At 41.9% G+C, this 60,934-nt stretch overlaps 3 protein-coding genes across 4 annotated transcripts; 1 reads left to right on the top strand and 2 right to left on the bottom strand.

Moving 5' to 3' along the window:
• Positions 1-8,054: 8,054 nt before the first annotated feature.
• On the bottom strand, positions 8,055-20,319 carry slc9a8 (solute carrier family 9 member 8). The gene is made up of 16 exons (XM_053850281.1): positions 19,988-20,319; positions 19,369-19,550; positions 18,032-18,112; positions 16,638-16,696; positions 13,424-13,507; positions 13,177-13,278; positions 13,070-13,104; positions 12,608-12,751; positions 10,733-10,871; positions 10,551-10,656; positions 10,364-10,480; positions 10,216-10,298; positions 10,027-10,138; positions 9,258-9,478; positions 8,968-9,114; positions 8,055-8,834 (listed from the first exon to the last, which is right to left on the bottom strand). The coding sequence occupies exons 1-16, from the start codon at positions 20,176-20,178 to the stop codon at positions 8,721-8,723; spliced, it is 1,917 nt and encodes a 638-aa protein (XP_053706256.1). The 5' UTR covers positions 20,179-20,319; the 3' UTR covers positions 8,055-8,720.
• Positions 20,320-20,923: 604 nt separating this feature from the next.
• Positions 20,924-45,469, top strand: b4galt5 (UDP-Gal:betaGlcNAc beta 1,4- galactosyltransferase, polypeptide 5). Its single transcript, XM_053849851.1, has 9 exons — positions 20,924-21,413; positions 37,060-37,179; positions 37,431-37,547; positions 37,858-37,985; positions 38,461-38,577; positions 39,738-39,925; positions 39,998-40,120; positions 40,331-40,432; positions 41,349-45,469. The coding sequence occupies exons 1-9, from the start codon at positions 21,308-21,310 to the stop codon at positions 41,494-41,496; spliced, it is 1,149 nt and encodes a 382-aa protein (XP_053705826.1). The 5' UTR covers positions 20,924-21,307; the 3' UTR covers positions 41,497-45,469.
• A 5,001-nt stretch (positions 45,470-50,470) lies between these two features.
• LOC128749741 (EMILIN-3) lies at positions 50,471-60,451 on the bottom strand. 2 transcript variants are annotated; one of them, XM_053849626.1, is made up of 6 exons: positions 59,909-60,451; positions 53,902-54,024; positions 53,078-53,361; positions 52,661-53,007; positions 52,241-52,591; positions 50,471-52,177 (listed from the first exon to the last, which is right to left on the bottom strand). In XM_053849626.1, exons 1-6 carry the CDS (start codon positions 60,091-60,093, stop codon positions 51,080-51,082), a joined length of 2,388 nt encoding a protein of 795 aa, XP_053705601.1. In that variant the 5' UTR covers positions 60,094-60,451; the 3' UTR covers positions 50,471-51,079. The 2 variants fall into 2 exon arrangements, with proteins under 2 accessions (XP_053705601.1, XP_053705602.1); XM_053849627.1 differs by lacking the exon at positions 52,241-52,591.
• Positions 60,452-60,934: the final 483 nt, after the last annotated feature.

The raw sequence follows: 60,934 nt of genomic DNA, 5'->3' as shown, positions 1-60,934 counted from the left end.
TGTCTTGTGTGTGTCAGATGCAGTGTTCGTGGTCCACCACCTGAATCTGAAAGTGAATCAGAGTGAGAACTTTCATGAAAGAGGTTGAAGACAGCTGCTTCCCTGTCTCTCGGTGCATCCCTAGTTTTTACAGTGCATGCAAAAATATTGAGCTTCGTCACATCAAACCGATGACATCACAGGCGTTTTATTTACCTTTAAAGCGCTCAAATTGCGCTGTTTTCGCCCGCGTGTGCGCAGCTCTGCTAACAGAGACGATCTACTGGAGGGTGAAAACAGCGCTTTCTGAACACTTTAAATGTAAATGAGATGTGAGGACTTCATGACTGGAGTTCAGAACATTGGCAAGATTGTTTCATGAGTCAGTCTCGACACTGGACCCCATTTTCAAAACTAGTACTAGAGGATCGCTAGAAGTGATCCTCATGCATTTTCTGTGGCACAGACAGCAACAGTGCACCCGCGGCTTATAGACTGGTGCGGCTTATGTATGAAAAAGATCAATTTTCCTTCTTAGATTTGGTGAGTGCGGCTAATATTTCGGTGCGCTCTGTAGTCCGGAAAATACGGTATACTCAGTTGCTTTCAAGAAAACATATTTGATGTCACATGGGTTGAGTACGTTGAAAAGTCATGGAAACCGAGGTTGTTGAGCATGATTTTTCTGTTGATCAAAAAGCTATGTTTAAATCTTTCATGTGTGAGAATGCTTCAAAAAGCAAGTGCCACAAAAAAAAACTCCAAATCATACTTGGATGGAACAAAAGTTTAAAATCTATAAGTGGCTCTTCAAATGAACAAAGGAGAAGCAGTCGACTCTCAAAGCAGGTTTCAATCTCGCAGTAAAAAAAATGATTTGAATTATGTTTGGGACACAATAAATCAATAGCAGGAAGAGTTTCTATTCACAAATGTATTCAAAAATAAGCAGTAAAAATACCTAATACTCAGAACGTGATATAAACAGGCAAGCCCTGGATGCAGCACAGATAATTTACCTTGCCAACTGGAGATAGAGATAGTGGAGTCATGGCTGCATGTCGTGTGTATAAATATGTGCGAGCATATATGCATAAAATCACCTGCTCATTTTACTCTGCTTTCACTCCTTTCAAGGTGTGGAAGATAGATGGAACCGTAAACATGGCTCATTGGAAGTCCCATCACGTTTCTTGGTACTTTAGCTGGCCAGAGACCGGCACTCATGATCAATTACAATTGCGGCGTTTGGTGAAGGGCTGTTGTTTGCCGGAGAAACGGGGGGGTGTTTATGTTCAAGGGCAAGACCCCGTTGAGGAAATGACGCTCCTTCATGTCCCAGTTCTTTTTTTGGACGTCATATTGATAAATTCTCGTTCTTCAATATCACTTAAGCGTTACAGTTATCAGCATTTTTCCACTTTTCATTCACTTATCTTCAACTCATCCCTCTATGAGACCAATAGTTCCTGGGAAATTGACAAAACTTGTTCCTCTGTCTTCATTCACTTGCAAGGTTTTGTTTATGGATCGATTGATCAGACACAGAAGACAAAGAAGTCACTAAAAAGTGTTCACCTGTGCTACTCAAGTATGAAGGGCTACATTAGCTTGTCCCAAATTTATCATTCCGGTAGCAGATAATTTTCTTCCTCTGAAGCTTCACAGACTCAAAGGTGCAGGAAGCAGAAACAAAATTCAAGTCAGACACTGTCACCATGAAGGCCAGACCTCCGCTGCTAACTGTCAGGATGATGAGAAATGAGGCTCTCACAAGGAGGTGACCTGTTTTCAGCGAGTCAAAAATGTGTTTTCAACGGAGATCTGACAGTCAAACAACAGTCATACATTCATGGAAGTACTGGGAAGAGTGATCAGTTCAACGCTCATCCTGTTTTTTTGCTCCATTTAATAAACTTTCAATAAACCTGCTGCATTAATTCATCATTTTAATCTACCAATGAATAAATATTGCTGTCTTAATACATTTCAAATTTTTATATTCCCAGTTTTTAATTCCGATCACGACCGGGCTGCAGATCATTCCATGAAAGAACACAATGTCTTATGTGTTTGCTTAAAAATGAGAGTGTTTTTGAAGAGAATTTTGGCCCTCAGGAGAATGTAGGAGGCCAGAGCCAATATCTTGAGGGGTGAACTGTCGTGCACCATCAGATATAATACACGAAATGAATCCAACATCTACATGACTGGTGTGATTTCACCCACGAGTCTGAGCTCTAACTAAGGCTTTACATCGATGCCAAACATGACGGCATTTTCCTTTTATTTATTTTATCTCTTACATCTGTGAAGCATTTTCTTTTAAAAGTCAATGACTGGCAGTTGCATTCAACGACTGTTACATAAGGGGGTTCGACTCCTAAGTGTCAAATAAGGGCCACATGATGGCAGTCGGGAGCATCCTCCCATTTTGACCAGCCACCTCAAGTGGTACGTTTGCCGAGGAGCATCAGTTCTTCCGTTCACCCACTCAAAAGGAGAACCCTGATACCCTCTTTCTTGAAGTGTGATGTATATGATTAAATTCTGTAAAGGAAGACCTTGAAATGACACTGCGAGGACGTGTCAAACTAATACCTTACTTCATAGTTGTCCTTCATTTTGCTGCAGCAGTAAACAAAAGCTTGTCTCTAGTCCCTCTCTAACGGGATTGTGATTTATCAGAAGTCAAAACTTGGAGCTTCACAGTCCTGATTCAAGGCTGTAAAGGCGAACAGCTTCATCACTGTGAATGTCAGTTATAAATATGACCATATATGGACTTGTTTCACTCAACTATTGACACTTTTCTATTTAATCTCCTCTCTCATTCAATATATATCTTCAGGCCTTCTTTGACCTTCTATTTCTGCTTGCACTGTTAAATAGGCTATTGATGCCAAGGTAAACCAGACTAGCTTCCAGGAAGCAAGGCTGTGCTAATCTCTTCATGAATCTATTTTTTAATGAGCCAACCATCTTGTGTTTTGATTCTTTTCACTGCTGGGTGCACCACACTTCAACCTCACCCTTGACCCGCAGTCAAAGGTTGTTGTATCTTGACGTTAAATGTGTGCTGGGCACCAAGGTTCCGGACCTCAAAGACGCTTGTGCATGCCAATCAGGACTGAAGCTGCTCTAAAATCAATGTCTCACGCACAAGTGTCCAAAGAGGACAGGGGTCCAAGGTGTTACTGGAGCTCAGAATACGTTAGTGTTGCCATTTAGCATTTCGCTTTAGAGGATTAGCTTGACAGAAAACCTGCTCCGTCTGTCTGAGACGCGTGGAGGAAAGATTATTCCCTACGTTGTTAGTATCTTGGACAAGGTGTACAAAAGGGTGGTCAGGCCAGCAATGTTGTGTGGTCTGGGAACAGTGGCACTGAGGAAAAGACAGGAGGCAGAGCTGGAGGTAGCAGAGATGAAGATGCTGAGATTCTCTCTGGGAGTGAGCAGGATGGATAGGGTCAGGAACCAGAATATCAGAGGGACAACACGTCAGGTGTTCAGGAGACAAAGTCAGAGAGGCTAGACTGAGATGGTTTGGACATGTACAGAGGAGTGACAGCCAGTACATTGGTAGGAAGATGTTGAGGTTGGAACTGCCAGGCAATGAGGTGGAAAGGAAGGCCAAAGAGGAGATTTATGGATGTGGTGAAGGAGGACATGAGGTTTGTAGGTTTGAGAGAAGAGGAAGCAGAGGACAGGGTGAGATGGAGGAAGATGATCCGCTGTGGCGTCCCCTGAAGGGAGAAGCCAAAAGAAGAAGTTGTCTGTATCTTGGCGTCTTGGTCACAGTTGAAGGAGCGATGGCGTGAGAGAATGGTGGACACATCAATTGAAAGAGTCCCAAACATCTGATATGCATTCCCACTCTCTTCTGAGCTTTAGTTAGTCACCAAAAGAACAAGATAAAGAATGGGTTGGGACTCTTCCATAGAAATTAGGTGAGGCGCCTAGGCATCCAAGGGAGACTCACCACAGCTCCTACGTGTTTAAAACCTTCCTGGTGATGAGGCATCTATGTTATGGCTGGTTCCCCCAGTCTCAGAACCTCAGATAAGCCACGTAAAAGGCATCAGTGACATTGCTTAAATAAAGACTTTGACTCAGCGTTTTCACATTCCTTGTTCATTGCTGTGTCACAAACACAATGTTTTCTTTTACTGGCTCTTATTATAGCCATGTATGGGGTTTCATCTTAAATACAAGGGAGTTGATTCGCAACACATGTTCACCTATTGATGATTTGTCACAAGCAACTGGCCAGGAAATATCGATACAGTCAGCTCTCAGCACACGAGCTCTATCGTCTAATTAGCTATGAAGCTAGCTGAACTGGCGCTCAGATTATAAATGGTTTAAAAACAATGGCTTCGCGTTGGCTTCCGCTGGATTCATAACTGAGCTGCCGCCATCACTCCACGCTCCTCCGTTATCCATCAAGGTCGGTTCAGCGTAATGATCGGACCCAAGCAGGCGTGCAAAATTAGCAATTTACAGTAGAGAACGTCAGCGTCTTGTGGGATCAGACTGAACCATGGAAACATTTTTGTTTGATTCCTTCTTCATAACACAGATGATTGGAATGTTTTCCAGAGCTCCATTACACCAGTGTGTAATTTGGAGCCATCAGAACCAGCGCTTTGGATCAATGCTGTTTATGTTGTCATGCCTCTTCAAAGCAGTATGTCACAAGGTCTCCGCTGAATCCTCGGGTTACACCTCAATTATAACAATCTTTAAGGTCTCGCAGGTCAACTTTGTCAAATACAGGCGACACGCCTCACAATAATACGTCCTTGTGGCACGGACAGCTCGAGGTCGAGCTATTGACAGACGACGAGGACGTCATCCAGTTGCTTTTCACTTCAATTGTTTCTTGGATGTCCATTGATGCAACAACTCTCTCTGCAGCCTTCCTCTGGCTGGAGAAGCCAGGTGTCTTGGTTGAGTGAAGTGGTTGCATGCTGGATGAATCAGGCGTCTATCGATCTTCTTTTTTTCTTTGAATTTCAGGAATATTTTAAGCCAATTGGACTACAAACCTGTTGCTCTCAGCCGCTCCAAAATTTGTGTGATAGATACAATTTTATTCTCACACAGCCTGACACAGAACAGACTGAGACAGGATTTGTTATCATCGTCCGAAGCTCAGAATGTCTCAGATAGTTTATTATGAACTAGTGCAGTGTATTTGTGCTGGTTCATAAACGGTCTAGGGACTGTGGAGGAGGAATATTAGACTGTTGGCACTATCTTGGCAAAGAATAATATGAATCTTTGTCGACCTCTGGTGGTGAGCCACAAAGCACGGACGTAGGAGGAGACTTACCTGACTTGAAACCTGAAAAAAATTATCTGAAGATAACTAAAAAAAGAATAAATAAAGTCATGCATCTTACATCAAAGAAAAGAAACTTACAGGGCTCTGTACATATTCACTACAAACCCTTCATGTATTTCAATGAGCAATGTTACAACAGGGTACATTTGTTTGGGTCATTCTCCATTTTTTTCTGAAACGAGATCTCATATCAATAACCATGTCACATTCAAGGACATCTCTCCCATCCTGATCTTCAGTGTATGATCTTGGTCACGTCACTGCTGCCTCTGCAATATAACAGATTAGCTGCAGACGCCTTGCTGCGCCGGCGACATTACTAACTGAGATGTGTGTCTTTAACATGTAAATTAGAGTTTCACTTCTCCACACAAGTGTGGCTGGAACGACGACTTACTTGAAATGCGTAAGTGATCCTGTTTTAATATTACCACACTGAGCACACACACGGTGGCCTTGTGTAATGTTATTCTATTTATTTTATTTTATTTTATTTATTTATTTTTTATTTTTTATTTTTTTTTTTTTTATTTTATTTATTTTTTGTTGCACTTTATTCCAAGGCACTTTCCTAGTCAGTGGGCTCCCCACTGACCATGGCAATAAATTTGATTCTGATTCTGTACAGGGAGATTTGACAATATCATTTCCACCATTCCTGCACTGTGTTTCAGCCCGTATGTGTGAGTGTCGAATATTGGAGGTACATTTGGCTTTAATTACCATGTGGGTCTAATGATCAAAGCAGCTGTTGTGTTTCTTTAAAACAAATAAAACTGTGTATTTATGAACCACAGTCTTTTTTTTTCTTGTTTGAACATCCTCCAAGGAAGTGTTTTGTTCCATTCACAGAGCAGCGAATTTCAAAGACATTCAAAGTGTTCTATTTTCCTATGCTTTTCACATCTGGGTGGGTTTTCTGAAGTGGATAGTTGCAGATCTAAACTTGAAAAAAATAAAAAACTAAACTAACTAAAACTAAAAACTGGCTTTCTTTTTCTGCATCGCTGACGACAAACCCATGGATTTTAATCAGACATGGGGTTCGAGTTGAAAACAGAGTATTGATTTGGTATGGAAATGGTTCAACTTAGCACAGGAAACACCACAAGACATACAAGTGATATACATACATGTTCAAAGACTTGACACTGAAATGGCATACAGTGAATGGATGTGCTGCAGGTACCCGCCGATGCACTCAGCTCTCCTGTGGGCTTTTTCACCAGAGCGACTGGAGAGACTCGAGAGGGAGCAATGTCATTTGTCTCTAAGGTCCAGCTGCTACCTCCAGAACCATGGAGGAGCACACAAGACGAAGGATTATATCTCATTCCCGTGGATGGATCTTTATTGATCAGAGCTTTGAAAGCTCTTGACTTTATTACCTCTGCCAAGAAGGTCATCGTCTGCCATAACCCAGGAAATAAATCTGTTGCGTGATTCCCAAATGAAAATTTAAGGAACCGACCCTGGTGAGATAATGAACCAGTGATTTAATTTTGGTTGTGTTTCATCAGGGTCCACAGATCTTTTGAAGGCCTGATCACTCTGTATGGTGAGAAAGCGGCAGTGCGTTGTGCGAGCATGCTGCGGAAGGCAACTACCACCTGCATGAAAAAGACATGAAAAGGGGCACTTTCCGCACACAGGGAATAAGTGCTGTCGCTTGAGCACCAATGGGGGTCTACTGTGCATGTGCCTGCTCATGCTGTCTACATTCATGTAATGAAGCTGCAGAAACAAAGGAATTAAAAAACAACACAATCACTGATTCAAAAAAAAGAGTATGTTGTACTGTATTATTGTAAAGTGTATATTTGAGGTCTGTTGGTAGCTGGAAGGGAAATTGCCAATTGTAAATTGCTGATGCAAAAAAATGTAATAAAAAGAAAGTTTTAAAAAAGTATGTTCCATGGTGATCTTAATATAATTTATCTTCTTCTATCTATCGATTCTGTGAGTGTAAAGCAAATAAATCAAATTAAATTAAAGTCTGTCTGTTCAGATGGGAGGGGGGAAAAATGAATAAAAAACACTTAGCACTATCAAGCAGACAAAAACAGAAGCATCGGAGGGAGCGTCCCTATCAACCTTGAAAACCCTGAACCCAGAATGTGTTCATACAATCAGGTGAAATAAATGCAATGTACTTTGTTTTTTCTTTTTTACTTCGATGGAAGAATGAAGAGGTTGGAGACTCATTTACGTCACCATTTTCACTCACGTAATCTTTTGTGATGCTATTCAAGCACCTTCCTTTCATACAACCACTCTTCCTGAAGAAACCTTTTTCACTGCATGGAATGAAAAAGACTGAAATGTGTGGAGGAACTGGGCCGCTGAAGGACAACTTGACTCCCACAGAATCAGTGTATTTCTCATATGAAATGAGCAGGAATGCAATGTTAAATACAGTGTTTCATCTGGGTCTTTGCTCCAGGTTAGACATTTAAGATGTGCCTACAGGTTAACTGGATTTTGGGTAGAATTTTCTTGGAGCACAAATGACTCATATTCACTTATGATGGTCTCCCTTTAAGGCCATTGAGCACGACTCAGGAAGCCCAGTAGGAACCTCCGAGTCACGGTTGGCCAATTAAGAGCTATCCAGGAAAGGTCAGGGGCTTCCAGGATCAACACCAGCACATTTAAATCGACTGCTGCACATAACAGTTACATATCCGCCTAAAGAGATCAGTTTCCTAACTTTTCCCAGCAAAATTTATCGACACAGAATCCTCATTATCATTTTATTAAAGACCATTTCCCAAAAGGTTTTTGCATAAAAAGCTTTTTCTCTCATGTGACATAAATAATTTACAAATAAATATATACATATAGCACATCAATTACAAACAGCTTCCCTTCACATTCGACATCTTCATACGACAAACACTCCAGGCAGTGTGAAAACAGACTCCGATCATTCTGAATTCTGCTTTTTACATTCATTGTGTTTTTTAAACTAAAACATGTTTAAACATTTGCTCGCTTTGTGGAGAAACTATACGCAAATGGGAGCCATTACTTGTGTGACCGCCAATGTGTAAATCCAATAACTGACAAAAAAAAAAAAAATAACAAGGAAACCACTCACAATTTCGACACTTACGGATGCAAATATATCTGATTTAGAACGTCATGGAATCGACTTTTGTAAGACCAAAGATCAGACTGTGCATGTAGTAAATAAAGGAAATTAACTGAATATAAAATAAAAAGTCTTGTCTTCACTCATGTCATCTTCACAGCGCTCACCTTGAAACTATCATTCATAATTTCAACAATACAGAATTCAGAAGTGTATTTACCAATCCAGCATCAACATGCCAAACAGAACTTCAGTGACTCCAACAATAGTGCACATCCTGCCGTCCAAAGCTGCACCTCACAAAAGCTCAGCTTCGTCATCTTCATCCTCAGAGCCGGAAGGACCCTGGCGAACTTCCTCGTACCACTTATTGGTGAGAGTCTTCATCTGGATCCGTCCGTGCAGCAGGTCCTAAGTGAGAAAGTCAAAATGTCAGCTCAAAAAGAGGCTTCGCCATCATGACCTCTACAACAGCTACATTTCAAATGAGGTCATCGAGTTCGAGTGGAGTTCAGAAAGACTCAAAATAACCCCCTTTTCTCACCTCCTGCGTGAGCCTGCGTGTGAAGAACGGGTTCAGATATTTTGCATCAAGCCACAAAAACCCTTTGAGATCCTGTCTTTGGTATATTTGAGCTTCATATTCCTCCTCTGTGAGCTCCGACAGGTGCTCTGACTCAATGGTGTTTCCCTGAGGACAGAAAAAAAAAATTCTTTAAAACAGAGACAGGACTGCCACAAATATGAAGTTTTGTTTTTTTCATTATGAATTACCCATACCTTCCTCCCAGTTTAGGAACATAAGATGAAATTATTATTTTAAATCGAGGTTACCATTTTCTGCGTCTTGCTAAGATTGACGTCCTTCTTGTTTTTCCGCCGCGACTGGCTGTCCTCGATGTCCATGAGGCGGATGAGCGGCATCGTGCCCCCGCCAAAGAGGAGCGTGGTGAAGAGGACGATGATGATGGTGGTGGTCCCAATAAGTTGCCTCTTCTCGATGGGCTCCAGTCCGAGATGCAGGCTCAAGGCGTACGCGATGGCACCCCGTAGACCTTGCGAACGACCAGTTTTTGTCAAGATGAAACACACTAATCGATTCCCAGCATGACAAAATATCTTTCCAGTTCTCTTTTGCTTCAATGATGCCAACCCATAAAGCGTCAATATAGCAATGGCGGCTCCTAGAGGCCAAATGCAGCACAACGCGTACTTTATTTCAGCTGCACGCCACAAAGGGAATCGAGAACGACATCACGACTCCACAAATTCAAACTGAACTATCCAGATGTTTAAAACTACTCAGTGTTTTTAGGGGTGAAACTATTTGGCTATTTTGTGGAGAAAAGAAAATTCAGAGCCTTAAAAGACCAGACACTTCCCATGTATGTGAGCTCCTTAAATCAAGTTAAACTGGCTTTCATCCATCGGCAGCCATAATTATCAGAACAATTATCTTATTAGCTGCTTCATGCCTGCATAATGACACAAACTTCTCCTTTAAAGTACATGCACGCTCATGGCATTTTATGCCCTTGATATTTGCCGCTTTTATCCGATTAGATTTTCTTTCTTCAGGATCATTTGTCTCAATGTTGCTCACCACTGAACCACATGATGAACATCATCTTGGGCGTGATCTTGTGGTCTCTGAAGAAGTTGAGCAGGAAGGAGAGGGGGAAGATATTCACAGCACGTCCCAGAAGAACCAGGAACTGCGGCAAGATCAGGGATGGTGGCCATTTAAATGGTGTCAAGCCATGATTGATTTAAAACGTGATTCCAGACTTACGATGCACCAAAGGACGAACGATATTTCCAGTTTATGAGGGAAGCTAAAGATGGAGAGTCCGAGGAAGGCGAACACGCAGGTCTCTGAGGGGGAAACAAATCAATAAGAGGAGAATAAATAGGCGCAACATGTCTGAAAATGTACCGACCGCACATGAAGGCCACTGTCCGCAGGGTCTGCTGCATGAGGATTTGGGTGACTGGCGACAGGTTGTGATGCGTGTAGTGCGACATGACAATCGCAGCAAACAGGATCGACATAATTCCTGAAGTGACAGAGAACAATGAGAAACTAGCCGCATAATTATTCATAATTACGCGAAAATGTGAACCTACCCGAGAGTTTCAAACCCTCCGCCAGCCCATACGGCAGGTAGGCAAAGATGATCATCATCCCAAACTCCAGCGAGGGCGTCTTCCTCAAGTCAAAGTGCTTCAGAAACTACTCAGTGTGCTAAGGCAGTTGGTGAAAACTGTGGCGATAAATATTTATAAAGCTCAGAAACGCTCATGGATACAAGGGCAGAGATGAGTCCCGTTAGAGTTCCCAGGGCGGAGGACCCGAAGAACATTTGCAGGAAGTAGCTTAACGCCTGCAAAAAAGTCTCCCAGCCAGATGTGGTGGCGTCAGACTGAGAAAAGAAACCCTCCGCTGTGCTGTAAGAAAACACACAGACACAAGAGGGCAGTGCCGCTCAATGTTTAGCGCTCAACTGACTGCTCAATTTAATATGATACTAGTGAGCAGAATGCAATGTTTAATAACAGAATCATTCACGGCACAGGATGTCACAGCTATGGTGGTCAGACACAAACAAGTTGCACAAGAAAAGCAATGTAATACAATCCACAACCAAAGCTTGTGTGCAAAGCAGCGTGTTACATGTGAAACTCAGGGTGGGGTTAGATCTTGTCTTCAATGATGTAGAATTCTCAGGGGAATGTTATTCAAATGATCTGCCCTAGTTTCATGTTAAGCATGTGCTGATGGTTGTATTGTGTCATTCATACTGTAAAGTGTTATACAGCCCAGCCTGTTAACTAATAAAACATAAAAAAATAAATTATACAAACCGTGCTAAACAAAATACAGTCATCTAAGAAAGCAGAGTGCTTAAGCGCCAACACCAAAGACACCAACAGACGTGTAGGCGATTCATAATTCATGCCTTCGTTTACTATATAAGACCACGGCGACACTCGAGATCCCTCTGCATTTAGCTGCTTGTAAACACGGAAAAAAGAGACAGTTAAATGAGTCAGAGGCAGGAACACGAGAGGCAACAACAAAATCCTGCCGCCTGTTTCTGTCAAACTTGTCGGTCAGGATTGGGTTGTGTTCGAGGCCACAGGTCTTTTGACGGAACCAAACAGTGGCCGATACTTGATACAGCCTGTGTGGACAAGTTTCATCACACTTTGATCCAACCACAGACCTATCGGAGGTCTTTCACTCCATCCTAAAAAATAGAAGTGGAAAAACTTGTTTGCCAAGCACAACAAAAGATGTGTCCCAAAAATGTGTATCATTGTACTTCTGTTTAATCTGTGATTTAGGAGAAAAATATTTTCATTAAACTTTTTTTTTTACAGTAACATTATTAATATTATTATTATTATTTACATTTCCTATGGCTCATTAAGGTTTCAGGTATTCAAACTTTATTTTTCTAAATATGAAAAGCAAAATAAATAATTAATTTCTAGAAAATATACACCTGTCTAAATTAAATACTTTTTAAAATGGGGGGATATCTACTCAATATGATGTCAATAGCTGCATCCACGAGGAGCATTCTCATCTTGCAACGAACGAACCTTGCAATAAAGTAAAATAAAAAAAAATCAGCTACATTTCTGTCTTTATTTCAATTTCAATTTATTCTTACATTCAACAGTAATGTTGAAAAATGTAACTTGCACTCACTCATTTTCCATTTTTTAGCAATTCTACAGTCACACTATCAAATATGGCCCAATTATATTTCAATATTCTTCCCAACAACTAAAGAGTTTAAATAATCAGTACATAAATAAAACAACAAGTGATATAAACCTGAACTGTATAACTAAAACTGTGTGTAAATATTTTCTTCTCTCTGATGTTCACTAAATGACAATGGTCAAGTGTCACAGTTATTAATGAGTTATTATTTGAGTTTTTTTTTTTTATTATAGCTTGTCAAGACAGAAAAAAGGTATTGGATATTCGGACGGCAGCAGGACTGTACTCTGAGGACTGTCATAACATCAGCAGCAGACACTATGCACATCCTCTCCGCAGCTCATTCGCTGACACGCCACATTAGCATCATGTTTAGGCAAGTCATGCGTGTGTGCCCCAGAGAATAAACAAGCCACGAGGGGGAGCAAGGCAGGACAGAGGGGCTTACTTAGTGAGGACGATGGAGACTGCGTCATTGAGGATGCTCTCGCCAAACACCAACATGTTCAGGACCGGGTCCACGTTGAGAGCGTTGAAGATGGCAATGGTTGCCACGGGATCCACAGCAGAGATGAGGGAACCAAAGGCGAAGCTACAAGGAGGAAACAGAAAAGAATAACCTTGACAAAGTGTTTCCAATCAAAGCCACAACAATTCAATTCCTGTTTAGCCACAGTCTGAGGTTCAGTTCTGCATGAGTAATTTGTTCTAGGTTCCATTAGATCATCAAGGTCCTATTGTGCCAAGATAATTTAATAATGCATCTATTTACAGCCTCTCTCACAACAAGAGCACTACAAATGTTCTCTACTAATATAATTAATAGAAATATATATATATTCCTTATGAAAAACACTTTTTTTTCCTGTCAACACAACACGTGAACACAACAGGTGACACAAACACCTACCTATCTGTCATAGTCATCTTATAGATAACATCCACCTGTAGAGAGAGAAAACGCATGTGTCACAAGTCTGGAAACTCAAGATGAAAAAAAAAAAGGTAGTACGTCACCTGTCCAAGAAAATATATTCCTCCCCCAACGATAAAGGCTGAGAAGACGGTTCCAATCACAGCAAAGAGGGTGATGGAGCCGATATTCTGGAAGAAGTTACCCTAAAAATTGAGGGAAAAGAAGGCAGGATCATGTGCACTAAAGCATGAGCATGGGAGCATGTGTGCATCTGATAATTCAGAACACAAAAGTGAAACACATCGTTCAAAATATTTATTTCCAATGAGAAAATCTATGATCTTCTACCTTGTGCAAAGAGTATCCAGATTCAAAGATAATTGGTGGCAGCAGGAGTAGGAAAAACATGTTTGGCCGGAACATTTCCTCTTCCTGTTGAGTGAAAAAGAGCCGTGACCAAAAAACTAAAAACAGATTAGATTACTAAGGATGTGCGGGTGGGGGGTTAAAAAACACCACCCTTGGATGGTGCACTGCTGAGTAAAATGTGTTATATTATTGTTTTAAACAGAATGTGTTTTAAAAATGTGCTTTTGCTATCTTGACAGATTCTGTTTAAAATTCCCCCAAACCTGTCAGCTGACTAAAAATGTGCAAATAAATCCAGTCAATTACACAACTTTAAACTTCTACTGAATGAAAGCGAATCAAGTGACAGACGAAGAGGAACTACTGTACTGAAGTACTGCTTGCTGGCTGATTCACAGCCAAACACACCCACCACAACTGACCCTTTCAGATGATTTTGGTGAGATAATGATATCATTGTTGCTTCCCTTCTATATCGGCTTCTCGGATCAGGCGTAGGGGAATCATGCGACCATGTGCTCCAGTCTGGCTGCCATTGTGTCTGTATGAATGATGAACCATGCAGCTTTTTTTTTTCCTCACTGCCACAAACTGAGCAGAAATTAATGAACTAAACCCTAAAGCTGTGTTTTTTGGTTGTATTTATTATTTTATGTAGTTGCATTATGACAGTGGGATTAAATTCAGACAGCTCTCAGATAAACTCAGGCAAACTGTATCTCTTCAACAGCGCAGCACAATGACTTCTGTAGCTGTCATTGTTAAGAAGCACTAGTGGTGAAATTATTAATGCCTTTAAGTCACAAACGGATCAAACCTGATTTGAATTCTGCCCGACAGGGAACCAAAATGAAAGAGATAAATCTCCTCTGATGGAGAAGAAATGCGTCGTTCTCTTTGGCAACCACATGGTCTTCTAAAGAGGGCGTGACATCACTGCTCAACGGCTGAAAAATAATACTCTTTGCTAACTGATCTAGAGCTTGAACAGAGCTGAATCAAACATGGAAGCGATGTCTTCAACTTGACAAAGTCACGTCAACATTTAAGTGGATTGTGTAAACCTGGAAAATAAAGGCAGCTCATGAATATTTAGCAGTAGAAAGGGCGGGGGATGGTTTACATGCCTGAGTGGAAAGGTGACATAATAGACTGATGCCGAGGCAAGCTAGCCAGAGGACGACAAATTTGGTCCCAACATAGTGGAATCTCCAACCTGTCAGAAACCATACTTGTTTGTATAAATGCAAACAAGTGTAGGAGGAAATAGTTAAGATGGGAGGATTTAAATTTTGGTTTGCAAAACAGGCTCCATTAAGTGGAATTATACCGCCAGCAAAGGAACAGCAACTCAGAGGCTGAGGAGATATGGGGTTACACATTGTTCAGGTCCAACAAAGGATGGTAAAAAGTGCTTACTAATAAAGTAGGGCATTAGATATACAATCTAAATCAGACATGGATAGACGGTCACAGCAGAGACTTTTTGAAGTTTGTCATCAGATAAATTAGCATGAAGTCAAACATATTGTTTGCATGAAGAAAACTGGTTTGCAACTTCAGCTGTGGACTGGATAGAATGTGATAATAATAGTGTTCATTTTGATTAGTGAATGGGTCCTGCAGACTTAACATGGAACGGACCACCCAGCTAGTTATCAGTGCACAGTTCTGTATACTGTGATATTAACACGCAATGTTAGAGGGATGCACTAGTACCAATGCTATGAGCAGCTCACACATGAGGCACAGTACACGCAGATTTTACAGCAAAACAACAAAACAATGGCTGCAAAGCGTGGTTCCTAAAGTGGCCTCTCTGTAGCCCAGGCCTGCCAAGAATTTGTCATGTCATTTTCCTCGAGTGGTGGCTGTTTATGGCCTGTATCGGCATACAAAAGATTCTGAGCAGTAGCTACACATTTCCATTTAGGGTGATGCAAAAGTTAAGACTTAAAAAAAGCTCACAGGGAAAATAGGCAATTGGCTGCCTCCTTTCTGTATTACTCACTCTGCAGGTTATATTTGTACATAAAGTTCTCAGGCCACTCTCAAAAACAAATAGGTCAGACACAACAGATTAGAATCAAAGCACGAGTTGTGCGCGTCCTCTCAGAGGAGCTCTGGGAATATATACCTAGATGAGTTGGGTATGTGTGGCAGTGAGGCTTGTATCGACAGGAAGGACTGACGGAAGTCCTGGCAGGTATGGCGGCTCTGTTCTGACTCACAACAAAACAGAGAAAAAGTGGCTCCAGGGGCTCTGGTTACTGGGGTCGATGACTCAGCAACACCCAGGGGCCACCAACCAGATTAAAAAAAACAATAGGCCCCAGTGTGCATTGAACGTCCACACAACCTGTGCCTCTTTTCTCATCCCCAACCCCCTAACTTAGCCTCCCTCAATCTACCTCTCTTGCTCGTTCGCTCGCTGGCAGAGAACAAGGAATGTTAATTAAAGGCTAAGTGAACCAGAAGCAAAATATCAGGCGAGAGAGGAGGCTCAGGCGACGTCCTATCAGGTATAGATATGTTGCCACTCAGGCGAGATATGAAGGCTCTGACCAAAGAAAACACAGCACTGTCTGAGATAAATAAAAGACTGTGAAAAAGATTTCAATGGTTTTGGGAGGGAAATTCTGAGTCACTGGTGGATTGAGTGGTTTCAATTATTCAACACAGATGGTCAGCGGTGTCCCCGCCCTCAAAACAATTGGGCATGGGAAGAATACAAAGATTTTACAGTTGCATGGATGACTTGAAATATCTACTCCAGGGATTGAAAAAGTCCAGACAGCACATCCGGGCCGGATATCAGGTCCATCTGGGCCATGAACAAACGCATTCACATCTTAGTTCCTGCTGTAGGAAGCATCTCTGCACTGCTTATTGCTGTGTACTGTTTTCTTTCATTTTCAACGGCTTATCTGTCGCCAGCACACAGAGAGTTATCAGCTTTAAGTGAGGGATTTCTTCGACGCTCACTGGTTCATTTTAATATATATGCGATCTTGCTGTTCTGGTCAAGATACAGTTGAATGTTTGCATTTCTCTACTATAGTCAGTTTGATGGCATAGACGAGTCTATGCAAATCCCCATGCGCCACACCTTAAATATCAAACTCCTACACATGACACATTTTAAGGGTTTGAAACTGAAAATTAATAACATGCAAAATAAGTAAGAAAGTACCTTCCAGTTGGCCAGTTGCTGGAACTCAATAAGCTTTATAAAGCCTCCCATTAGAATTCCTAGAAAGAGACATTTAAATGTGTAAATGTTTAATGCCCTGTATAAATGTTTAAACACAATCGCAAGTCATATGCAGTAAATCAAAGATGAAAATGGCATGTTTTTCATGTGAAATGGAAAGAAATGGCTAAATAACAAATACCCACTGAAGTAACGCATTAATAATACATGAGAACTGAATGGCGTGAATTTGGAGCCCTTCTACAAGGTCAGATTGTTTAACAGTAAAAAAAATGCTCTAATCTGGGAGTATGTGATGTAATTGAGGCTTCTTACGTTTGACAAAAAAAAATCTGTAGGAACAAGGGGTGAGGAAGGAAACGCAGCACCTTCCTGATTTGTAAACTGAGTGCTATCTCTGGGCAGCAGAGTGCCCTCCGCACACTCCAGCTCATGCCGCAATACTGAGGCACAGAGGAAACAAGTTCCACAGGGTCAAGACAGTTAAGTGTAACTGTCTGCGGTAATCTAAGTTCTATTGTTCAAGCGAGACAGACAGGGAGGCTCAAGAGGAACTCAGTCATCCTCCTCCTGTTACTCACATAGGTTAATGAATGATACATATTGTATGACTAATACACACTCTCCAACCTAATAACATCCTCTCTAATATTTAGGAAGAAATCCCAACCAGTGTATCGAAAATAAAGCAAAGCAGAATCCTTCAAAGGAAATAAAATGAGAACAATTGCACGTCAATGCTATTGGGAGAGTTTGCAGAGATTAATCATTTATGCTAAAGCACTTTAACGTAAGCATGTGTTGAGGGGGTCCTATTTTCCATGTTCGGTATTGTGTAGTTAAAAATGGACAGAAATAAAATACATATTTTATTAATACTATTCTATCTCTGGTTACATCGGGTACAGTATTTGGGATTTGTTCTAGAGTTAAAGCAGACATGCCTTTCTCAAAATAGATTCCGCTGGACTGGTGTCTGTGCAATAACAGACAATCAGAGCTAGTTCCTTCCTTAAAATAAAGCCTCGCAGGAAAAAAAAGGAGCTTTCAGACTTTTTAAAAGTGCTGAATACTCCAACTCCTCAAATATAGTAACATCTTAAGCAAGGTTTGACTCCAGTACTTACCAGTTTTAAGTCACATGTATGTCCACCAGTTTAGTACTATTGTTGTTGTCCAGGGAATAGTCATTCAAGAAGACAAGTTGGCACGTTTATTACAATAGAGTCCCAAAAGGGCATTCATTTCTTAGATCTAAAATCTCACCAGCTAACAAAGCTCATTTGTGTACCTTCTATTGATGAATTGTCTTATTTAAATGCATGGTAAAGTAACTCTTCCCCTTGGAGGTAAACAAAAAAACTTAGACTTACCAAGGGACACAACAGCAACACTCTCGGGGAGAAAATGCAGTTTGAACTTGATGAGCAAGTGCACTAAAATAATGCAGATACCTAGAGAGGAAAAACAGACCTTTAAAACACTACATCAACAATATGAAATGTATCACACGTGTGTGTGAAAATTACATTATTTCGCCACCAGATTTCAATCGGGGATTAATGGCAAAGAGCTAAGATAAACTAAAATATACTATTTATAATTATATATATTAAAAGTTAAATTAAACACTATTTTTTTATTGATTTTTTTTTTCACTCAATGATGCTTTTCTGGAAATGTGATCAGTAGCCAGTGAAACATGTATTGAAATTGAGAAACCAAAAACAAAGACAGAGGAACTCAAACAATCACAATCGGGTAGTAGACTAGCTAGTGTATCATGAGAGGGTACACAACACAACACTAACTGAAAAGCAGGATGCTAGGCAGGAAATCAAGACCCTAACAGGCACATACCATAAACATTTATTTAATCTACTCATATACTAAAAATGATGTATCATTGAAAATTAATAGGAAGATAAACTGAATGCAATACTAGTTAGTAGAATCCAAAATCGGATAAATAAAATTGTAAAAAAATAGACATAAGACAGATTTCAAGAAAGGCTTTTACCCCAGCAACAAGAGTGGCTGGGGGAATCTCCTGTATGGAAGTAGCTATTAAAAAAAACGTAACATACTACAATAAAACTGTAAGAGAAAAAAGGCTAATTCACGTTTTTTGCCTCATACCCATTTCTGTATTCAGTAAAGTGGTCTTCCTTGACACACACACACTTACAGTCCCTAACAAAAGTCTTCCTCAAGGTAAGGAGAAGAAGATCAAGGTACCCCAAGACTGGCCAGTCACCAGACATGAACATCATTGAGCATGTCTGGGATACAATGAAAGAGCATGGAAGACTAAACCAAAGAACCTTGAGGAACAGACTGCTTTCTTTGCCATCCCTGATGACTTCATCAATAAATAAAACATAAGAGCCATTGCCAAACCACATGGATGCGACCCTTCAAGCTCCTGCAAGTCATTCAAGATATTAAAGAGCTCTCACCAATGTTATGCACCTTAACATCTTTTTGTATTTGTGCATGTATGAAGTCAAGTATTTGTTAAATTTTCACCTTACTCTCTGTAGGCGACAAAACTTTCGTCTTGCTGACAATTCTGTGTTTTTTTCTCCAGTGAAGCAAATTTATTTTGGGAAATTTAGCCTAATGCGGAAGAGTTTTAGATGGTTTCAGATGGATATGCTACAAGACTTTTGTTAGTGACTGTATATAAATGGTCAGAAATCAAACCTACCAATAACAAGCAGACTAAAAAATATAGTCAACCCGCTGGACTGCTCTTCTTCTTGTGCCTTGACACCCGTGTGCAGGGGCAGAATGGGCTTGGGGGTCGGGTGGGCAGCAGTCGTCGGCTTTGTTGTGGGGATGGTGGAGTGACTGGATTCATTGGAGTAGCTCTCTGTGTCATTGGCCTTGCTACAATAACAGTGAGAAACGCCAACCATTATAGGACATTGCATACATGCTGTGTAGCCGAAAAGATAATCATCAGATTGTTTTGTATTTTAGGAAAGTTTAGTTACACTTCGTGGAGGAAAACAGCTCAAATCGTCAGGGTATTAAAGCAATGACGGTTATAGACTCCAATTGCTCCAAGAGTGGTTCGGTAAACAAGGAAACAAAGACTTCATTCGCCCAAGGGCCTTAAATGTTTGCACGAACAACATACCTTGAGCGAAGGAAGTATCATAAAAGCCAGGTTAAGAACAAAAAATATAATGTAGGAACGCAAACAAAATTTCAATTCAGCAGTCAGGTCACTTTGTTGCAAATTATGAATGAGCTGTCCGTGGGTATGACGCTCACTAACAAGCATTCGTAAAGCAAACAGATACTGTAGAGACTTCACATACAGGCCATCCTTCTGTAGATTGTTTAAGTCACGTCCAGAATCTAGATCCTGGGTCGAAGATGCTCGGTGGTTTGGCTCCTCTCCTCCGTCTTCTCTCTCCGGTTGGGTTGCCGGGTTTTCACTTTCTGACGCACAGAGACCCCAAAACAGAAGAGAATACAGCAGCAACGTTGTACACGAAGATAGTTTCATTCTTGAATAGGTCCGTTCACATTACAAAAAGAGTGTTATTCTAGCGTGAGCAGCAACGAGTTCCATGTCGGCAGTCGTCGTTTCATTGACGCAACCTGCCATTTCCTGGTTTACTCGTCGATGGGATTTGTAGTTCCTTTGTTTAATCATCGCGAACAAAATGTGGACCGTTAACATGTTTTCACAAATTAAACGAATAATTCTACATTTAAGGTTCGTTTTATTTCTGCCGTTGTGTACGTTAAACAATAGGCGCGTTCTAAAAACGAGCTCACGCTATCTTTTGCTAGGCGTTTACCACAAGTCCCATAAACCTTTGCAAAGTGACGTCAGCAAAGTGAGCGTTGATTCTTGGGTGTTGTAGGTTTTCTAAAAGAGTGCTTGCCGCACTCGAATAGACGATGACTGACACTCCTGCGTTGACGTGAACATTAGTTGAACCAAATCACATGTAAAAATGCCCAGTTTGCGAATAACAAAAGACAACCAAATAATAATTTGCCGACATAATAAGGATTAAGAAATGGATTTGGCTCTCAATAATTTTGGGGAAAGTTGATTTTTTTTTATATTCCTGGTGACGTATTCATGTCATCTGATACTTTTTTTTAAAACTGGGAATCAAATGTCACGCTGATTTATGAAGCTAATTAGATGTTTCAAGTTAATTTCTTTGGAAATCTTCGACGCGACTGACCCCCGTGGTTCGATGATGAACGCTGAGGGCGAGCACTTGTTTACGCCCACTTCACGGCTGGTTTGGCGGACGGGAAGAGACATCATTGGGCTGCCAGGCAGGGAACGCACAGGAGCCACCGAAACACCATCACAGTGACGAAACTGATGGACTGAAGCTCGTCACCGGGTTTTTTTCTTTCCACTTCCCACCCATCGTCTTCTCAGGAATGGCTTCTGAATGCTTGGATTAAACACAGGAGCAGCCCTCCTGTGCGCGACCTGCCGTGGAAATACGCTCATCGCTGGATGACTCGACGCTGCGCACACCGACCTCATCGGCTCATTTAACCCACAGACCGTCTTCGGATTACTGTCTCTGGCATCTGGACACATCGGGACCGGTCTGCCGCTGAACGCAAACGTGCCTGAGTGTGCTTTTGCTGCCTGTATAATGCCGACACATTTGCGCTTCCGGAGAAGGTCATTCCTTGGGCTTTTATTCCTCTTCTCATTATCCACCTCCGCATTGTATTTCATCTACTCCGCCCCTGGCATCGGTGAGTGAATCCAACTGTGGGATTGATGGGCATATCTTCACTCGGTGGGATGAATTAAGATGTTTGTATGAGCTGCTGGGTCATGACAGCTGGGCTTGCCAATGGGAGTGGAGACAAGCGGCGGGGCCATGCGTCTCTGCTCAGCCTTCATCAGCTTCCAGTCAATGAGGATACTTAGCTGGATGCTGGGACCAAATCCCAAAATAATCATAAACCTGATCGTTGTGGCGACAAAGCTACTGATTAGCTTCGTGACTGACTCGGGCCTGCGCCTTTTTTTAAAGGAGTTCCAGTCAACATAGTCTATTCTTTCAGGGCCCTGTGCCTTAAACCTGATCTGTCTATTGGGAAATCACCTCCTATGATCTGATGTCGTTCACATTACGTACTGCCATGAACTGTGTCATGAGCACAAGAATAACGCATGTCTGAGCAGGCGGTTGCAAAACTTCAGGGAAAAATGCACATTCGCTTGTGATTTTACAACCAACTGGGTCCCAAAATGAACCAGAGTCACATTCCAGAGTCGACTTTAATGTGGATTTAAATTAGCAGATAGCTCACAATGTTTTGATTTGTACTGAGTCAATCAGAGCAGTCAAGCAGGTCTGTAAAGCAAATATGATTCAATGGAGTTTTTTTTCTCTGTTCATTATTATTATTTCATATCAAAGCGCTCTTTCACCCGAACGTCTCATTTAAAATCCTCGACTGAGCCGACACAGTTCTGTGAGCGATGGCTTGACAAAGCTGTCAATAAGAAGTATTAAAGCTGCATCCATTTTGCATGGTGCCCACCTGAGCCATGGACTCATTGATTTGAATGATTTATGAAGTCAATTAAGACCTAAGGATGAGTAGACGATTAATAATAAGTCAAACATAAGTACGCATATGTCATGTCTATAATCTCAGCGCGTTCTGTCTGACTGGTCTTATTATCGTACAATAGTGGGGTCCTCAGTGTGCATCGACTGGAAAGGCAGACCTCATGAAAGGCTGCTCTAGAATCTATTTAAAGTTTCAGGAGATACCAATAAGAAGCTCAAGATCTTTGAAGGCTCCAGCTTTTAAATGTGTTTGGAGTGGGTCATCCAGCCATTCATTTTATCATCCACCTTCCGTAGAACAGTTGGCCATATATGCTGACACAGAGAGGGACGTTATTAACTCCATATAAGGGATGAAGCCCACACAAGCTTTGGTGAAGTCCACCTGGTTGGAGATAAAGTAAGACATGAAAAGAAACTTGTTTTTACAAATCATATATTTTATGCCCTGTATGCTTTGTCTCGAGCCAAAACGGGTGTCCAGATGTGGCCTTACATTTGCTGTCGTTGTAGCTTAGTAATATTGTTTTTAAGCTGATTTACAATTGTTCTCCAAAATTGACTCATGAAGGGGTTTATTGAGGACTAGCTTCGACATCTGGTGTTGCGTTTCCTGATGCTATGTCCCAAGCGAATATTCAAGTATAGATAAATACCAATCACACTCATTATTTACTCATCTAGGAACTGCCTTCGAAGTTAACACTTTCAGGTGCCACCTCATTATCTTAGCAATTGATTCCAGCGACATTCTAATGAGGTCGAGTGCTTCTTCACACCAACTCAGCTTGTTATTACTCTTTTTTTGTGTGTCAAAAGTGACTATTATCAGCAGCTTGTATGTCCACCAAGATGCCAAACTTGGTGCCTCTTACACACCCAAATGGTTATTGATCCATTCACGCTTTTAAGCTGCTGTGGACAACTTGATCAATATCTAAATCAATCTCATACAGAGGGCACATTACTGACAGGAATAGCCTCAAAGAGAGCAAAATGGAATAACCAAGCCTGGCCATATTTACCCTCCGAGGCATTGTAATGGCCACGTGACTGGGGGGTTTGCTCAGAAGTCGAACAAAGACCAGTAGCACCAGTCCATTAATTATATATGGTAACCAGGGGAAGAGCAGCTTCCCTTGATGTTTCAAAACCCTTATGTTCATGGGTTTTTTTTTACACAGAGGCCGTCTGAGTGGTCAGAATATTAATGCAGGGTGTTGTCATAGGGGGTGGGTCTTTAATGTGCATCAAATGCTGTGGTCGGAGAAGCAGCTTCCCGTCACATGCTGACCTTTTAAATCTGCATCTGAACTTAACATTTTCATTTATAAATTCTCCAACTGAATTTGTTTGGGAGAGTTACATTATTTTGTTTTATGTTACTCAGATGAATAGAGAGTATCAATGTATGCCAGGCTTTTGAGGGGAAACTGATTTACTAAAGAGGTTTATTATTATTATTATTATTATGTTTTTACGAAAGATACGGTCGATCGAAGAACAAGAGGGACGATGATGAGTGAGATGAGGTGCGCTTCATTTTTTTCTGTGGGTTTGCACATCGGGGAACCCATGCAGAACACCTGAGCAGGGCTCCCTTATGTTACCCAGGTGGCTTCAGAGCCGGATGCCCCAATTTCACAGCTTAGTTCATTTCCCTCTCGATCCTCTGCCTCTCCGCCCCCTTCTGTCTTCATTTTCCTGTCTTCATGTACGCTGACATTCAGCCACTGTATTGCCCCTGAGCACGGATGCTGACTGATGCAAGCTGGGGATGCGAGGCACAGCTGGGCCTGATAGCAAGCAGTTTATTTAATTAAAACATGAGAGAATCCCACTGGAGCGAGAACAGGGCAACACACACACTATTTATAGGAGCAATCACAGATGCATACACCTTTGCATTCAGGGAGGCACGGAGACGAGAGACCAGGTGCCTAGAGTCTCTGGAGAACCAAGTTCATTGCATACGAATGTGTGTTCGTATGACTGCCACACTTTGTTGGCCATGTCATGCCAAGCTCAGAATTCATGGTTGTAAAAGCTGGTGAGAGCAATGCAGACAGATAGAAATGAATTTAAAATTAGTGAAACCTTTGAACTCATAAGTTAACTTTAGATAGCTCTTTATTTCACCTGACCTGTATTCAGCATGTTAAACGCTATAGTGAGTTATTTGGCAGGAGATAAATGTCAGCAAAAACATCACTTTTTGAGGAGGTTACTCCACCGCAGTTCAGACAGTTATTGAAATTACTCTACCATAAATTGTCTCATAGTTATATGAGACAATTTAATGCATGAGTTAGGTATTTTTGTTTATACTTTTTAAAATAATATGTAAAATGTATTGACATCTTGACGATGTTGCTGCAGTGTTAGTCCAATTCCTGTCATCACAAGCCGTGAAGACTGACTCCAATTGCAGTTGTTTTCCACAAATTTGCACAAGTAACAATATATTTCAGCAAAAGCAGAAGTTCCGGTTCGTGTTTGACTTTTAGGAGCGTCTCCAGCACCTACAGCGAAGTCATCAGATGCTCATTGTCACACGCCTAATGCACCAGTGTCAGGGGTGGAGACCGGGACTAAGTATATGTCTCAGCTGCTGGTAGCCAAACACACCTTCTGTCTTGCAGAAGGGAAGTAATTACAGGTTTCAAGGTGTTGACGCAACACGTGACATTTATTCTGCCAATGCCTCTGTGAGCCTCATAAATTGTATTAAAATTTCAGTGGGGTTCCATCTGGATACCGGGACGCCTCTTAACGCTCTAGTAAAAAAACAGAAAGCATGACATCACAACACAGAGAATGCAAATCAAATTACGAATATAAACAGCATCCAGCTGACTGTGTTGCTCATTCGATATTTGCAAAAGCCTTTATTGCTTATAACGTATCATCTTCTCTGAGCCCACACGTCCACTGGGGAATCATTTGTGGAGTGCCGCTGTGTTTTTGGATTTGTGCCGTGTCATCACTCTCAAGGCCACTCCAGTGCTATCAGAGTCCTAATGGCTCTTGGCGTGTTTTCTTTTCCCTTGTACACCCTTTTCTTTTTCACCTCTGTATGTTTACGCAGGGCACATGCGTTTAATCCTTGTCAGTCAAGCTCTGCGACTGTGTTCAAATAATGTTCAAATAATATGTGGCATAGATGTACTGACTCATTGATTGTTTGATCAACACAAAAAGTATTCATTATTATGCACATACTTGTGCTTTGATGGTAGTTTAGCCTCAAAATTTTGCAAAAAAAAACAACATATTTTCCTTCATTATATGTATTTTATTATTTTATATATAACCGCATCCTCAGGTATTGAAACAAGAGGAGTCATATCGGATCGACCCCACTTCGCTGCTTGACCTTAAAACAAAGTCAGTATTCATCACGACAAATCCAAGCTTTGTTGTAGTTACCCACATACAGTCCAGCCACCCTGCTGAAGCACTGATCTTTGAAGGCATGCAGGCATATTAAGAGCATGAATTTAGATGCTGGCTCAGCAGCAAAAGGTCGTCGTCATCATATATTAGTAAACAGTTGCACTGATGTGTACATTTTAAAATAGCTGGTCTGTATGTTTATGGCCGGTTTGTGTGTTGTGGCCAGGCTGCTTTTATAGGAGTGGAGACTCTGCAGCACTGTGGTTCCAATCCTCCATCTCCCGTCTGAGTGATCTGTAACCACAACTTAAGATAGGACATCAAGCAGGACGGAATTACTCAACACAACTAATGCATTGTTTTTGTCAAGACTTTGCCAAAAATAAAAATTAAAAGCCTGATAAACAGCAGGTCAATTAATTTAATCCCTTGAGCCAGAGCAGCTATGGTCTTAATGTTTGACATTTTCAAAGTGGTTGCCATGGTTCCCCTGAGTCTGTCCTTTGCTAAGTGTGTGTGTGTGTGTGTGTGTGTGTGTGTGTGTGTGTGTGTGTGTGTGTGTGTGTGTGTGTGTGTGTGTGTGTGTGTGTGAGTTTTATCATCATAGCAACCCCAGAACCATGGCATCCATGTTCCCATGATGATCCAAGTGGCAACAAATCCCCAGGGACCCAGTAGTTACAGTCATTTGAGACAAAGACAAGAGCCTTGTCCTTTTGTCAGGGACATCTGCTGGACCCTTAACTGCACACCAATGTAATTAGCAGGCGCATCCGACGACATGTCAGAACACCTCTTCTAGATGGATACAAACCGACTGCTGTCGTCTTGCCGCTTGATCTGGTCATTGTTTCTTCAGCTGGGGTTTGAAATGTTCTGCCTTGTGACAGAAAATGGGACCCCATTTTTAGTTAATCATCAATTTCACCATGTGAGTCATACGTTGTCCTGCAGCAACCGTTAACCATGTGACACACGTCGAGAGTGAAACTGTGACCATCAGGGTGGAAGTATGTTCTGTATGCACCACAAGGTTGTGACACTCCTGACTCATTATCCTTACAAGAAGAGTGAGGCAGGCGTTTTGAGGACCTTGGTTACTTATCAGCCGTTTGACATCACATCTTCACACAAAAGTCGGACCCCGAGTAGCAGCAGTATTGTGATGGAGGTGTAGCAATGTTTACACACACAGTCTGTGAGTCATGAAGACGCCGCCGAACTGAAGGCATGTTTGTCAAGGCACTAATCATTTATGTAATCCAATCATCCCAAGAAGAACCCCTCCCTCCACGCCCCCCCCTTTTTGTTGACCAGGTTCTGGCCTGCCTTTGTTATGCAGACTGTTACCATGGATACCTTTGGTGACATGCATGAGCGAAATTGTAACTACTCTCGCCAGTGAGCAACAGCATCAGATGAAGGGAGGAGTAGAGTTACAGGTTGCTGGCAGAGTTCAGAAGTTTCTTTAAACGTGACTATTTAACTTGTATGTTGTGGCAACTGTCTATTGAAGCAAGTGCCCGAGGCCTCGTGGAATGTCTGGGTGCAACAGAAAATATTTTTTTCGGCATATTTACATTAAAAAAATGCCACATTGTCAATTTTATTTGTTTCCATCGTACATTTTTATACTCCCACTTACACCACCGTACAATGTCACACATGGCCTATAGCTATTTCGTATTTGCTTCTGGTTATTTGTAAAATGTTGGCTTACATATGGGGCAGGTACAAAAGGACATATATGTATATGTGTATTTCACAAAATGACCTCACATTTCATTCAGTAAAGTTATTGACAATCACGCTGCCGCCATGTTTCAAATCGCAGAAGGATAATAATAGTTGATTATTTAAACACTTTGTGCACCTCTGGCAAATGTCAAGACACTCTTTCATAAGTAAAGCCTGTCTTCTGATTCAGATATTTAGTCTGTGTGATGTCTGGTGTGTGTCACTGACCCTGCAGATCCAGCAGGCCTCAGTCTATTTGTATATTGAGTTAAATAAAAGTGGGAGTATGATGGAGTTCAAGGTTTATTATCTGGGATATGTTTAATTCCAGCAGCACAGAAGTGGCCCACTTTACATTCTGCTGCTTGCAGACCTTATAGCGGGAAGGAGGAAGACGAAGAGGGACCAGTAAGACAAGCTGGTTAGCTGTTATGATATGTGTTCTTGTAAGTGCTTGTTCTTGGTTCACATGTGCTGTAACAGTGGTCGAGCAAGTGAAAGAACGCAAGAATGTTCTGGACGCATGCCAAACTCTAGGCAGACGGAAATTAACTGAATGGCAGAGGAGAATGGGGGGGACACTGCAAGAATGATTCACCAGTCACTGACCTGTACCAGCAGCAGAAATGCCGGCATTATGGCTTCCAGGGTTTCTATGGGGGTTGCTGTTTGTGCACCCGCGTGTGGCTCAGAATGAATAATGATTCATCATAAGTCATGCTTGCTATTTTGGGGTTAATGAATGCTAAATTTCTGTGCAAACCATGGATATAGGTGAAATAGTTTGGCGTCTGACGTTCCCCTTGGAGGCGAAATGGAGACCGCCAGCCTCTTAGAGTAATGTCAAAAATTCCTTCGGATTTTTTCCGGGGCAAGTCCAGCTGGGAGTAGACCACGGGGCAGCCTCACCGGCTTAAGAGATTACATCTTCAATGACTTAGGAATGTCTTGGGATCTTTTGGTTGAAGCTTTCTGTGGGGCTTATCAGGAAGGGATGTGAGACCCTGGATGAGAATCATGGTATGGAGTCTAAACATGGTTGGCCCACAGAATATTGTCGACTTTCTACATCACAAATAACTGTCATTGAGGCTAATCTGTGGATTTTAAATCTGCCGTGTTTTAAATCAATGTGGCACTGAATCCCAAATGTACATTTTTCTGATCAAATCCCATGTCTTTTTGTACTAGGTTAGAAGTCTGAATGGCAAAATATATCAATATTAACATGATATACATGATTTAAAAGCTATTTCATTACCAAAATAATATATATTCACAGTTTCAGTTTGATTATCAGATCTGTGTCAGACAGACCATTTGATTGCACAAAACTGCCATCCTGTCACATAGATAAAGGGGAAACTGAAATCTTTGCCAGTTGACCAAACCCCAACTTTGTTGTTGGTCGCACCTTTAACCTCAGTCTGTCACCCATAAAGTTGTCAAAAACTACAATGGCAGGCTACATAGTAGTGCAGCAAGCGCTTTTGAAGAAGTTGGAAATATGAATATGAAATCCTTGGCAACTCATGAGGAGCAGAAGACTGTTGCGGACAATATCGCATCATGTTGGGTGTGCAAGCAAGTGGCATTGCACCGACACACAGGCAGTTTACTACATCAATTTCTGTGGTTTGCTGTTTGTAAACGGCAGGGAAAAATATTGACAGGATAAGATGTTGCTAGTGTTGACGTGGTGCCAGTTTCCCGGTGAGCTCCCCACTGATGTCTCTTGACCAGTGTAATTTAAAGAGATCTTGATGAAGATACAGCACTAAGATGAAGGCTGTATTTAGACACCAGTGAGAGATGCCTACCTTTTTTCTAGGTAAGTCAGGAAAATGTCTCTTTTTGAAGATGAAATCTCACATGATCAAACGTGTTTAAACAAACTGGAAACATTAAAATGAACAGATAGCACATAACACATCATGGAGGTGGACATGAACCTGGTGGTTCTCAGCGTTTAGTCAGTTGCTTCCAAACTGAAGTTGTTCATTCCACCAGAAACGAACTGTGCAAGGACGGAGAAATTTACCTCTCTTGATTGAAACTAGCATTTTTATCGTCACCAATTCACTCACTGTCAAAACATTCCCCTTTGCTTCATTGTTTCTCTATTGTTTCTTTTTCTTTATTTCTGCCTGGTGGATTCATGTACAAAACCAAAGTTCAATGTGTAAAGACGTGCACCTCTTTCTCACACCCATTGCAAGGCTGCTTTCTTCCCGTTTGGTTAACATTAATTTTATAGCATTGAAACCAGCTTGATGGTGAATTTTTTTTCATCGACCTCTGCCACTGCATTGAGCGCAGGGCAATGATGAAAATGGCTGCTGATAACTTGGGGCTGTGTTTTAATTTAATGTTCACGTCCATTATTCCTGCTGTATGTCTTCTACTGAGCAACACACTCAGACTCACAGAGGCATTTTCTGTTTCTACCACCGTCTCATGCGACCTTCCCCACAAAAGGTTTCTGAGAATGGCGTCTGAGCAGTTCAGTTGATTAAAACGACAGGAAAAAAGAAACTGCGGTTCAATGCAACTCATCTTGCAAAATTGCTTTTGCAAGTGTGCAGTCAGCGGTGTGATGTCTAACCAACAGCATCAGTATCTCAAGTGGCAAGTCACGTATACACACACTGTTTCTTGTGCTGGACAGATCGATTTGGCTCAGTGACTCCTACGCATGGTTTTATGGGGCATTCCAATCCGTCTTCTCACATTTTGAGCAGAGAGACACAAAACCACATTCTTTACCAGATAAATCAATACGCTGTGACAAAAAGTATTTCCCTCTTGATAGAACAAGGCTATAAATATTGTAGGTCCACAATGTCGGAGTCGTTTTTTTGATTCAGGTTTACAATGGGAAGCTCACTGTGAACTTGGGTTGGGTCCAAGTTGCTTGTGTGTTTCATTTGCGCTCGCTAAAATATTCATTCAGGGGAATCAATGACTCAGTCTTGTTAGTTTCAGTGGAAAAGCTGAACGTGCCTCATCCTGTGCATCCTATACTGACGACAAAGGCAGCCTTCAGCGGTGCATGTTGACGTATAGGCATTTTAATGAATGTTTTCCTCCCTTCCTGAAGCGGAGTTCAAGGAGCGGCATGCTGAGGAGGGTGGTAATGCTTGAGATGAGGGACGCGGGAAGCACGAGGAATGGGAAGACATGCGGAACCTCTCCTCACTGAATCATATTGGTTGTCATTTGCTATTTATAGCCTCAGAAGTGGCTTTCCTCCTCAGTGACAGAAGTCACATGAGTGACAACATGGTTGGTAACACGTTGAATGAATGAAGCGCCATCCCATGGCTTGCAAACCGCCGTCTTTTGCTGCCACAGAAAGCGGAACGTGTGCATCAATTGAAAACGTGGAAGGCTGCCTTTGTCGTCAGTATAGGACGCATGTCTTCTTGTCACTATATCACGTCATGGGAGTGAGGATGTGTTCTGTCAGCAGTCGGGGAGGAGGACTCCCCTAAGGGTAGACTATTAAGGATAGCTCCCGGTTACGGGATCACTGGGAAGTCCTGTAACTGGAGGGTTCTCATTCACTGATTTTTTTCTCTGCACAGTCAGGTCTGGTTTAGGGTGGTATACAGCGATGTAGTACCCATGCCACGCCATGGCTTATGGGTCACACTGTAATGTTCAAGCAACAAACTAAGACAATGGCAAATGAAGCTTTGTGCTACATTAGAAACCCTTGACTACGTTAATGTGGACTAAGAATGAGGTTAAGCTAAATTACGATTCACATTTAGATCAACAAACAAGAACAGAAAAGACCCTCTGCAAAATCCTGATGTGCCAGTACACAATCTGATTAAATGGTGTATTCAGTTTGTTATGATTTTTTATTTTTTTATTTTTTTCATTTCAGGATGTAGACTTCACATCGTATACATGTTCCTCACAGCAGACATGCTTGTTTGTCTTGCTGGTGCAGTGTGAGGGAAGTGGGAGGTGTGCTTTTTTGGTGGATATTTTATATCAAAATGAAATATCCACAGTAGAGTAAGATGATTTCTCACTGGACACGAAATTAGTGGTAGAAGTAAAAGATTTTTTTTAAAGATTACAATTCAATTAATGAAAAGAAAATGCCCAGTGGAGAAGAACTAGGAAGCAGCATAAAAGGTTTGAAGGGTCTGGGGTGGGGGGAAAGAAAATGTTTTGGAGGCTCTCAGGAAATGGGCAGGTTGCCAAAGACTGGCTAAGTGCAGATGCCATTTCTGTTGCTATATTCAGTCAAAAGAGTAGCTCGCCTGCTTAAGTGGAATCCGTCCATCTATCTGTGAATAAGATTTCACTCCTGATTCCATATCACTGCTCCATTAACATCTGTAGTGATGGGAAATGTCATTCATTTGTTGTCACTTTGTGGCGTTTCCTGTCATTGTGCAGTTACTACTTTGGGTCTCCTTGTGAAGCTTGGATGCGGTATGAATGGGATTGTTTTGTGTGAATGTGCCAGTGTGTGGAGTGCAGCTGTGAGTGAAGCCTCATGATCCACTTATGACTGTCATGTGACCATAAGCGGGAGTGAGCTGCAGTCAAGTGATGTTGTGTGCTCGACATTGATCATGTGTATTTTTGTGAACGCAACACTATCTCAGCGTGCATGAATCCTAAACATTTTACCATCTATTTCTTGGCTTGTTCCTGCGTGGGCCGCTGTACACATTTCAGTTTACACAGCCTTAAGTTAATAACAATAGACGGGGCCGGTAGCAGAACGGCAAGAAACAGGACCAATAAGTGACATGAAAATATCAAAAGCTGCTCATTATTCATTCACATTTACAGATTTTCCAGCGTGGTCGTTTAAATACATGAAGACTCATCTCTAGGCGAAGAGAAATTTCATTCAGGATGTGACCTTCTGATCGATTGTGTATGGAAACCTTCTGTGGTGATTTGTCAGTGTGGCTAAGAAAAAGCACTGGATGTCAGTGTCATAGTGAAAGAGTTTGCTCTGCTTGGGGTGAAACATCTGGTTTAGCAATGTGATGCTGTTCAGTGGGACCTGTTGCAGATATATATAGTATTTGGACTCAACCAACATGCCGACGGTGCTCGAAAAGCTGACCTAAACAAAGCAGCGGTAGATGAATCAAAGACTTTGTTTGTTATCTTAGTTTTCTAATACTCCCTAATATTATTAATGGTTACTGTGAGGCTGATTCAGTGTTGCTTTTATTACATCGTGCCATGCTTCAGGCCGATCGTCAAACTTAGATCAGAGCAGCAATCTACACACCAAGATAAACTTTTTTTTTCACCTTGTTTCGATGTATACAAAAATCTGTTTTATTTATTTCCAATTCATTTAGGTTTTGCCAAGAGACTCTTGCAAAGAGACCTCAAAATAAACACAGTTTGTGACTGTGACAGTCATTGGTGTATTCGAGATCACGTTGAGACCATGCCATGACCAAGAATTTATTCCAATGCAAGTATTTCAATTCTTGATTGAGTTTGAAAAATGGTTTCTTTTGCAGTATGGAATAAATGTGTGTCTATATAGCTAATAGATGGTACTGGTCTCACCCCCCTTATTGGTCTTGACTTGGTCTCAGGCCGTCAAAGTCTTTGTATGTCTTGGTTTCAACCAAGTTTTTCACGATATGACTGAGCTCTTTAATAAACATCCTTGAAGAGAATTTAAATTCTTATTTTAAAAGCCTTGTGGAGATATGTGTTGGACAGAGATGAAGGAAGGTGAAGAAGAGAGTGCAGGAAGGGTGGAACAACTGATACGAAAAGGGCAATAACCAAGCTTTTGTGGAAGAGGCTGCAGCAACCTGTGGCAGCGAATAAGGGTGGATCTATTGTAATCAAAGCTTAAATCTTAAAGCAATAATCAGTACAGCAAAATCATTTTTTATTTTCAGACCAAGCTGTGCAGCACTTGCTGCATGTGCATGTGTCGGTGTTCACATCGATCTACTACAGCCTCAGGGTTTCTCGGCATCACTTGCAGTAGGTCAATAGAGGTAATAACATGCTTGTCCCTTTCAATGCAGTCAATGATGGTTCAAAAAGAAAGCACATATTTGCTTAAAATACCGCCACGGTTGGTAATCCATCTTCATCTGCAGTCGATAGCTCCGAATTACAGCGGTTGCTACAGTTAACTGTGAGGGCTTTAGTACTAATCATTCTGGTAATCAGCTGTTTAAGGTGCGGAGATGCTTCTGCTGCTGAATCACATGTTCAGCCCTAAATCACCAGCCTGTGAGCTTTTAAATCCGTCTACATTTAGCTGGGGAATGATTCTTCCCTGCTTTGTGCTCCTCCTGGGTGTCTGTGGGCGTCACCGATATGCAGCAGCAGTAAAAATGACCCTTTTTCACTGTGACAGCCTTCATCCCTGAAAGCTACGAGTGTATGTATAGTGTGTCTGCCTGTGTCATTGTGTATGTGAGAACATATCGGCTCCGGGGAGGGAAGGGTGTCTTTCAGCTCTTATCAGAGTGCAGCCAGAACAGGACCAATCACCTCTCTCTGCTGAGCTATCATGGTGAAGTTAATTGCCTTTCGGAGGCAAAGTGCTAAGGGATGTGTTTCATTTTTTGCCTTGTTTGCCATTTCTGGCCGGTATTAACCCGAGTTACTGTACAGTGCGCGGCAGTGTCTCTGCCCGGAAGCGCCTTTGTGCGCCTGCAATCCATCATTTCAATTATTCACTTAAACAATCGCAACAAACAGACTTGACAGAAAGTGATACAAACCACATTACAGAGAGGCAGCAGACATGAAGGGAGGAGATAAACGGAGGGGAAGATAAGTGGAAAGATGGAGGGATTGTGATATGAATCGGGAGGAGGAGGAGAGGTGGGCTTGGCTTGTTCTGCGAGCGCAATGGAGGACAAGGTTGTTCAAGGTCTTCTGTCAGGCCTGATAGGTTATAGTGGTTAATGCAATAACGAGAGTGTTGGCAGGACTGTGCCATTCCTCAAAGTCCTCCAACATGAAATTAAAGTAAATGCGATCGTTTTTGGCCTCATAAATAATGTGGCAACATTTTAAAGTTTATTCTGCACAAATAACGGGAAAAGAATCTGCCTGCATCGTGCATAGATTTTCTATAGAACTGGTGTCTTTCCAGCAAGAAATGTGTGAAAAAGAACCAAAAAAAAGAACTGACTCTCTATGTATAACCCTGCACTTATTAGACATGTCCTCATGTCTGGAAGGTGTTAGATACACATTTGATCATAATTTGGAGCCAAATCATATATTGAATAGATTGCGCAGTGTATTATGGATATTTTTGCTGAAATATTGCAACGTTTGGTTGTGTGATATTGTCTGGTTTATTTTAATTTGGCTAGATCAATATTTAATACATGTCTATTTGGATATGCTGATACATTTAATATGTTATTTTGTTGGCTAATGGAGCGATTCACTCCTCTGTGTGAAATTTAACAGAAAAGCTAACTGGCCTGAAATTTTAATAATAATTTGGAGCCAAATCTTCAATAATTTCATTGATAAAAATATGCTTTCGATAATTTACTATGCAGGGTTACGTGCTATTAGGGGCCACCTGAAACAGGGCCCTTTAGCTGAGAGAAAAATCCAGACGATAACCCTGCTATAATAAATTCCACCCCGTAACGCTTCCTGGCTATTATAATAAAGATACTGCTTCTTAAGTGATATCACTACCATGGCAGTACTGAAGGTTTCAAGGAAGTTGGCACACAATTTTATGAATTATTCACTGTTCTTACTGTCGCAATTATATATATATTGTTTGTTTGTTTGTTTGTTTTTTTTTCAGATGAAATTCATAGCACCCTTTTTCTGAGAATTGTGTAAGAAAATTGTGTCGATGGTTTTGCTGAAATATCATATTTTAATGCGGCTCGATCAATATTTAATACATAATACAATCAACAACAGATATTTGGATATACTGACGCATTTAATACATTATAGCAATTCATTCCCCTGTTTGAAATTTATCTGACAATCTAACTGAATTGACGTCGTAATAATAAACTTTATCATTGACATAATATTGTACTGTAAAATATTGATTCTTACTACAATTTAGTACAGCTAAACTAGCTGTACTATGATACAGCTAAACTTACTGTATGTATGTATATTGCAATGTATCGTGTCACCACTGCTGTATCAGGATACGTATCGTTTTGCTAGATACCTGCCAATACACAGCCTTAGTAGATGTTTTCCTTGAGGTCGTCCTTGAGATGTTGACGTTAAAATGAGCAGCACTCCAATCTGAAATCTCAAAGGAGCCATCCATTAGAGCTGTTATTGTGACATCCAGTTACTTGAAGAGCAAAGTCTTCACCGTTCTGAATGTGTAATTACACACACAAATTTAAACGGCATTCCAGTATGTCTTGCATGATCCAGCAAGTGAAGTGATCACACATATGTTGGAAGAAACTGAGACACAGCCTCACTGCAGAACTTATCAGGACGCCAGAGGCCTCCTGGCGTTTTCCATCATGTGGCCATTTTTTTTCCTCTGACCTCTTTTTATGATGATGATATTTTCTAAATTGGTTCCAACTGCATGGTGACATTTGCAGGTTCTGTTTCGTCCCCGGTTTCCATTCTTGCAAGGCGGGCGGTTTGAAACAAGATAAATGTGATGGAAACTCTAACACAATTATGAACAACGAATCGCATCAAGTAGATTTCGAGCTCAGCGGTATTACTCACCCTCGCACATGCTCTCATTACAGTAGACTTTTGTAAATGGACTCACACTTGCAGAGGGCATTAACTAAGGGTTGCTTTTCTCCCAAGTTCCTGCTGCAGTTCTAATACATCAAGCATGTTTCTGTAAGGACTTATAAGAGAAAACCACCTGTCTTTTGACCCCCTTTCCAGCGCCTGTTGTGTAGCAGTAGTAGAAAATATAAAAAGCACATATATATAAAAGCACTAACTGTATCATCAAGTTCTTGTACTCGCGTCTCTCACCTATTTTTTATTTATAATATTTTTTTTGTCAATATTTGTTCAGAATTGTATGAGTTTTCTGGACACCCAAGCCACATATTCGTCATCAGTGGCCCGGATTTTGTGGAGGAATGTGCTGACACAAACTAACCAGTCAAGTGAAGTCAGATTTTTCTGAGCTGGATGTTTAAAAGCAGAACTAATGGAAGCTGAGAAAGTGAAACAAACATGTTTGTGGAAATGGTCCTTTGTTACATAAAGTCTGAGGTTCCCACAACCATGTGTGGTTGATTGAGTATTCCAAAGTACTACTTTTTTAAGGCCCTCATGAAAAGTTAAGTTCAATATCCATCCTCAATAAGCCTTTTTGTTTGCATGGAAATATGAGATTTGTCGTCCAGCTAGTTCAGCAGAACCATGTTGTCACACATGTTCTGTAGTCGCATGATTGATTGTTGCACCGTGACGCAAAACTGCAAACTCAGCCTTTTCAGAAATGTACATGGTTGGGAAATTGCATTCCCTGTCATTGTCATGGTTGAAGAGATGAGCGGTAAATACAAAGTCAATGCTTTATAGTGCAGGAAATGTGAAATGGAAGGTTAAATAAAGTGTGTATTTTTCCTGGTGAATAGATGGTCCAATCACGCAGTGGCACATGTTAATGGGTTTATGTAGAAAAATATTCAGCATGCTTCCTCTTTTTCATTCTGCAGTGAATGAGTATGTCTTCATGGTCCAAGCAAGAGGCATTCAGATTCGAGAGAACATGAAAAATATTGGTGCTCAAGTCCTGGAGCAGGTGGTGAGGGGAGCCTACAGCATCAATGGGACAGGTGAGCCAAGCATTTCCTTTCTTCTGCTGTGTGAGTGTGTGTGTGTGTGTGTGTGTGCAACGTGCTGAGGAAGGGTTTGGACCACAGAAAAGTGGCAAAATGTAATTACCGCGCATTTGCAGTTCAACGTGTATGTTTGCGCTTCATTATTGACTGTGAATACATATGCATAACTCAAAGCCTTCACAGTGTACACAAGCACCCACCATGCTAATTTGAAATCAGCTCAAGATGAATGTGTGTGATTTCAGTGATTTACGCCTATGACTACAACATGAGCGCAAGTGACGTCCCCTCGGCCACATACCTCCCCGAGGGCTTCACATACCTCTCATCCCAAGTTTGCCCTGAAAGACTCCCCTCTATGAGTGAGTACACTGTCGTCGAATGCCTCAGTTATGATCGGTAATAAATCCTCACAGCTGGTCCTCAGATCCTTATGGTTGCGGGACAGGCCGCCACAAGTCAATTTTTATTGGGTTTTCTAATAAATAGTCTGAAAATGAGTATTGACTGGGCTGAGGTTGGATTTACAATGCTTATATACATGTGCGGGCAGAGCCACTTACATTCTAACGGCTTTTCTAATTTCAAATCCGCCACCCTTTTTAATGCTGTGTAGTTTGCATTGCACTTTCCTGATTTTCTAACACATTGTTGTTGTTTTTTTTAACCCAGCGGGTAGGCTACAGATGAATATGAGCGAAATTTCGCTGGCAGAGGTGGAAAAATATTTGCTGGACAGTGATCATACAATGACCTCGGGGGGATACTGGAAGCCCAAAGACTGTTTACCGAGATGGAAGGTATGTGCTGAACAGTCCCTCCTCTTTGTCCACTGAAATGTTTATGGAATGTCCTGTGATTACAAGTGAGGGAGGTGAAAGGCATATACTTTTGAGGTGTAGAATTTGTTGCGACATGGCGCTGACTTTTAGATGTACTGTTCCACTTTATTATACTGCCCCAATTCTTCTGGTGCCGCTTCATTGAAGCAGTACAACAAGCCATCTGCCTTGTGTTCATTTTCTGTCTGAGACGGCCACACATGCTCTGCTTAGAGCCTGCGCTCCTTCTCTCATCTTCCGACACATTTCTTCTCGACAGATCCTGATCAAGGCCTAGTCAAAAATAGGGATCTAAAAATCTGCGAGTCAACAGAGGCAGCTGAGAATTGACACACCTTCCAGCAAGCCTGGTTCCAAAATAACTATAGATTTAGTGCATCATTGATCCACGTTCTTTTGTCTCCACATGTGCTCCCTGCTTCTGTGTCTTCAGGTCGCCATATTAGTCCCATTTAGGAACCGACACGAGCACTTACCCATCCTCCTCAGACACCTGGTGCCAGTACTGCAAAAACAACGACTCCAGTTTGCCTTCTATGTCATAGAGCAGGTACGTACAAAGCACCCACGTGATGAGCCAACACCTGCAGGAAATTACGGACTCCGCTTTCAGCTCATAAATTAAACAATTAAAGGTCCTCTGATCACATTCTTAAAATATCCAAGTCTGGACGACGGTTACAGGAAACTCACTAGTGTGTTTAGTTTGCTTTTTACATGAAATGTCTTTTGTTTAACTGAACGGAGTGATTTAGAGGTCGCTCCACATTATTTGGAAGCTACAGTTACTGCGCTGGAATGCCTTTTGCATTGCTTGGAAAAAATAAACTGAAGGTGAAAACTGCAGAGCAGATAGTCCCTGATCTCAAATACATGCCTTTGTAAATGGAGCGGAATGTTAGGTGTGTTTTTTCACCTGCGAGTATTGACCAACAGTGAGTCTTTGTTCCACTTTTCGACAGCGGACGCTGTATTTGTGTCTCTTATTGTTCAAGGAAACTGTTTTTGAACAGAATTAGTCAAAACACGCCTATAACATGCCTTGTTTGATGAGTACAGAGAAGGTGTATTTCTGTGAACCATTAACTCTTAGTGTTGAGTCTCTGTTAAACAGGATTGGGACACACAGGCGTAAACAGCACATTTTCAGCACTTTGATGTCAATAAAAGATGTGACGAGTTCAAGATTCAAGTTCAGATCATTGCCGACTTTGTTTCATGAGTCAGTCTCGATGCTGGCCCCAGTTTTCAAAACTAGATTAGAAGCGATCTTCATGTGTTTTTAAGCACAACTGACCTTTCCTCTGCACCTGCGGATTATAGATCGGTGCGGCTTATGTACGAACAAGATCAATTTTCCTTCTTAAATTTAGTGGGTGCAGCTTATTTTCCAGTCCGGAAATGGTACTGGTTTGGGACATCATTTATAGTGCCTAGATTTGCCTTTCATTCATACCCCCAAATTGACACATTAAAGTTTGTTGATGTGGCTCCTGAATGAATCAAGGAAGCAGCCATTGCTGTAATGAATTGTAAACTGAGTTTTATTATTTATATAGTTAAGTTATATTAGGCGTGCTACTGCTAAATTTAAAACCACAGCTTTAAAAAAACTGACTGAGGAAGCCAAAAACTGCATCTCTGTTTTGGTGTCAGAGCTACTTGTGTTGCTCATGTCAAGTTATTCTTGGTCTCCCTTCGTCCACCCAGAGTGGCACTGAGCCATTCAACCGAGCCATGTTGTTCAACGTGGGCTACAAAGAAGCTATGAAAGACCTGGACTGGGATTGTCTGATCTTCCACGACGTGGACCACCTTATGGAGAACGATAGAAACTACTACGGCTGCACCGACATGCCCAGGCATTTTGCAGTAAAGCTCGACAAATATTCCTACATGTAAGTACTCAGCTGTAGGCACGCAGGAGATGCACACATTCCTTAATGTGATATTAATATTGTCTCCCAAAGGCTTCCATATAATGAATTCTTTGGCGGTGTCAGTGGTCTGACTGTGAGACAGTTCAAAAAAATTAATGGATTCCCTAATGCATTCTGGGGATGGGGAGGAGAGGATGATGACCTCTGGAATAGGTGAGTAAAACACCTTTGACTGTACCAGTTGTTTACTTTGCTTCCCTGATCCTGTTGGTCAGGAGTTAGAGTACTTTTTCCAGGCTAGATCATGTTACTTTAACCTCCGTACTGGGATTCTTTGTCATTTTAAACAATGGAACTGATGTTCTCATAACCTGGTATTTGCTATGTTGGCTTTTAGACTGACAAGTATAAATATTATTTTAGGGTGCGGTATGCCAATTACACAGTAAGCAGACCACGAGGAGACCAGGGACGGTACATGTCAATTCCACACCACCACCGCGGAGAGGTCCAGTTCCTGGGAAGGTCAGTGTCACAGTGCAAACACAGTTAAAAGCTGGAATGAGACTCGGGCTCATGTGATGTAAGCCGATCACATGAAAAGGCAGCCTGGTGACTTTTGAGTGAATTTTAGCTCTGATAAAGACTTTGCATGTGATTTGCTCATATGCTCTGGGGCTGAATTCTCATGTGCCTTCCAGTAAGAGGAAAGAAAAGTGTCACATGCCATGAGTATAGTTCCTTCTTTGGATAGTTAACCCGTCATTGACAGTATGTGACACCCACACTTCAAATGATTGGAAGGTTTAGCCTAGCTAGAGAGTTCAGAACCAGCATAAGCTACATTACAACCATGCTGTTATGAGTAAGGGAGTATTCACAGTGCACGAAAACATATGACATTTAGAATATAAATCATTATAGTTTGCATTAAAAGCTTCCTTTTCAGAAGACTACTGGAAAAAAGTGCACCTTAAGGACCATTTATATATGTGTGTTTTTATATATATATATATATATATACATCTTGTGAAATAAGAGACAGGAATTGGTCAATAATAATTGCAAGTGCTTCACTTGGAAAACAGATCATCATTTTTCAAAAGTTTCCTATGCGTGTAATTTCACAAGACAAAAGTAAAATTTGATTCTTTCATTAAGTACAGTCAAAAACATATTTACTTATTTCAAATAGTAAGTGAACAATGTGGCTTTAACTTTGTAGAAAATGTAGTTAGTTTATAGTAATAGTAATAGTCTGGTGATCGCTTGATGTCAATGTCCCCGGAGTGTGTGCTGCAGGGCGTTGACCCCCAACTTTCCGTACAACCGCTGAGGTCATTGATTATCTCATTGGCACGTGGCTTTCCAATCAGAAGTCCAGATATTCTGAGTAGATCTCTCTTTCTCCTTTGCTAATTGCTCCGGTTTCCTCCCAAAGGTATAGTCTTTTACGCCACTCGAAGGAGCGACAGAAAGTGGACGGTCTAAACAACCTGAACTACTCTCCGCTCATATCCAGGAAGCCTCTCTACACCAACATCACAGTCAGCCTGAGCAGAATGCTCGCACCTGTCGCTGACTACTGACGTACGAACAGATAGACTGCCAAATTCATCTGGGAATCAAGAGTCCTGCGGGACATCAGCCATATCTCACCAGTTGCAGCACTGCTTATAACAATTATTTTCCCTTTTTTTCTGTGTGTATGCAAGAATGGAGACTCAAAAATAGTATGTTTGATAAGTCACAAAAAAGTAGGGATCTGTACTTGTTTGTGCCACAGTCCGTTACTTTTTTCATCCGGGCTTAAATAGTCTTTAGTCTCCACATGCCTTTTTCACCATTTTGGCCTTCAGCATTCATCATTATTTACCTATTCCTCCATCATTGTGCTAGCTTATTGAAACAGGCTACTTCAAATGCACGCACTCACGCACGCTTGCAGCAAGACTCACACAGTGGTTACTAATGCTTTCATTTCCTTCACCCGGTCGATCCACTATTGCAGTGTGAAGACATGTGCATGCAGACACCGACCTTACCTCTGCGGCGGGTCCTGCAGGAGGTATGCCAAATCTTAAGATGATAGAGTGTTTTTGAATCATCTGAGAGTGATGACAATGTCTTACAAACTTTGTGTTACCGTGCATCGTTCAGAATCTGTGATGACGTCGGAGAGCAACGCTCGCCTTCTTAGCAATAAGCTGTAATGTTAGACGTCCAACCTCCTCACTGCACAGATGCAATAGCACAGGTGCTAGCGTTTCCATTCTGGACTGCAGAGATGGAGTGACTGCGTATGCAAACTTCACACTCGGCACGTTTGCCTAAACAAACACACGGCCTATCACAGGAACCTGTGTGTCTGTCCCTGAGTAAAAGTGAGGGAGCGCTATGCAAATGGACTGCATGCATCCTGCTGTCAGAGAGACTTCTGAAAACTTTTACATGAAGTACTTTGAGGTATGAGGCTGGCTAGTGCTGATTCCAATCCTATTGAAACATAATGGCATTGAAAGGGGAAATGATGGAGGACATCCGGGACCAAAAATCAAACTGAATTCTTACATCACTTTTTGTATTGACACTCGCTTCCTGGTTTGACGGCCAGCACACACAAGCCAGGTAGTCTGGCTACAAAGGTCCACCCACTTTGCAAACACATTTGCCAATATTTATGTAGCTTAAAAAAAAGGCCGCAGCTTGGCGTTTCAGTCGAGCTTGAAAGCGATTTGATTAATTAAATAAACATAAAACAAACATTTTTTAAAGAAATTCTGAAAAATAATTTTGTATTTTTAATTAAAATTACTGTCTTAATAAATTTCAACGACAATACTGATCAAAAGTGAGGCCTTCCCTTTATCTTGTAACTGTTTTTTGTTATAAAGAAAAAGAAAATAAGCCGACCAGATGACCAATTGAAAAGGGTTTAAAATGCGTCTCCCCACAATGTACTGCATATGTTTCAATGCGATTTCCTCATCAGAGCCTCACTCAATAGAACGTGATTATTTAGCAGTTTCAATTCAGGCCAGTGAGGTTTCTGACACTGTAGTAGCCAGCACTGATAATTATCCCGTGAGATATGACAGTGTTTATTATCAGTCTGACATCCCTGTACTGTAAAGATAGATATATATATAGAAGATATCATTCTCCTCTCTGTCAACCCTCATCACTTCATTTCACAAAAATCGCCTTGTATACATTTCTTGAGATGTTTCTTTCGGGGGAAATGTGTTTGGACTTATTGTTTTGTTTGACAAGGCGGGTCCTTGTTTTATTTATTTCATCTTCAATATGTGATGTCTGGTTTTTATTTTACTTGCAGTGGATGTGTTGATTTTAGTCGGTGAAGTATGAGAGAATGTGTGTGATATGCACTGAAAATGTTGTGTATTTGATGGAGGTTTACTTCCCCTGATTCCACATAGAGCAGATCTAATGGCGGGACCTCTTTATCTGCTTAAATGAGCTCTTGCTGGAGGCCATTTTGTGTGACAACCACAGGAAGAGCAGGAAGCAACAAGGAGCTTGTGGTCAACGTCTCCGAGCACCTTCTGTAACTGAATATATAATCAATGTTCCTGATCTTCAAAGCTAGTAAGAGTTTGAAAAAAGTATTCACCAAAAAATATATATAAAAATGAAGAAATTAAAAGTGAAATCAAGATGACTAAATGGTGAGTTACATGTATATTGAGGGTGAAGAGGAGCCCTGACTTGTGTGAGATCAGCTAAAAAGCTGTATAGTATATCTCAACTTGACTAATGGTGCAAGAATGCTTTCCGCATCTGAATTCCAAAACGGCTTGTTGGGGCTTATCCAGTGATTTAAAACAATATGATTCCAGCCCTTACAGGCCTGGTTCTTGGGAAGTGTTTTGATAAAAATGGTGAATATTTTGTAAGTGGTTTCTGTTGCCCTCTCAGTCACGTCGGTGCTCAGTGGACTTTGTGGAAGCGTTTGTGTTTGCTTTTCCTCGTGTGTTCGATTGAAATGGCTGGACCCCAGACTGTTTGACTGCCCTCCATCTGTCTTTTTAGTTTTCTTTTTACTCATACAATGTTGCACTGATAAAAAAAAAACAAACAAGGATTTAGTGATGAAAACTGGGTCTTTTTAAACAACAATCAGACAACAAAATCATCCTCTTGCCTCTATATTGTTCAACATAAACAAGCAGCTTTAATGACCAACCTGTTGGTGACGGAAAAAAAAGAACATAATGGAGCGGAGCAAGAACAAAAATGGATTGTTGGTGATGTAAGCATGCACGATCTCTGTTGTCTAAAGGCAGACCAAGCCTGCTGCTCATCGTCCCATCATCTCTGTCATCCATTTGCCGGTTTAAATGACGGGTTTGCCCCCTGAAGAGACCGGCAGCCTTAAAGGTCCTTAATTTATTGCAGTGTTTTTTTTTCACAAGTTTTTATTTTTACGAGTGAAAATATTTAAAGAGCATATCTAGAGATGATCATTGTAAATATTGTTGTGTGTAGTGTTTTAGAAATTCTATAAGGTCTTAAAAAAAATCACTAGATTTGCTAGAACCAGGCTTTGGGGGGGTTTTGGCTGCACAATGACCCGGTGCCATTGAAGTGCTTTTTTTTATCATTTTGAGCTCACACACTGACATTTTGGTTTTTAGCGCGTCCCAGCCTTTATTAAAATCCAAAACCATCTCATAATAATCAGACTCCACTCACAATCTCAGTGGAGTTCGCCAATCAAGCGGCCTCCCGCTTTCTAATATCAGCAGACCGTAGAGAGTTCATCGCCCTTATTTCTGCTTGTGATATCTCTATGTTCGCGTCGGCGTTGGCCAGAGGGAAGCACGCTAGGATATCGACATGCCAGCCAAATACACCATATGCTCACGAAGACAAAAAAAACAAAAACACAGGCACCCCAACCAGCGACAGAATCCACTCCATATCTGACACCTCCCCTCTCTACCCTCTTTTTTGTATGAAAGTGAACTAGTTAAAAGAAATTTAAAAATTAAGTGACATCTTTTCTGATTGTAAGGAGGGACATTCTCCTTGAATTGAAGCCATTTAAAGCCACTTGTCTAAACTTGATGTCAGCCTTATGTGGATCTGTTTGTGTATTGGCATATTATCTTTTGATTATTGAAATTTGTATGATGGAAATTTTTCTTTTATACCATCATTGTAACTGTCGAAGTACACCAATAAAAAAAAAATGAAATGTGTAATGACACAGCATCTGCATGTGTGTTCATTTACTGTCTTTATTCTCTACCAGTCCGTCCATCCTCATCCGCTTATCCGTTCCTGGGTTGCGGGGGCAGCAGCAGATTCAGAAGGTGGCTGCCAACATACTTCTCCCTGGCAACATCCACTAGCTCCAACTGGGGAATCCCGAGACATTCCCAAGCCTGGGAAGAGATATAGGGCGGTTTCACACTGTGCGCTTTGTCTCGATGTGAACAGAACCGAATCGGGTTTTGGGCACAAACTCTCCACCGGGGTTGTGAGCATCTCGCCTCAGGCGTTTTGGCGCTAGATGCCAAAAACTACATATACAGCGCGACTCCGCACAAACATGCTAAATGCCCGTTAGCAAAGGGTCCAATAGCTGTCTGGGCGTACAACATCATTCCAAAGTGCTGCGCAGCAGACTAGACCAGCACTCGCGATGTGTCCAGTACAACTTCTATTATAGTTTATTTATCTCAACTAATTCCATGTTAATGAATGGTTTTTGAGTGATTACGCTAACAGAATGACTGAAAACAAAAATATCATCTTGAATCTGTTGCATTGCCATGCAGAATGGAGAGACTAGTAAGATGCTACTCTGCATAATCTGTGTTAATGTTGAAATAGAAGCTTGTGAAGTCGCACAATATTAACCATAGTAACTGAATATTCATAGTTCATAGTTCATAGTTTTCTTTCTTGTTTTGGTTACATGGAGAACGTAATTTGTTAATTCCCTGAGCTGGTTATTGTTGCTGCACGTTTTGGCTGAAGCAATAATAACACTATATTGCTCATGCTTTTGTGTGCATCTTGAGCCACGAAAACATTCTGTGGTCATTTGTGGAAGAAATGCTGAGCTTCACCTGCATGTTTCCAACAGCCTTGTGTCACTTGCTATAAACATACAGAAGAGAATTATCTCTGACGGCAACTGTGCGGATCCACTCATCACAAAATGGATCAGAACCGTCCGACCAGACTCTTTAAGTATAAACATTTTTATAACAGTGAGCAGTCACATATGATGCCATCAATCTTCAGAGTACTGTTCAACAAACTCTATTTTCCTGAATCAAGGTTTTCTTTCTCTATGCCTTGTATATTACTTGTCAAACAATATTCAATATCAATAATGCAATCCGATGTCCTTTATCTGAAACTTTTTTTCCCTGTAGATGTCACACCGTCCCTCCAGATGGCAGTGCACTGCTGAATCTTTTTTGAGCTAGATGACTGGAATTCCTCACCATAGTAAATTTTGCTACTCCTCCCTCCTCCCCACTTGACCCACTTTGACTTTTAAAATATTTGTTTTTGTCCTTTCATGTCTGAGGAATTAATGATTTACTACTTTGGTCTAATTTAGTACCTTCAGCCTGCTATTGAGAAAAGACAGAGGTTCCGTAATGCACTGCAACAGTTGACACTCATAACTGAAATTAGATATGAAATGATTTTATTTCAATGTTCATCTCTGACTAATCTTAAGGGAGTTTTTTTCTCCGGCTAGTTACACCCACTGTGCTCCAAAATGGCAGCCGCCTTGACACCGAATTCTTCTCATTTGGTTCACTTAGTAATAACACGTTCCACTTATTCTAATCTTGCCGCTCCGTCCATGTCCATGCTTGTTAATGTGCATGCACACATTCTGTTTCCATAAATAACTTGAAGGCCTGTTGAAAATGTCCAGCCCGTCACCCAGAGAGTGGAAAAAAAGAGACCAAGCATAATGGGATGCTTTGATAGCAGGACACTTAGGATTCATTGAATCGGAGCATTTCCAGCCCTGTGGCATCCAACACATTAAGCAAGAAGTTCTGAGAATTAACCGACGTGACAGCTGATAATTTAATTAGGCTTTTCAGAAAAAAGAGGTGCCAAGAAGGGGGCGCTGAGAAAAAGAGATAAGCGTAGCATCCAACACTTGTATGCCTGTTTCTGAAGATCAATCTCTCCTGACACTGTTAGACAAACATGTCAGTGTGTGACGGAGAGAAGGAGGGGCGGCGTTGGCACAGGCACAAAGCCCTCGCCTCATCTTAATGGACTGGGGAAACACAAGCCTTTGGTATGCTAACAATATTGTCACTCGGACAAACACAGAGGGCCGCTCTTAAGATCTTAAGAGTTCTCCTGGCATGTGTCTACCGCGCAGTCATCCGCTATTAATTCGTCCACACACGTCCGCTGGAGTGTTCAATGCCCTCTACTGCACATTTGTTGTCACTAGTGCCTCTGAAGTGTCGAACTAGACGTGAGTTGTAACTTGAGTCTCCTCTTACACACGCTGACGTTTGAATGAATAAATGCTTGCAACGCTGCCGAAACAATGTGCTACAATGAGGCATCAAAGGGCCACGGATGTTGGAGATGGTAATCGAAAGCAGCAATGACTCACGGTATATATGTGCATGAGAGTGTTTTTCAGACATTGAATGGAGATTATGCAACATTTTGTCTGTCAACACCTTTGTCTGTAAATGTCATTTTCTCGATGTTGAAATTCTTCTTTTGCTCCTCAGTCAATCATGTCTGAACCTGATCCACCCTCTAGCCGGCATAAAAAACCCCAGATATTTCTAAAGGATATTTGAAATGCTATTGCTTCAAAAGTTGTCCAGATACTGTTGCGGTACCAGTTAATGCGAACACTCTTACTTAACTCGCATAAAAAATGGTCTAAACAGAACATGATATCAAAGTATTTTCACAGATTTTTAGCCACTGATTCACCTTTACCTCACTGCATTGAGGAAATCTATTCATAGGTAAACAATCTTAGTATCAACATACTCAGTCGATGAGCTACTTTTTGATGTGCCATAAAATAGGAATGGATTTAATTTGGAGCCAACTCTAAGTTTTTGGGTCACATAAAATTAAATGGCGAGCAGGGTTTGCCCCCCAGGCTTTTCTTTTCACACATTAGGTTATAGTAAGAACATTTGTTCCCTTGGTGATTTTCCAAGCATTATGAATGCAAATCTCTGTACATATTCAATATAAAGTACAGATACACTTTTTCCACTTTATGGTTATGGAGTTGCAAGGGCGCCTCTTCTCCCATAAATTTGGGGGAAGACAAAGGCATTCAAGGGGGTAGCCTCACCTGAATGAGTTGCTCTCTTACTGGTCTCACTTTTACCTCACAAGAAAGACATGTACCCTAAGTGATGGAACGTCAGCCCACCTTCTGGAGGAAACTAAACTTTAACATCCATGTTTTTCAACCCAGACTCTAGGTAGAAGCCACCTGCTGTCGCAGCCACCTCACTCTGCATTTGTTGTTCACCACTTCAGATTTGAATTCTTGAGGCTTTCCAATGCCAGTGACACAAAAAGGCATGGATCTGATGAGATGACGCTTGACTGCTTTAGGTCTTGCTGACCCTCTCTCTCTTGCCGTCCCCTGCCCTTGTCATTTCTCAGTTTTATCAGCTTGTAAATTCCTCCACAGTGAGTCAAGCTCATCCTCCCGGCTCACTTCCCACTGAATCCACTGTGTCAAATCCATTTTTTTTCTAAATCCATCCTATTTTGTGTTTCAAGACTTGTCCCGGTTTACCACTCCCTCTTCTGTATCCTTCTCTTATGAGGTATCCATGTTAAAGCCAGTGCCGTCCCTCCACCCTTTACATCCTCTCTGTATTGCCGCGACAGCAGTTTTATTTTTACGTCTCTGTTTTTCATTATGCTGGGACCGCTCCTGGAAACGGAGGCATGTTGTCTTTAAAAGCTATGTGCTGATGCGGTGTCAAAGATTGGCTGACAATGCATTGACGGTGCAAAGTCAACTCGTTTTTTACAGCTCGCTTCCTCTGGTTGAATTGGTTATCAATGAGTGTTGCCTGACCTCTGACTCAACTTGCATTCAAATATCCTCAGCGCATTTCACATAATGACCTCACTTTATCATCCACTTAAGGGAAATGCAGACAGTCTTGTGAGCTGTGCAACATGAGTCTTGAATTACAGCCACAGTGTTGTTGCAAAGCAGTCCTTCTTAGCAGCAAAGCATGCGTGTTTTTAAACAGAGATTCAAGCAAATAAAACGCTGATCAAACAACACATTGTGCTTTGTAGTTACATACAATCATAGAAGACAGATTCAGATAAACAAAATGTAATGCCTTTTACAGTATTGGTTTGGTAGGAAGGTCACTCTGAAATAAGTTATGAATTAAGGGGTAATGTGCATTTATTATACAATATTAATATTATTCATTGTTTGTGCTACTAATAAAGAAGTTATTTACAGATGCAGAAATGCTGAATGAGGGCGTGTGGCTGAGTGTGTGAGAGAGTTGGAAGTTGCAGGTGGAGTTCAAAGACGGGAGTGAACCACACTGGAGGAACAAATATTGTGACTCATCAGAGGGTGCAAGGTCAGACATAGGAGGCTGGAAAGTACCATCTTCTCCAGAGCTGGAAGGAGCTGGTCCTGATAAGAGGCACCTGGGTCCGGACTGGGGGTGCATGCTTTGTCATCGTTGCCATGGTTACAAGGGAACCAGCGACCGGGACTGGCGTCAACGACTGAGTACCAATCGGATGAGTACGGCGCCCATGTAGAGAAACTTGTGTAGAAGACAGAAGGGTCAAGGCCTCAGATAGTTTTTATGTCGCTCTACGGGACTACTGCTAAGGCTAAGTCAGGCGTAGTTGCTGACCCAGAATTCTGCTTTTGTATCAGACTAATCTATCAGGGAATACATTTCTTGGATATAACTTGTTGGATTCTAGATGGTCATACTCACGAGTATACAAACATACATGGGAGGTGTAATTCCAACAGAATTCACATGCAAATGCATCATCTGGACAAATATTGATTGTGCAACAGTTTGTTTTTTATGATTTGTATCTGAATTACAGTCCGCCAACTGTTTTGTATGTTGTAAGCACTCTGTCTTTGTCATATTTACCGCTTTTATTGAATACATTTAAATAAATAATTTGAATATATTTTTAATTCATTTGTTAATTCAATGTTGTAAATTAAACGAGTGCTTCTGTAGGTTTTTTTATATTTTCCACTTCCCCCCTTGCTTTGTTTTCAATTGTTTATGCAATTCCAGAGACATAATATATCGATAGAAATAGACACATTTAAATTTGACAAGATTGCTATTATTTAATTAGATTCAATTTTTGAAAACTTTATTTTTTCAACGAATCCTTCGACATTCTTTGGCTGATTAAGATGATCTGATAAAATAAAGATCCTCCTAAATGTCAAAAATACCACACACAGTATTTCAGTGGATAAAAAAAAATGAATACACACAACACATTTTTTAGATTTTATTTCTTGTTCCTCTACCATGACATTTCATATGTTGCCACTGCCCCCCAATGATGCGTTTTGGTATTGCTCTTCAACCTGAAATAACGCCAATGTAACAAGAAACAGTCACCAAAGCTGAAATACAAAACATTCCGGAACACGCACACACACACAGAGGACTCCAAAAACAAATTAGCACCAAGTTGATGTACAGTATTCTGAAAAAGAGCAATGACCACAGTTAGAATGACGATGATGTGATGTGCTTGTTCTTGTAAACCCGTAGCAGCGCGTAAAGTCCTTCTTTTGTGTCGTTTTGTGCACAAATATTTGCAGTAATACGAATCCTTACAAAGCATCATATAAGTTAAAATCGTTACTAACCAAACACAAATGCCCGATACCATAAAGTCTTGAAAGGAAATATTGGCCAGCTATACAACCACAGGACAGTTTGCGCACTGTGTCCGCTCCACTGCACAGCCACTACAGGCACTGAAGGTAGTGGGAGGCGTCTTGCAGCTGACTTCCAGCGTTTCAGTTATTCTGTCTCTGCAGATGGTGTTTGAAGGACATGACGCAGTGGAAGTCATTTCCACCGGACCCACAGGGTTCTCGTATCTGTAGCGCACAGGCTACTGGTCTTATTTTTGGTTTTCTCCCTCCGCCGTCGCTTCTATTAGCTTCACAGCGTTGGTGCCGTTTACCTGTCTCAGGTAAGTGTCAGAATGTCTTTCAAGCTCGGCTCTGATTCGCTCTAGCTGCTCGGCAAGCTCCCCCAAGCTGCTGCACTGACCTTCCACCTGGGTCACCCTGCTATCCACGGCCTTCACTTCTTTCTGGACCTCTATGGCTGTGCTGTGACAGCCGTGAAGCTCCCCTGCCAATCGCTTCTTCAAAGCTGCCAGCTCCCCCTTCAGCTGGGCCAGTCGTCTCTCCCCCGCCCCAAGTAGAGAGGCTTGCCGCCCAACGAGTTTGGTGATCCCTTGCACCTGATTGACAAGTTGGTTCTCTCTCTGCTCCCAGGTCGAATTCACATGACCCACTTCACTTGCTATATAGCTAATGGAGTCCTTAAGCCCCTTCAGAGTGCGGTTGACTGAGTTGATGTTGACCTTCAGCAGGGTGATCTCACCATAGACTGAACCCTCGGAGTCCTCCTGGGCAATTCGGAAGAGGAGGTTCTGCAAAGTGTTATTCAAATAGTCCAGCTGGTTAGATTGCGTGTCTAATCGGTCGGCCATCTTTTTCTCCATTTCTCCGCACTCCTCTTCCACTTCAGTGTTTGTCACACCCCCGACTGACGGAGTGGACGGAATACAAGAAGACGTGCAGAGCAGTTCCAGGTCAACCAACTGCTTCTCTATACGGGCCATGTCTCCTTCAAACTTTCTCCTCATGGACTCCATGTCCGTCTCCAGCGCAGGGACCACTTTACCTTCTAACAACGCAGGTGCAGTGGCGTTACTCAGCTCCTCCACCGCCACAAACACCCGCTCCTCCAGGGTTTTTAGCTTGTCTTCCAGGAGGTTCTTGAAGCCATCCAAGCCACCAGGTATCCCAGCCATAGACCCTCCTTGGGTAGAATTAAAGTGGCTCACAACATCCAACAGACGCGTTTCAATCATCGATTCCACATGAACGCTTTGGTCCATCAGTGACGTTTGGAGTTGTAGCTGAGAGTCAGTGAGACCTTTCACGGATTCTTCCAACAGCAGGACGCGCTGCGACAGAGAGTTCACCTGCAGGAAAAAGAATGCAATTTCAGACCCTTAAAGTTACGATGAAGATCATTAAATCCCAACCTGTCCACAACAGCTTTCCGTAAGAGTAAGTCCCTGGATCTGAGCTTGTAGAGTGCCCAACTCCTGTCGCAGGCCGGTCTCTCTTCCATCCAGAGACTGTTGCATCTGCTCCTGGCCATCCATATGCTCCCTGTGACACTGCTTTTGCACTGCACCGATCTTTTCATCGCACTGGTTCTCAAGTCCCGTCAGCCGGCGTTCAAAACCATCTAGAATTTCAGCCTTGACACCCGCAAGTTTGGCATCCAAGAGTTCAACCACTTGAGGAGCGGTGGCAGGACCCGGGATGGGTCGTCCTCTTGCTCCTTCCAACAGCCCCTTCAGTTGCCCGTCGTGACCCAATACCATTCCCTTTCATATAAAATAAAAAAAAAAAAAGATAAAGATGTTTGAAAAGAACAAACAGGAATAATTCCATACCTGAATTTCCTCAATGATGTGAGTTTTGGCTCGCAGTTCATCTCTGACCTCTGTAACCCTTCCAGCAAGGTCGCCAAATCCATTAAAAGTCTCCCCTCCATCCAGGCCATCTGGGGTTCCATCGGGGAGGGAGCCGAAGCCTACCGAGGAGTCTGGGTTTCTCGGAGCCACGGGCAGCAAGGACACCAGTAGCTTGTTTGTGTCTTCCCGAAGAGTTGTGCGCAGTCGTTCCTCCAAACCAGCCACCACTCCATTTAGAGTATCAAGTCCCTGTGTGAGTCGACGAAGGTCCTCCTCCATACGGTCTAAACGCTCACCGGTTACCCCCGAGATTCCAAATTTGCTTTCTGCATCAAGGAGGAATAGAAGAAATACTTAAAATGTCAAACAAGCTCTCACCGACGTCTGGTCTCTCACCTCCACTGGGCAACTCCCCTATTGGAATAGGCCGACTTGGACCTGGTTCCAACTGACCCTCCCCGGGCTTCTGATCGACAGGAGGTTTAGGACCATGAGGAAATCCTTTGATCCCAGGGCGATGTGGCAAAGCAGCTCCCTTAAAAGGTGGCATCACAACATCAGGCTGTGATGTTGGGCCATCAAAGCAGTTGTCTCCAGAGTAGCCTGGGCAGCACCTCCACTCCAGCTCCGTCACTGTTTTATACCCAATCTTGTACTTTGGCTTGTAGAACGTCCTGTACCTTGAAAAACACACCACAGAAGCTGTAATCTTCTTATAATCAAAGCCTTTGTTTTAACCAGCCCTAAGCCTGACAATGGAGGTGTGGAGCAAAACTAAAAGGATAAAGATGCTCACGGTGGGATTAACACAGATTAGAGGGAGATTTGGAGATTAGGATGATGAGACGTGTGAATGAGGAGGCATCACAGGAATTGATCATGTTTGCTCAACTTCACATTTAGAGCATGCGATTCCTCACATGACCACAAGAGGGACACCGTGATCTAAGCATGCACATGCACGCCCAATTTGATTTGTGACAAGGTGAAAGTAAAAGTGCCTAGGGAAGAACGAGGCCCGGATTGAAGAACCTCAACATGATAGGACTCCTGAGTCAGGGTCGAATGGGGATAGATTACACGTTCTCTGCCAATAGCCATATGGAGTAAATGGACATGTCACGGTTTTGGAAGTTCATGATGCATACGATCCAAAACATCCTGAACCTCCACACTTTTCTGGCTGCCGAACTTCATTCCCAAGATCTCGTGAAACTTACAGGACAACAGGACACTTTTGACCCCAGATGCACTTGGTGGTGTACTCGGCCTTCACGTAGGTCGACACTCCGTCCTGCATGGTGCATGTGATGTTCTTCTGGACAACGTAGGCACAATGGTTTCTGGAAAAAATATTTAACCGTCAGTTTGCTTCAAGAAGGTTCACCTGAGGTCATGTTTGCTTGGGCAAAGTAAGCGTCCTTGTAAATCAACTTGAGCAATTGATTGACATAAAAAGCAAAGGACATTTCCAAAACAAAGTTTGATAATGAGTGAGCAAATCAGTAAGAATGATGAGGCATGGCGTTCCAGACATCCTTGACATCTGGGTGGACACAACTGGAACAGGCTCAACGTTAACCGAATGTCTTTACATCACTTGTCTGGGATGAGCTGAAAGCCTCCAACTGTGTACCTATAAACATCTGTATTCTATTGCGCCGAGAGCGGTGAAGACGTTCCAAAGAGTGCGTGGGTAAAGCACTCATGCACCTGGAACACAGCCAAATGTAGCTCTCTTCTGGTAAGTGCTGATGATACAGCGTCATCACTTGTCTGCATTTGCAAGTGATGACTTCATGTTGCGTCATTGCTGTTTACTGAGGATCTCTGGAGCTTAGCTTGATGCTCAGATAAGACAGTCGGGAAAGTCATCGAATTGTCACTTGCCTGGGAACCATTTGGTTGGACAAACCTGTGAGTATAACTCCTCCTGATCATCATCTAACCACCATCATGGACCCACTTTTTGCCAAGGGCTCTGAAAGATCACAAGCTCCCAGTGCAACACAGGAAACAGTCTGCTCTCTGTATGTGATGAGGAAGCATTTCTCTCATTCAGTAGGGAGTGTTTAGCGTTGCTGCAGCTGTTTAAAAGGAGATGGAGATTGAGGTCTGGAAATGAACAGGTCCGGAGAGCTTACAGACGCCTTTCAAAATTGGTGTGAATAAATGGAACCACTGCTTTCTGCAATCCCTGACTGACTCGTGCATGTTTTGATGAGGAAGTGTGTGTCATCGTGGAGGCGGAGAGATAGATTTTCCTGAAGGAAGAAATGCACTCCGATGTTGTATACATTTGGCCTGGATAGGTGTACGGACCATGTGACACCTTCAAACAGTCGTAATTCCTTCGAGAAAATTGGAGACATTGCTTTGTTAAGGTGTTCTTGTCGCACACAAGCATTTGTATATCAATAGCTAGGATGTATGACTTCCTATTTTTTTGGGGTGGGTTATGGAAGTTGTTAAGCAGCTTGTCGTGTCGATGGATAAAAATAATAATTGGAACAGGCTTTATTCGGCTCATGTTTGAGCAGTTGAGGATGCTCAAAACCCTCTGGATTATATGTGCTTATACGGTCCGTGTACATTATTGCATGAGAAGAAGTCATGCCAAAACATATCTTTATAAAGCACATTTATACTTATAAGCATGGAGCTCAAGTCCAATATGAACATTCCCACACATCCAACTTTTCATTTCCATGAATCAACTTGGGGGGAAAAGTGCAGCTTTATTATGTCAGCTGAGTGCCACTGGGTGGCTGAAAACTGGGGTTGGTTTGGAATGTGAGTCAAGTAAAGGCGCCAACAAGATGCTTTTTTGTGTGGGAAATGAACCTGATCACTGTGATCTAATATGATAGTAATACCACATCAACCCAAGGCTGAGATTTATTTTCACTGTAGCGCTTCACTGTGTTCCTGTCCCGACCACACACACAGTATTAGGAGGGTTTCAATAGTGTTAAATAAACATTGCAGTTCTTCGATGAAAGGAATCTGGGAACTCTTGCACTCATGGCTCTGTTTGACTTTTTTTACAAACTAGAAAGATCTAGTTTTCAAATCTGGATTTGGCTGCAAATGATCGCAAAAGGTTTTTGTCCAGTCTACGTGTCAGCGCTTTACCCACTTTAATTCGTCCCTCATGAGGTCAGCGTTAATCTCTGGAGGTGATTATGTGGAAATATTCCATTGTTTTGTGTTCTAAATTGCTGCTTTCTTTTTTTGGAGTTTTTGAATATTGAATTTTGAATTTTATAGTCCTTAAATAAAGGTAAAATATAAAATATAAATAATATAGGTAATAAAGGTAAAAAAAAATATATATATATATATATATATATATATTTGGGTTTTGTTTTGTTTTTTTTCTTCTCCTTTCTATTCCCATACTTGTTTAATAATCAAACATTTTTAGTTGTTTGACTTTTTGTATGTCTAAAGGTCCTTCATTTTCTTCTTTTTTGTCCAAATTTCATATCTATGTTTTAAGTTTCCATTGTCAGTATTTGAGTTAACATCGAGTCAATATTCAATTTAATTCAGAGTCTCCCCTAGAATGTATTTTCCTGCCTCAACAACTAGACATCTCTTTGAACCTCCCATGCTCATTCCACAAGTGTGATAAAACTGCCCCTCCCACTCACATGCGACCTTCCACTTTCCACCCCAATCAATATCAAAACACCCCTCCTGTTGCCAAGAGTGGAAACCCACATTTACCAGTCCCCATCCTAACCTACTTTTTTCCTAGTGTTTTTTTTTCTACTGCAGGTCTGTTCACACTGTAAATATTTCCAGTGTAGTATTACAGATCCTAAATCGCTTTGGAGCCTCCCAGGGGAAGAGCAGAATTCCCATCTCAGATTCTCACATGCAGTTTTTTTTCCCTCAAAATATTATTGCTGCTGGATCTCCACCCTTCACTTGGCCCACAAAAACACACCTTTCTATCACTTCCTTTTTTCTTTCTGATGCTCTGCTTTATCTCATTTATTTATCTTGGCTTACTGTGTTGCTTCATCACACCTCCAGCGCTGAAACCTGCCACTTTCTCCGCTGTTGCTGGGATTGTTTTGACAATGTGGCAACGAAAGTCTGACCCTCCTCATTAGAAACAGCCTTCTCACCTGCAGAGTTCCTGACCGTTTGAACTCGGGTCGCTGCAGCTTCTGATAGATTTATGGCTTGACAGGGCCAAACAGAAAACCATGAAATGTAAAAACAGCACCTTTACTAACCACTTAAGCAGCAACGCCTCTGTTCAAAGGTTTTAGTTTCCTCTAGCTCCATAAACGAAACCATCTTCCTGTCCAGCCAGTTGACGGCAGACTCATGTCATGTAAGAATGTGGGATGTGGGATACAGTATGTTTCAATGACGCCCACCGACAGTCTAACATTCAGTGTTGCACCTAATACCTGAAATCCTCTCGATACTTGTTAGACAGAAATAAAGCATGACTGGACTCCATACAATTTCTCTTTGCAATTCTTTGGGCTCACCAAACTTGCTGGAGTTCAAATGTCTTTGTCCAAGGGCAACCAGTGGGCATGTGTGTCACCGCCAAAGCTTGTCGCGTTATAATCGGCAACAGCTGAGCCGCGATGAAAATAAAAGTTGAGTTCAAGGATGAGCGTAATTGTCTATTAACAACTCGCTGTTAATGTCAGCACGACCCAGCTGCTGTCATAGAAGCGCAAGGTGGTTGCTTATATAGACCAGTTTTTCCTGGCATGGCTTCGAACTGTCTAAAATGTCATACATTTTAGCTAAATTGTGATACAAAATTCTTAAATACTAAAAATGAAAGTAGTAATTTGGTCAGTACTAATGCTCACCTGACAAAATAAAATCTTCATGTCATTTCATGACATATTTTCCCCACTGAACAGGCCACTTTCGGTGACCCCTGGCAGGACACCGGCTCTTTTCAAGACCTCTGCTGGACACTCAAGAAGAACTTACAACAGCGACCCGTAACCTTTGACCTCTGCCAACACCAGGACCTTTCCCCTTTGATCCCTGTCTAATAAATTATTGTAAGCACGTCAGTCGAATGTGAGAGTTGTTGACAAGGAGCAGTGGTGCGTGCCAATTTGACACATTCAGCACCTTCCACTTGAGTGTTTGCATGCAGCCATTTTCTTTGCCATGTTTCAGACAAACGTGTCATGATTGTGAATGACTGACCAAATCCAAACCATCAAGTGTGACACATCGACCTCATGCTTGTCTCCTCCAGTGACAGGCGGGTCCAAGCGTTGTCACAGTCTGTGAAGGAAGGGTCGTATTTCTTCTCTGCAGAAAAGTGACTGCATTGAATGGGAGGAATGGCTGTGAAATTAAATCATGTTACGGTGCCAAAACGCAGATAATAATTCTATGTGATGACCGAGGGTCTGTAGCGCATCAACAGCTGAGTATTTGGGTCTATGTGGTCCGTTGGGCAGGGGGGGTTGAAGGCTGGGCATTAACAAGCTGTAGGCACTCATGAGTGACGCAGCGAACAACAGGAACAAAGAGTACAGTTTGGAGACGTGATGCAGAAATGCACTTTCACACAGTGACAAGTCGCAGCACGTGTTATTATTCCCTTGACCAGTAGAGCCAACAACTGAGCTCATATATCACTGGTGGTGGTCCACTACTATTATGTGCCCCTTGAGAGCCACTGATTCTGAGTCAGAGTCTGACACTGAACTCTGTGTACCCACTGTAAGTTCAGCTCAAATCAAATGATAACAGAAGACAATTCCTAAAACTGCACGCAAGCCTGTGGACAATGTTGATGATTCCAAGTCATATAGCAGCGACACACTTGACTCTTCACGGACCACTGAGTCAACCTAACTAAAGCTAATAGTGAGATGTGCGTGGGGCTGGGATTATTTAAAGCCAAATAAAGTTGAGGTCAGCAAAATTTTATCGCATTTCTGGATGGCAGCTACAGTGTCCAAAGAGAAACCAGCAGGTTGCCCTTTAGGCGTCCACTTGCTTCACTTGAGAACACATCTGGTTTGGTGACCTACAGCCCTGAAGTGGCAGTCATATAGAAACCTTGATCATACTGTGATAAATTCCTCACTGACACTTTGCAATTAGAGGGTGAATGGAGATATTTAGGAATGGGTTTGGCCAATAAAATAATGAGGGGAAGTTGATGGGGTCTTTCTTGTGAACAACTAGTTTACTAGTGTGGACTGTTAAGTGAAAATTGATGTATTGTTTTAGACTTATTTTCCTTAATTTACCACATTTAATTTCATTACAGACCCTTGTTTTCACCTTTTCCCTTGTCTCTTTAGTTTATTTTCATCATTCTGAAGATCAATTTTGGAAAAATCATCGGCAAAATTGATTCGCTTTTAAGTCACAGACCAGAGAATGAAGGCTGGTGGAGCCGGGGTGATCAACAGTAGTCTGTGGCAGCTTGAGTGGAGCAGCAGGTAGCTAAGGAGCTGTCCAAAATCATAACACTTCTAAAAGTTAGCCAAGCAAAAGAGACAGAAGCCTGTAAACCCTGCAAGCCAAACTGATGTTCTATCTCAGTCCGGGTTAGCCATGTACATCCATGCTTTGATTTCACTTCCAGATTCATGACTTAAAAGGTTGTTATTTTCTCTGCTGGCCCATGTGGTTTTGCTGCCCCGAGAGTATCCGACTTACATGACAGATTGTTGATGAGAAACACAACATTCTTCACTTTATCATGTATATACGAGAGGAATGACGTGAAATGAAAATATCCTGTCAAATTGAATCAAACTCCAGCAGATAAGAATGCTGTTGCTTATGCATTGATAAGGTTTCGTCCAACCACTCCCTCCAGTTCCAAGTCGTACAAGTGTACAACCCCTGACAGAAGTCACCAACATGTGGATCAATAACCCTATCATCAACTCCCTGCGCTCAGGCTTAAAGACCATAATTATTTCTTTGTTTTCACTACGGATTGTTTCTACAGGCTGATAATATTTATCCATGGCCACAGATGGTTTTAGGTGTGAACCACAGAAAGAGCTGATGGTGAGTAAGGCAGAAAGCGAGAGTCCAGTCCAGGATCTATTACAGAGTTGATGCTATAACTGAAACCACATTTCTGCTGGTGACATGAGCTGCTTCTCGGGGGAAATTCAAATTTAGGTGGACCCTGCTGGCAATATCCGTCCCTCCCGCTACTGAGAGACATGCATGTGACCAAAACAGAGCACTTACTTGTGGCGGGTCATTGGCTTGTTTGGCGTGAGCTGAGGGTTGAGTCCAGCCTTGTACATGTTGTATCTGTTTCCAAAGAAAGGGTTGATGTGACCCACATGACCTCCATAGTAAGTCCCTTTGCTGTCCACGAGAGAAAGCAACACTCCAAGCAAGAGTGAGAAGATGAGACACATTGTGGTCATTGTTGACAGTTCAATTTCTGGAAAAAAAAAAGTGCACAGTCCAGTCGCAGGTTCCTCAAAGTGTAAGTTCCTCAGCACATGTGCAGTCTTGTCTTGTCAGTGGGCCCTGAAGCAGGCATGAACTCTGCAGGGCTGTAGCATCAGCAGCATCTTTTTTTCCTGTGTGCCCTTCTGGTTGCACACTCAGAGAAGATTGGACCAAGGGGAGAGGAGGCTAGTAAGACTAGTAAGAGGGAGGGGAAAAAAGGGTAACAACACGAAGGTGTGCTGGAGGAGGGGAGAGAGGGGAGAGAGGGAAGGGGGTAGATGAGAGAAGAGAGATCTCTGGAAGTTGGAGCTCCATGCACTCACAGAATGACTGTCCTCTGCGCTTTGCATGAGTGAGGGTGTGTGTGTGCAAGTATCTGAAGGGGGCAGGCAGACGGCCAGTATTTGCATAGCCCACCCCAACTCAAACGGGGTAGAAAGAGGGAGGACTGCTAATATGATTAAAGACTTTTCCTTTTCTCTCTCTTTCCCTTACACTCTGTGAATAAACAAGAGAAAGTCTCAGGCTCAACTTTTTTTTCTTCTTCATCTCCCTTCTCCATCAGCTTCAGGAGCAGCTGTACATCGGTGTGTGTGTCAGTATGTGGGCTGCGGCCAGCTCGGACACCACAGGGTTGGACACAATGGACCTCCTCCTTGCTTCGCTGTGGTCACTCATTAAAAATCGGAGCCACAGCTTCGTCTGCGATAAACACCCGCATTCCCCCACCTCTTCCCCCGCTGCGCCCCAATGCATGTGGCTTTTGAAATATCTGGTGGCATAAAGACTGATGAAATTCCCGCCTGATGCCAA

The sequence above is a fragment of the Synchiropus splendidus genome, chromosome 18 (assembly GCF_027744825.2).
Source record: "Synchiropus splendidus isolate RoL2022-P1 chromosome 18, RoL_Sspl_1.0, whole genome shotgun sequence".
NCBI classification, from domain to species: Eukaryota; Metazoa; Chordata; class Actinopteri; order Syngnathiformes; family Callionymidae; genus Synchiropus; species Synchiropus splendidus.
This window is presented reverse-complemented; position numbering and strand designations above follow the sequence as displayed.

Bases quoted from the DNA above. Each gene is read 5' to 3' on its own strand.
- slc9a8 (XM_053850281.1), bottom strand. From the start codon at position 20,178: ATGAAACTATCTTCGTGTACAACGTTGCTGCTGTATTCTCTTCTGTTT. The intron at 18,113-19,368 runs GTAGGTTTGATT...TTTCCTCTCTAG, and splicing joins TTTTAGTCTGCTTGTTATTG to GTATCTGCATTATTTTAGTG. The intron at 16,697-18,031 runs GTAAGTCTAAGT...GTCTCTTTCTAG, and splicing joins TGTTGCTGTTGTGTCCCTTG to GAATTCTAATGGGAGGCTTT.
- b4galt5 (XM_053849851.1), top strand. From the start codon at position 21,308: ATGCCGACACATTTGCGCTTCCGGAGAAGGTCATTCCTTGGGCTTTTA. The intron at 37,180-37,430 runs GTGAGCCAAGCA...GTGTGATTTCAG, and splicing joins CTACAGCATCAATGGGACAG to TGATTTACGCCTATGACTAC. The intron at 39,926-39,997 runs GTAAGTACTCAG...TGTCTCCCAAAG, and splicing joins CTCGACAAATATTCCTACAT to GCTTCCATATAATGAATTCT.
- LOC128749741 (XM_053849626.1), bottom strand. From the start codon at position 60,093: ATGACCACAATGTGTCTCATCTTCTCACTCTTGCTTGGAGTGTTGCTT. The intron at 53,362-53,901 runs GTAAGTTTCACG...GTGTTTTTCAAG, and splicing joins CAAAAGTGTCCTGTTGTCCT to GTACAGGACGTTCTACAAGC. The intron at 53,008-53,077 runs GTGAGAGACCAG...TCCTTGATGCAG, and splicing joins AGGGGAGTTGCCCAGTGGAG to AAAGCAAATTTGGAATCTCG.